The sequence below is a fragment of the Sorex araneus genome, chromosome 4 (assembly GCF_027595985.1).
Source record: "Sorex araneus isolate mSorAra2 chromosome 4, mSorAra2.pri, whole genome shotgun sequence".
In the NCBI taxonomy this organism is placed as follows: domain Eukaryota; kingdom Metazoa; phylum Chordata; class Mammalia; order Eulipotyphla; family Soricidae; genus Sorex; species Sorex araneus.
The window spans coordinates 158,717,529-158,789,617 of NC_073305.1; the positions used below are offsets into that span (position 1 = coordinate 158,717,529).

At 38.7% G+C, this 72,089-nt stretch overlaps 1 protein-coding gene and 1 pseudogene across 3 annotated transcripts; one reads left to right on the forward strand and one right to left on the reverse strand.

Moving 5' to 3' along the window:
* Nucleotides 1–7,221: 7,221 nt before the first annotated feature.
* Nucleotides 7,222–53,132, reverse strand: STX7 (syntaxin 7). Of its 3 annotated transcripts, XM_055135388.1 has the most exons (11): nt 53,017–53,132; nt 44,147–44,297; nt 23,818–23,887; nt 22,280–22,373; nt 21,442–21,579; nt 19,873–19,925; nt 19,321–19,417; nt 18,110–18,182; nt 13,817–13,899; nt 11,242–11,380; nt 7,222–8,562 (listed from the first exon to the last, which is right to left on the reverse strand). In XM_055135388.1, the coding sequence occupies exons 2-10, from the start codon at nt 44,229–44,231 to the stop codon at nt 11,285–11,287; spliced, it is 789 nt and encodes a 262-aa protein (XP_054991363.1). In that variant the 5' UTR covers nt 44,232–44,297; nt 53,017–53,132; the 3' UTR covers nt 7,222–8,562; nt 11,242–11,284. The 3 variants fall into 3 exon arrangements, with proteins under 3 accessions (XP_054991363.1, XP_004609092.1, XP_054991362.1); XM_004609035.2 differs by lacking the exon at nt 7,222–8,562 and having other exon boundaries at nt 10,825–11,380; XM_055135387.1 differs by lacking the exon at nt 7,222–8,562 and having other exon boundaries at nt 10,825–11,380; nt 53,023–53,123.
* On the forward strand, nt 33,137–33,227 carry LOC129404467 (U2 spliceosomal RNA; annotated as a pseudogene).
* Nucleotides 53,133–72,089: the final 18,957 nt, after the last annotated feature.

A 72,089-nucleotide genomic window follows, 5' to 3' on the forward strand; every position in this document is an offset into this window, starting at 1 on the left:
CTTCCCAGTGGTGCCGCATTGGAGACTCTTTCAGGGTAAGGGGAATGAGACCCATCATTGTTACTGTGTTTGGCATATCAAATACACCACAGAGAGCTTGCCAGGTTCTGCCATGCAGGCAGGATGCTCTCAGTACCTTGCCAGGTTTTCCAAGAGGGAGAACATTTTTGCATAACTTTGTTAAATTCTTCAGTAAACCTATTAGTGTCTTCAGTTACTTTCAGAAGTTTTAACAAATTTACAATTTGATGTAAATCAAATTTCAGGAAGATAAAAGATCTGAGGTTTGTTTACATCTTCAGAAGGATAAAACTTCAATGGGCAAGTTTTATGTGCAGAGGGGGAAGGATCTGGAGGAGACTGGAAAGAGGCAGTTTTGCTGAAGAAATGGGATGGATATCTCCCATACTGAGTTACTAAGGCAGAATCTTGGAAGGGAACTTATTTTTCCTTAAATTTTTTGTGTGTCTCTGTTAACTTAAAAGACTTCTTTGCAAGTAGGTAATTTCATAGTCTACAACTTTTGGAGGCTTCCAGATACCAAATGATATATATTTTATTCAGTTTTATCTATTTCCAAGGCAATGGATACTCAATTCTTCTTTAAGAAGAGAAAATCTGAGTGCCACAGTTTCCCATAAACGTCACTGAGATGCTACAATTAATGACTTCAGTCTACTCAGTCAGAAAGGTGCACAAAAAGAACATGGTCCTGAAAAATCTAAGCCTGTAGGAGTTTCTGAAGGAGGGATGTTCCTTACACATTTAGTCACTGGAGATCTCATTTCACTTTTATCAAAACAGTATCTTCTCAATGGCCTCCCAAAGGAAACTGAGTTGAAAACCATAGAGTACTTAGAAAAACTACATAATTCTAATGAAATAACCCATTCCCAGTATACAATCAGGTTGAATGTAAATCCAGAGGATCAATATGACAATAACCCAGTTGGAAAGTTCATCCCCAGTCCACCCAGAGATGATCCGGAGCCGCGGCACGAGAAGCAGACCCTCTGCTCCTAAAGACTGTGATCCTGAGGTCTCCTAATCCATTTTGGCACCAGAGCGGCTTCTTGCAGCCATGCATTTTGACTGTGAACTGAGCTAAAATATTAGAAACCCAAAACCACGCGGCCGCATTAGCAGCTGCACGGACTCAGAGTCTTTACTCTCAGCAATGAAGAGAAATTATTAGATGATGCCTATTCAGCAGGCCTGATTGTTGGGGAAAATTTCCAAACAATAATAGTGAGTTCTGTATGGAATTATGGAATGTACTCAAAGTATATAGAGAATAAAGGGAATATCATTAGCTACTTAGGTGGGGGGTGGGGTGGGAGGGGGGTGTATTGGGGTTCTTGGTGGTGGAACATGTGCACTGGTGAAGGGATGGGGGTTAAATCAGTTTTTGACTTTGACTTAAACCTGAAAGCTTTGTAATTTTTTTCACGGTGATTCAATAAAATATTTTTTTTATTAAAAAAAAAAGAAAGTTCATCCCCAAAGGATTTGTTTGAAGGTCAATACGGCTCTAGGAGAGCCACCAAATTTAAATACAACAAACTGCTAAACACTGATGTAAATCCAGTGGAATAGCCTGATTCCCTAAGGGACCAATCCACATGCTGCAAGTGGTGTCCCAGATAAAACAGGTCACTGTCATTGTCACCCCGTTGCTCATTGATTTGCTCGAGTGGGCACCAGTAACATCTCCATTGTGTGACTTGTTGTTACTTTTTTTTTTTTGGCATATTGAATATGCCACAGGTAGCTTGCCAGGCTCTGCCATGCGGGCAAAATACTCTCGGTAGCTTGCCGGGCTCTCCGAGAGGGTCAGAGAAATCAAACTCAGGTCGGCCGTGTGCAAGGCAAATGCCCCTACCCACTGTGCTATCACTCTAGCCCAAAACAGGTCATGAAATAGAAATAATTTCCAAATATCTCTGGAGAAATCAATGCTTAGCAGTTCACCTAAGATCTAGATGTTTCCTGATTTACCCTAAGACTCCAGAGTCTGGGACAGCTAACCTAGTCTGAGCATCAAACCTATTTTCCCACCAACCTGAGGTCTTTGGATTTCTGTACAGGTCACCCACTAAAGGTACTGAACTCAAATTAAAAAAAAAATAGTTGTTCAGACAACAATTATTTTTTCAGAAACAAAACTAAAGCAAAGTGGAAATTAGTCTCATGGCCAGACATGTCCCTTTCTCTTTCCAGCTCCAGCTTTCCATTACATCTTCTGTAGAGAAAGAACTGCCTCCTTCTTCCTTAGCTGGGTGAGGAAATACTTCCCATTGCCATTTGCAAGGTATATTGAGTCCTGTAGTTTGCTGATTGTCCTGTGAGGCTACTCTCTTCTCCAAAAAAATAATTCTCCTGACCTCCTCTATTGGAGCTTCAATGTGTGTCAATTTCACCACACATGCCTGGGAAAACTACTCAACACTGAAAATAGTACTGGTACACTTGAGCCTTATACCAGCATAGTTAAACTGTCAGATAATTATGTTTTATGGGGAAAAAAAGCTAATCCAAAAAGGTTATACACGCCTCCCCCGCCCAAACGAGACACTGAGTCGCCACCCACGAAAGGTCTCTCTGGCTCCTGATCAAGTTGCTGAACAGCCATGATCCCAGAGACTCAGAAACAAATCTTGGAACCCAGCAGCTTTTGGCAGAAATCCCTCCAGATTTAATTATTAAAATTCCAGAATTCCAAAATCACATGCTATTTATAATCAGCAATAGAAAACAAAGTGTCTAATGTGGCCTTTTCAGCAGATCTAAGTGGTGGGGCCGGTGTCGAAATATTGAATGTAATCCAAGTAGAGAGAGAATAATGTGGACATCATCTGCCACAAAGGTAGGGGGAGGGTGTGGGATGGAGGTTATACTGGGGTTTTCGGTGGTGGTAAATGTGTGCACTGGTGAAGGGACGGGTGTTTCATCATCATATGACCGAGTCTTAAACTCAAAAGCTTTTGTAACTGCTCTCACAGTGATTCAATAAACAAATTTTAAAAAAAAGCTTATACACTATCTAACTTTAAAAATTATAAAATTGTGTTAAGAAATACTCTTCTTCTTGTTTTGTTTTTGGGCCACATTTAGTGATGCTCGGGGGCTATTCCTAGCTCTGCACTCAGAAATTACTCCTGGCAGTACTTGAAGGACTATATGGGATGTGAAGCACTGAACCCTGGTCGGCATACGCAAGGCAAGCATCCTTTCTGCTGTACTATTGCTCTGGACTGGTATTGGAAATAAATTTTTTTTTGCTTTTTTTGGCTCAAACCTGGTGATGCACAGGGGTTACTCCTGGCTTTTTGCTCAGGAATTACTCCTGGCAGTGCTCAGGGGACCATATGTGTTTCTAGGAATCGAACCTGGGTCGGCCACATGCAAGGCAAATGCCCTACCCGCTGTGCTATCACTCCAGCCCCGAAAAATGTCTTAATGAAATAACTATATCAATACAAATATCCTGATTGTGATACTGTGCTATAATCTTGTAAGATGCAATTATGGATGGCCAGGAGGAGAGTAACTAAGTAAAAGGTACAGGAAAGAGATCTATTGTTTCATGCAAAGGTAGCTAAACTAGTCATTTCAAAATGAAAGTTTAAAAGATACTTAAGAGCTAGTACAGTGGGTAAGGTGCTGACCCGTTTGCAACCAGCCTCAGTTCCATTAGTGAACCATGTATGGTCCCCTGAATACCACCAGGAGTAAGCCCAGAGCATTGCTGGATGTAATGCTCCAAAACCAAACAACAAAGTAATTTAGTGATATTTAAATAATTCATACTTAATAGTGAAAAATCTCATTTTGAAATATATTCTTGTCATTAAAAAATATTAGCTAGCTATTTTATTCCAGACTTGCAAAGTTTAATACAATATAAAAAAATTCCCCAAATGCAACAAAAAATCACAAATCAATAAAAGACAGCTATCAGTGTATATCTAAAGTAGAATAATGTACTATTACATGTGTAAGAACTAATTTGAATAATATTTATCTTAGTATATTTTGGAATATACCCCAGCACAAAATAGCAATTGAGAAAATCTTGCTAACTAACCTTCAGGGAGACTCAAACAGGAAATCTGGCACTGGAAACAGGTCAAAGATGAGAAAAGTCCCTGAAAATGCTTTTACATGCTTTTAACATTATCATCTAGGATTGGAAAGATAATAAAATCATGTATATTATATACTAAATTATAGGTTAGTATATGTCATATACTAAATTTTAGAATAATTATTGACAAAAATAGATTAGCTCTGACCTTAAAACTTTTTGCAATCCAATCCCTACGTATACAAGCTACTGAAAGCTTGCATATCACTCGGGCTTAATCTCTAATTTTCAGAGATGAAAATTTAGTTCTCATGATTCTGATCTGTTTTAAATCTGATCTTGTTAATATACACTTTTTAAAAAGGCATTTGAAACTTAAATTTCATGAGAAATATTTGCTGGGACTAAATAAGTGCATTTTAAAGTTTCCTACCCATGCTACCTAGGTTTTGGAGTTAGCTGCTGCTATTGAGCAGTACTGACAGTAAACACTTAAAAAATTGTACTTTGGGTTGGCCAAAGTGGGAATTAATGCCCTTTCAAGTTTATTTAAAGATTCTGTTCAGTTCTAGCAGACTCTTTCTAGAACAAGTAGGGGTGTCATAGATGGAAGGACAGCACAGGAAATTTGGTTTTGCCTTCCACCACTTACATTTTAAGCAGAAATGCCATCACTACACAAGCCCTACAGGAATCCCCCACTGAGTAATTAAGTGACCAACCTCTTAAGAACCTGCCAGAAGCAACACTGTCTACAAAAACCATTTAGTATGTCAGTTCTATTCCTGTATTTAAAATTAGGATGACTTAGGGGGAAAATAAGATATTGCATACTTTTCATGTCAATCAAATGAATGCCAAAACATAGAATTAAAACTGAAGTATTGATACAGCCTTTGAAGCTTAAGAAAATGACTTAGCATGAGTCACCAGGAGGGTGTGCTTTATCCATTAACCCTCTTAAAAAAGAAAAACAAAAAAGATTTGCAAAGGGATAGGGAAGGTTAAATTAAAAACATTTCAAGGAAGAGGTCACCAAGAACATACTTATTGCAATGGCTTTAAATTCTGAAAATATTCTGAAAATAGATTCCAAATCTTAGCTTTCTCTCTTTCCAATGTTCTGGATTTGTCATGTCTGCTCTTCATTAGGGCAATAATTTTATGAAAGTCCTGAAAATAACCAGTCCTGCGAGTGAGAGTGTCCTATGAATTTAAACACCAAAAGTAGGTTCCTTTATGGAGATGTTACAGGTAACTTTAAAATTGGTTTTAAATTAGATACTCCTTAGAAAACTATCAATTTCTGAGTAATCTCCTAAGAAAAAATAAATTATTTTAATAAATAGGATAAACAGGAGTTAACTGTATACAGCTGTAAGATGGTCTGAAACATTGCAACTCCGTGCTCATTCTTTTTTTTTTTTGTTTCAAGATTCCCTATTTTTTAACACATTGCTTTTATAAATACTGAATGCCAACATGTATGCTTCTCAAAGACAGGGGCCATATTATGCTGGTTCTCTTTTATATATGTATTTTATATCCTTTATATAAATCTTAGCTTCCTCTTTTTCCAATGTTCTCCCTCTCAGAGAACCTGGTAAGGTACCGAGAGCATCCTGACTACACGGCAGAGCCTGGCAAGCTCTCTGTGACGTATTCGACATGACAAATCGAGTAACAATGATGGGTCTCATTCCTCTTACCCTTAAAAAGGCCTCCAATGCGGCACCACTGGGAAGAATGAGTAAAGAGAGGCTGCTAAAATCTCTGGGCTAGGATGAATGGAGACATTACTAGCTCCCACTTGAGGAAATCGATAATCAACAGGATGACAGTGATACAATGATACAGCGCTTCTTTATATTTATACTCTTTATATCTATATTATATTCTCCCAGTTATAAAATAGAGAATAGAATAATATTTCATATTCTCCCAGTCATAAAACTGACACAAAACAAGCACCAAATTGAATCAGTAAATATTTATTGCGCAGTTGCGGTGACAGGAAGGGAACTACGAGGCCAAGGCCCCCGAGTCTTAGAATACACAGATTTAATTCTGGCTGGAAAATTTGACTTGCTTCTCATTTAGAGGCGGTACTTTAAAATTGCTTCCATCAAATAATCCCTAATGGGAGGCTGTGCTTTGAACCCTGGATTATCAATTTCTCTGTAGTGCTGGATTATCCTGTGGCTATACATACATACATCCTGCTTCTGTAGTGCCTTCTTCATTTGGGAGAAGTCAGAAATTAGGTGTACTAGTATTTCCTTCAAGTTTTCATCCAATGTCAAAGTTTTCATTCAATGAAGGGCATTTCCATGAGATTTGGAAGTTAGAGGAAAGCAACAGTCCTTCTTTGTTCATTTTCGCAGTATGGGACAGAGACCACACAGAGGTTCTGAGGCAATTTCGAAAGTCGGTCACCTGCTTGAGTGCTATCAGCAGCTGAGACAGCTGACGGTGGTTACTTGAGACTCACTGGAGTTATATCTGTGGATGGAGGCAACGGGAACCCCTCTTCATATTACCAAAGTCACAGGCTTCTGAGTACCACTCAGCAGAAGTGCTGAGGAGCAGCTTTTTTGATTGGCATAGCCAAGGCTGGTGGAAGCTTCTAAGTCTCCTCTTTGAAACCCTTTAGGCTTACAACGCCACCAAGTGGCTCTTTTCCTAATCAATCTCTGATGAAAATGTTAGCTTATCCTTAAGAGAATACACGTTTTCCTAATGTTTTCTTAGATTGGTTGCTTCATGCAGAAATGAAAAAAGATGACCACAAATATTTACAAATAGGTGATTTCTTTATCAATCCCTGGTTACAGTGTTTTGAAAATACAAATTGCTGAATATATGGTGGAACTGTTAACTTTCATTGGTGTTGGAAGTAGAGAATGGTTCTTAATACAGATGTTAAACGTTCTGTCAAGAAAATGGTACAGTCTAATACTTTCAAGCCTTGGGGCAAATTTGGCTAACTGTGTTTCCTTGCTGAGAGATCAAGAATCTCAAATCTAACAGTAAGGAGAGCTCCAAATGAACCAGAATTCTAGCAAGGCAGCCCAGAACGTGGAGGGATGCCAGGACTCCGATTGAAAGCCTTCCAGAGAAGCCCTGTCCCAGAGAAGCCCTGGCTGTCAACGTCTGCCTGCCATTCTTCATCATGCCATAACTCCAACACTGCCCAATCCCAGTGAGCGTCCCAACAGATGAGGCTGTTAGTGGAGGCAGCAGACACAATGGGGAAGCTATGTAAAATCCCACCAAGCTGAGATGACTCGCCCAGCACCATTCCACTCTACAATCTCTCAGCTAAGGACTTAAAGACCATGGCGCGGATATTTAATTTTTTGAAACAAAAAGAAGCAATGGTACATGAACAAGAAAGCATGACAGCATATATGAGAAAGCTACAATCTGAAGAGTACGGTAGATGAAATAAAAAACTCGATGGAAGGCCTCAATCGCGAGTGGTAAGAACTGAGGAAAAATTAATGAACTCTATGATGAGATGTGGGAAAGCTCTCTAAACCAATAAATGGAAAAAAGACTAGAAAGAAATGAACAGCACACCAGAGAAAGAGGGATGAGACCAAGAGGAATAAGAATCATCAAATTTTACAGTGAAGAAGTTAAAAATTGACAGTTCAGTTTTCACTTTTTAACTGAAACATACAAATTTGCAGCTTTCCCCCAAGATCAGAAAGGGTGCCTGATAATGCTCTTTATTCACTACAATGAAAACGCTTTTTGTAGCTCGAGTGAATGTGCAGTGGGGTAGGGTGCTTGCCTTGTATGTGGCCAACTTGGGTGTGACTCCCATTATCCCGCTTTGGTCCCCTGAGCCAATCAGGAGTGATTTCTGAGCACAGAGTCAGGAATAACCCCTGAGCACTGGTGGGTGTGGCTCCCAAACTAACAACCAAATAAAAAAATGCCATATAACTCATAACTTACACAAGCAACTTGTTTCATCCAGTTTTGAATTTTTATTTTTATTGTAGTAACCTAGTCATTTGTACAAGAAATTCAATTTTGTCTTTCAATAAAATAAATGCTAAGTTGTCTTTGTGCATTACTCTTTGCCATTAAGATGCACATCATTTTTTTTTATAGGCTTCATCTTTTATTATGACATTCTCTTTATTACAGGAAGAAACAAATTATTACAACTAGAAATCTGTTTTCCTGGTTAAACTACAGATAATTGTGTAGGAAAAGAAGTCTTTCAAGTTATTGTTTTGTTCATTACAAAGTTGTCTATAAATTTAGGTATTCAAAACCCATTCAAAAGCTTGTGTGTGTAAAATTTGACATTTCTCTCTGGAGCACTGACGGCTTCTCTCGGGTGCAATACTCTCAGTCTGCTTCTGGGCATACAGAATGCTCTGTGGGTCTGACTCTGGTAGCTGTACTCTTCATCTGTGCCAATAACCATCTATTTATTTAAGCTCTTCCTATGGCCACTGAAAAACAAGTTGGATCATTCTTTAACCACTTACCATGGTTTATAATCAAAGCATTTTCTTATTTAATGACCAAGCCAATGGTCGATTACTTCATGCTACACTGTCATTTAACCTAAGAGGGTGGTTTATCATAATTCAAGCAAGTCTTGGAGCACACTTACATGAACAATACTACATCACTTTCTAAGCTATACTTTCTACTTGAGACGAAATCTAACTCAAGCAGATCTGAGTATTCGGACAGTCAAGAAACAATTCCAATTTTATTTTACAGTATAAATCCATGTTTCAAAATGATCTTAAACTAACCTAAAAGGAAACTTTTAAGAATTGAAACATTCTAGTTATTTCACGTGTTTAATTTTATTTTCTAATCAACTACTTTTGGTGCTCCAAATATTATGTTTATACTTTTCCTTGAAACTAATGTTTCCTTAAAAGAATGCAAGGCACTAAAGTTCCTGCTTTTAATCAGTTATTTGTATCCCCCATTTAAATGATATATATGACTGTAGCACTGTGGTCTGGCTGTTCATCGATTTGCTCCAGCGGGCACCAGTAACGTCTTCATCATGAGACTTTGTTACTGTCATCAAGCATTAATTGAAAGTGCTAAAATCATGTCCCCCAAATTAAGGGCTTTTGTTGTTAGTGGAAAAGCACTGTGAAAATAGAAGTAAACAAGTTTATCTGTTTGAGGATAATTATTTTATCAAATATAACCATGGAAAATATTGAATAGAATGTGTAAGTCCTTGAGACTTTTGTAGCCACATGATCCTTACTTACAAAATCAAACAGTATACTCAAAAGGAGGGAAGGTATTCCAGCAGGCATAATGGACATGCACTGACCTCAGATCAGGTAGTATCTGCATGAGCTCACCTTCCTGCAACCATCCATCCTGTTTATTACTAAAGCAGTCTGATTCTGGTTCAAGGTTTATAAGGCCATAATTGTTTTTCTAGTCTTGTGTTGTGGAAAAATGAAATTTGCTGCCATGCAAAGCAGCTTCTACCTATTAGTAACAAAAGGTCTCAAGACAGTCAAAATAAAAAAAAAATGAGAAAAACAGATAGATGTAAAATTGCTGCTACGTGATTGCTAACTCCTAGCCGAGATGTCAGGTAGCACAAGGGCAAAAGTGTGAGGTAAGTGTCAGCCATCTGTCCAAAGGAGGCTGAATTCTCATGGAACAGAGCTATCCAGAACTTGTAAGATCATCTTTAATTTTTTATTTTTTTGCTTTTTGGGTCACACCTGGCGATGCTCAGGGGTTACTCCTGACTCTGCACTCAGGAGCTACTCCTGGTGGTGCTCGGGGGGACCATATGGGATGCTGGGAATCGAACCCGGGTTGGCCGAGTGCAAAGCAAACACCCTACCCGTTGTGCTATCATTCCAGCCCCAAATTATCTTTATTTTGATTGTGAACAATTTTCTCAGTGACTGAAAACTTTTTATTCTCCACTGAAATCTCATAATTTGCCATGTAAAACACTGCCTTCACTATCAAACTGCTATATAAGAATAATATAAAATACATCTCAATCTTAAATTAATCCTCTTAACAGTATTCAGATTAGTGCATTAAAGGATTGATTTAAAAAGTCAAATGAATTAATTGGCAAACATCCAGTTCATTTTTCTGATGAAGGACTGTACAAAATAGTATGAAAGGTAAATACCACATTTTAAGTATTAGACGCTTAAAAACAAAATTGTGAGAAAAATACTTTCGAAAGCAAATTTGACCAAGGATGTGTGTGTGTGTGTGTGTCTGTGTGTGTGTAACCATTTTTCTGAAGGATGTAAAGAAAGATGATGACTTGCCCAGGAATTGCCCCATAGTAGCTGTGCAAACACACAGTGAATTAACAAGTGGGATTTTTGAATTGCCCTATAATAGCTGTACAAATACACAGAAAATTAACAAGTTGGATTTTTATGACTCTAAAACAATAGGAATTGATTAGTCATACTCTTGCCAAATAACTTTTCAACTTTTATAGTTACTACACATTCCCTAGTAAATATCAGGCATAACTAGTCTACTTAAAGACAATCTATCCTTAATATTTTACTAGGCAGTCTACACCAAATGCTTAATACGTACACATCAGGAATATGAAATATACTAGAAAAGAATTCACTGTTTTCATTCAGTGTAAGCAAGGGTCTTAAGAGAAAAAAGAACTTGAAGGGATAAATAGAATACTCCGGTTGGAGGGAGCTAGAAAAAAAACACACATACACATAAACAGAATAATTTCCTTTAAGTTATTAAGGATATTTCCTCTGCTGGCTCAAATCAAATTAGAAATTTTTAATTGAAGTAACACAAATTTGGATATATGTAACATTGTGATTAGATAAGAGCTCAGTGACATACCTTTAAATGGACTCATTCCCAAAACTACGTCAATAGTTTAAATAAATTATAAATGAAAGGCATATACAATGTGGCAAAAAATCTGGTAGATACAAGATAGCAAAGAACAGAAACCATGCCAGCAGTGATATTTAGGAAGACTTTTAGTACTAGAAAATAGATTTAATCCAAAGGAACTTCCCTATCCCACCCCCAAATAAAAGTAACAAAACCTGAAAACCATTCTTTATACAATAGCTTTAAAATAATAATTAAAAAAAAAACGATTACAGGAATCTTCCTACTTAATTTAGACAATGTAGTGCAATAGTGTATTCCTTCATAATTTTAGCTTCTCAATGAACTCCATATGATGAGACCAACGATTATGACTCCAATGACAAGGATAGAAATGATGATGCACAGGGTTTTCCTGGATTTGCGCTGTAGATGCAAAAACAAAAACATGTTTACAGATGTAATGGAGCATCTCTATAGCAACTTAAAAAAACTTGGTTTATTTGTACAGTAAAATTAATAGATGTTTATTGCCCTCAAACTTCTGGCTCTACTTATTACTTCTCAAAAATCTCTTCAATGCATATGGTGCTATTCTTTCAGAAAATATTCTTATTGAACTATATAACCTGGGGTATAATAAACTTTTGATAGTAATTATTTGGGTGGTTGGTTGGACTTAAATTACTGACATGAATAACTGTAAACCATGGTGCTTTAATAAAAAAAATAAAACAAAGGTCAGTTTAAGTCACATATATTGCATTTTATTAAAAGATTGCTTTTCAAAGTAACTTTTCTACAAATATCGGTAAGTATAAATGCTCATCAATTTTTCCTAAATATTTGTCTTTAAAAATTCTTCAATATTAATAAAAAGTGCACTTAAAATCTCAACAAACAAAAGATGAAAATCATAATCATCATTTAATATATAAAGGTTAAAACTTCTGTTCTATCTTCATCCCTGGCCCAGCGCAGATTTCTTTATTTCTTAAATGGCTTGAGTATATCACAGCAACATGCAGGAATCCTCTTTCTTACAAAGTGAAAAAAATACATATTGTAAATTAACTATGTCAACCAAAAGTATTGTAAGATTTACAAAATTATATGCTTCTGTGAAATTACCTTGAAAAACACATATTATAGCATTTTATAGCATTTTACATACTAATCTAATTTTTCAATGTAGTACTTCTTATATAGTAAACAAAAGTTCTCTGAAGTTTCATACTGACATATCAATATTTTCCCAGGCCCCATCTGGTGACCACAAACACAAGTATTAATGTGTGTATAAATAATCATGGTTCCACTACAGGATATGTGCTGCATAAGTCATCCTCCATAATGTGCGGTGGTGGAATTATGGTATTACACTGTAGCACTGTAGTGCTATCATCCCATTGGTCATCGTTATGCTCCAGTGGGCACCAGTAACTTCTCCATTGTGAGACTTGTTGTTACTGTTTTTGGCATATCCAATACATCATGGGTAGCTTGCCAGGCTCTGCTGTGCAGGCGTAATACTCTCCATAGCTTGCCAGGCTCTCCAAGAGGGACAGAGGAATTGAACCCAGGTCGGCCACATGCAAGGCAAATGCACTATCCGAAAAGTGCATTATTTGTTTTTTGTTTTGGGGCCACACCCAGCTATGACCAGTTCTCATTCCTAGAAGTACTTAGGGGACCATATGGGGTGCGGGAGATTGAACCTGGTTTGGACACATGTAAGGCAAGTGTCCTAGCCACTGTACCATCTGTCCGGCCCTAACATCCTCCTTTATGCTCACAGTACATTCAACTGATGAGACGATATTTTGCAAGGGCATAGGTTCAAGTTGAACTATTCAAAGCAGTTCTCTTCCTAGCATGTAAGTTTCAGGGCTGGAAAGCTAAGCACGGGAGTAGCTCCAGGTCAGGAGGAAGAGCTTGGGAAACATATTCCTCTGCCTCAGAGTGCCTCAGGGCTTCCCTCTCCACAAGGAAGAGAAAAGTAAAATCTGGGGATCTAATACTCCCCAAATCCAAAGGCAAAATGAAATGACACTTTACATATTGTAATAATAGCTTTATATTAATAATTTCATAGTAATTTTACACAATACTTGTTAAATTATATCAATAATTGATGGTTCTAAAGAGTACAGTACTTATCTATAGTATTTTACACCTGAACACACACATGGGCTCCATATTGACCTGACTCACGCAATTCATTTCTAATGAAGGGTTTCATGAACAGTGACAGAATACGAATGGCCAAGGATAGTGCAAATAACCTAATTTCTGCAGGACTTAAAGAGATCTCCTTACAACAAGGATATAGGCCTTTTTGGTCCAGAGTATCATGGTTGTCAAAAAAAAAAGGTTACAGAGAACAGTAAGAAACAGGGGCAAACTACCATCGAGATCTCTGGGTGGGGATGTCGGAGGGATACCAGAGACCGCCAGCAGATGGAGAAATCTGGGGTGGTGTACTGCTCAGTTCAGGACTCCTCACACCTACCTCTCTATTTCTGTGGGCCATAATAATGGTTCGGCTCTGAGGACATAGAGCCTAAGCCCAGTTTTAAATAGACATTTTTTTTTTCTTTTTGGGCCACACCCGGCGATGCACAGGGGTTACTCCTGATTCTACACTCAGGAATTACTCCTGGCGGAGCTCAGGGGACCATATGGGATGCTGGGATTCGAACCCGGGTCGGCCGCGTGCAAGGCAAACACCCTACCCGCTGTGCTATCGCTCCAGCCCCTTAAATAGACATATTTATGATCAGTCTTACATACAGACATGCATCAACTGTATCGACAGTCGGAAGTCTAAGTTGTGACGCGTTTCATTCAGGCTGCCGTTACCTGGTAGTCTGCCGCCCTGGACAGCTGCTGGTTTGCTTGCTGCACATGCACCTCTGCATTCTCAACGTTAGCTTCTATGCTATCTTTAAAATAAAACAGAAGCACACAAAACCGTTAAACATGTACTGAGGTTCTGGCAATAAAGTTGTAAAAAATCACTAGACCTCCATGGAAGGTAAGATTAAGCATGTTCACGATTCAAACGGTTAATGTAATGTAAGTGGGAAAAATCAAAATTTCTTTAAGTGGGCTAATATTCTTTCCCATCCTATTTCTCAGGTGATCCAAACAAGACTTACAGGTTTAAAGAAAATAAACTTGATCCTCAGCATTACAAAACAATTCCTGGCCTATCTGGTAATGAGAGTAAAACAGCAATCTGTTTTGTATCTCTAATGACCAGGTCAGTACCAAGCATCTGATAGCTGTTGTCAGGGAAAATATTGAAAACCACTGTTTACTACATCAATTTACTTCTATGCTGAAAATAGGCCTTTTCTGCAGGCCCATGTTGCCTTCTCCAGTGGTGATGGATTTCCTTCCCACACTATTATGCTCAGTGATGAGCCAATTGTCATTTGCATCATAAAAGAGTCTTCCTTCTACCTACAAACTCTGTGTTGAAGGTCATGTTAGTCATCAATCTCACCCAACCTTCACTTGTAGCATATCAAAGATGTCATGTTCATTTTATTCTCCTTCCTTGACTATGTTAGCCCCTAATTCACTGCTCCTTTTTTTCAAATGCTTCTCCTACTTCAAAATCTGGTGATTTGAATACCCAACTACTGGCCTAAAACCCTAATTTGATGATCCTATCAGTTTCTCACTGTCCCTCTCACAGTTCATGACCTTGACTGCCTCCTTATCTCCTTATCGAGCATAGTATAAGCAGCAATCATTTACCATCATTTCTTGCATTCATCCTCTGTCTGCTTGCCCCTTGCTACTTACACTTACGTGAGGAAACTGTAAATGTACTCCTGCAACTGAACACAGAGGCGAAAAACAATCTAGGCTGAGTATTTCACTTTCGGTTTATGACCACCAGCAAGTTCATCTTATTTTACTTAGTCTTGAAAAACATAACAGATAGTCTCCTTTCCTTTCAAATTTAGTCTATAACCTTGATTTCTAGATCACTGACACAACAAGAACAACCAAAAGATATTTCCACCTTCTCCCTTAGCCTTTCACCAATCATGCCCAGTACTATCTCTGCTCTGACTTCCCTCCAACTGTAAGGAGGAAATGCCTCTGGTCCAAGCAAGAGCAAATGTCTCCAGTTATGCATTCTATCCTACCTCTTGTCACTTACTCAAGGACCACAGCCCGGCAACTTTCCTCTCTCTCATATGCCATCAGTATTCTCTCCCTGCCCCCAATCTTTCTCATCATTTCTATAGTGACTATTATTATTGTTAGTGTGGGTTTCATTTTTTTTTACTTGGGAGTCACATCTGACAGTGCTCAGGGATCACTCACTCTTGGTAGGATTGGGGGACCATATTAGGCACCAAGAATTGAAGACATGTCGACCAGGTGCAAGGCCTGCTATATCTCTCCAACATCTGTTGTGGCAATGGAAAAAAACCACTCCCAAATTTTCTCTCTTACTCCATCTCCACCGGCAACTCTGCCCTCGTTCTTTGTTTCACTTTCCCATTTGACTCCTTGAGAGGGCTCTGCATTTGCTATCTCCAGCTGTTTTCCTCCCTTTCCCTCTTACGCCTGTATTATCATGCTTTCACCTACACCGTGTCACTAAGGCAGCTCTCATAGATGTTACTTGTGGCCTAGCCATTGTTAAGCATGGCAGTCAACTATGAATAACTCTGTAAATCACAGTGCTTTAATAAAATAAAATTTAGAAAAATAAATACATAATATATGTAATTTAAAAAGTAAAATTAGAAAAAAACTTTTGTAAATATATTTTTGGTAAATATTCTACAAAAACTGTAAATACCTTAACCTTTGTGGTTCATATAATTTATCACATTCAATTATGCCTGTTTCACAAAAGCGACTGTAGATGACATTTAATGAATAGATGAGGTTGACAACTCTGCTTTAAATATTTATAGGATCCTGAGTTAAGTCATCAATCCCTTTTTCTTCTCCACTCTTGCATTTCCTAGGTAATTTTACCTTACTGCATGGTTTTATTATCACCCGTGTGCATTTGACTACCAGATTTACATCCAGTATATACCAGTCCAGATACTTCCCCTAAATTCTACATTCTCTTTACTAATGTCTATCACTTTCAACTGGGTATCAACTGGCACCTCATACTTATCCAGAAAATGTTGATTTATCTCTGTCTAAACCTGCTCCATTTACAGAGATCCTTATCTCAGAAAACTAGAGAAAACACCAGCATATTCATAAGTTGGTCTAAATCACATAGCCATCCTTGAACAAACTTGCTCATTCATACTCACGTCCAGTATGAATTTTTGGCTCTTATATTAAATTTTTTTGGCTCTTTTATTAAAAAATTATCCAGAATTTTACCATTTCTCACCACTTCACTGCTCTCTTTCTGATCGAAGGCAACATAACTGCCTTCCTTCGATAATCCTTTTCAGTATCTCCTTGTTTTTGGTATCGGCCCTTTACAATCTGTCCTCAATCTGGCAGCCACAATGAACCTCTTAAACCCCAAGGGAAATAATGATACACCCTATTCCAAGCATCCTGTGGTTTCACATTAAGTGTAATAAAAGTCCTTTCACTGGCATAGGTTCAATCATGATGCCAACATGACTTCTAACATCCACCTCCCCTTCGTCCTGCTTACTTCATTCACCAGGCATGCTTCTCCCTTAGCACTCTGGCTCATCTCTGCCTGACTGCTCTTTAACTTGCTCCCTTACTTCTGTGAAGTCTTCACCAAAACGAGCCCTCTCAGTAATAAATGCTTTACCTACCTTCACAGAAGGAGCAAGATATCCCCACTGCCAGCAGTCCCACTTTTCCCACTTAGGTCTGATTTTCCTCATAGCACTTTATCACAATTTACTTTGTTTTCTTCATAAAGAATTTTCTAAGTGCAGTCAATCAGAAGTATAGGGATAGATAGGAATGATCTCCCCCATGTGTGGGATTTGAAGATGCCTAGCAAGGTGAACTAATCCACTTAACTGATGAGGGAGGGGGTGGGGAGGTTAAAGGGAGGGGTACTGGAGTCCGTAGGGGAGGGTGGGAGGTACACTGGGGAGAGGTGTGGCGTTGCAATTATGTGATTATGTGCACTGGAAGCCACCACTAACATTAGTGAAAACTGGAGAATGTCAATCAATACAAAAAGTTGAAAGCAAAAATGGAAAAATAAAGAATTCCCTCTTCCCCAAATAGATTAGAAGATTCAATAAGGAAAAGTCTTTAGTATGTTGTTTAGTTTTAACTGTATCCCCAGTTTCTACATTTGTGCCTGGATATAGCTAAATAGCTGACACTCAAAAAAAAAAAAAAAAGATTTTTTTTGAAAAATAAATCAATAGGTTTTAAAAACATTTCTTTTACCCTATTATCTACTGGGACTACAAAAGGGAAATATGAATGAACAAATAATAGTTACATTAAACTTTAGTATGCACTTTAGCATAAAGAAACCAAACTTTAAAAATATACTATATTAAACGCATCATTAGAAAAATCACAGACACTTTTGATTTTCAGTTCTTAGCTGAAGAACTACTTATATTTAAAGGTAATTTTAAATATTAAGATTTTATGAAGAATCTTTGGAAGAATTTGTAGTATCTGAATTTTGCAGCATATAAAAAGAAACTTGAATGATCATGCAAATGGCTACTTACCCTAATTTAAAGACAAGATAACACATGAAAAAGTTCCTGGCATGATGAAAATTAAGTTGGAATAGTACTGACACCAAAGGTCAGGACATTATAAGCTAGAATGATATTATACGGTGCCTCATGGTCTCAGTAGCAGAGGGCCTAATTATAATTGGGACTTTTGAAGTAGAAGACGACAGTCATTTCAGCCATTAGTAGCCAAAGTGAGATCTGTTTCAGACAGTGCCAAGGATGATATTTTATCTACTGCGGAGATTGTGCTTTTATGATTCTATGTGCAGCCAAATTAAAAACAGAGAGAAGAGAGGAGAGAGAGAGAGAGAGAGAGAGAGAGAGAGAGAGAGAGAGAGAGAGAGAGAGAGAGAGAGGGAGAGAGAGAGAGGGAGAGAGAGAGAAGCAATTACTCTAACTTGAGAAGTTACCAAAGGTACTAGTGCACTTATGATATCTAATCAGAAGGGCTTACCTATCACATCTCCTTGCTCATGAATCATCATCCCCAAATCTTTAAATATTTCATTAATATCCATAATATCAGCCTAAGAGGAAAAAAACCCATATAGTTATAATCAGAAACCCAGTCCCCATTTCACAAAAGGGGAAAAGAAATTTAATTATTGCTCATACACAGGTGAGCATGCCTGTAGACTTAATATTTAAGTTTTGGAAATACTAGAAAAATCTGTTATAAGCAATCCTGAGTATGTAGACCCAATCTAACAGTGACAAGTTTCCTGAAATAGGTTTGTGAGGTTAAAAATATCAGGCAAAGCATGGAAATAAAGATCTATATAAGGAGGTCAACTTTTAATGAGTTCATCATACAATCTGATCGTTTTGCTATCACAAGCCATATTTCCACACAAGGGTATAAAATTGTCTTTCTTCTTGTATGTGTCTAATAAAAAGTTACAGTCCAAAAGAATGACATATTAGGTATAACTTTAAAGTTTCACACAAATCCATCAAACATTCAATGGTAGCTGATAATTATTTTACATGGCTAAAGGTTAAAGTTTAAGTAGTTCACTACACCGGCAATGGACAATTTACATAGTTATGCTGTACTTTAGTTCCCTTTGTGTAAAATTGCTATATAGTAGCATAGTTAACCACTTCTTATCACTTATATAAGAATTTAAATGAGGCATCTAGTATGAAGAATTTATCACAAAGTGTAGTGAACATGAAAACCCAATAAATAGTATGTATAGTTAGCTATCATTAGCCCATCTGCTGGGGAATAGGCAAGTTAAAAAAACTATGGCTTAATAAATCCTCTTTGATGTGATAAACATACTGAAGAAAATAATACTGTTAAGGTCTTTAAGGATTTTTCTTATTTATGGGGGTATTCTATGAATTGCATACCACTGAAGCAATTTTAAGGTACTCTTTAGACCTATGGTCTCAGATGACAACAAAATCTAAATAAAAAGGATGGAGAAGAAAGCAGCAATATATTCTTTCATCATAGCATTAATTTTACGGCATACGAAAAGAAAAATCCTAAAAATCCAATATATAGGAGACATGCTACTAAAAAGAACATCTTTTTCTTTTATTTTTATTCATTTATTATTCTTTCTTGATTCCTCCCCCTTCATTGTCTAAACATCTTAAGGACAAATTCACTAAGTACAAAGCCATAGTCCAACTCTAAGAAATAAAGCTTACTTCAAGCTGTCTAATAGAAGACTCTCTCTCATGAATAAGACGGAGGTCATCTTCTGTAATTTCTTCATCTTGCACCTGCACTTGAGATTGAGTTTGGCTAACAACAAAAAAAAAATGTAGGGGGAAAAATATGGTATTAATACAATGAAACCATTGCCTCACTGGAAAATGACTGAATGCAATTTTTCCTCAGAGAATCACTTACTTAAATCCCAAGAAATAAAAGAAACAGTAATCAAATTTTATTCACATTTCATATCAATGAAATTATTCTGTATAATTATTATTTGAAGTTACATGAGCAATGAGGCATTAAATTCTCAGTTGACTTAAATCTCATATGAATGAAAAATCTCTATCAACCAAATTATAATGAAGCATTTGTTTATTTGAAATATATGGGAATATGTATCTTATACTTCATAATATTTTTCCAATAACTTAAAAATCACCATAATACCCTATACAGAAAGCTTTTTGATTCATGAACTATAATGCATAAGGTATATTTTGAAAAATAATTTTATGATTAGTACTCTTTAGATTTCTTACCTTTCCCAGGATACAAGATTCCGCTCTTTTGAACTGTCATCAGGAAAGCCACCCTAAATAAATTAGTAACAGAGTGAACTAAGATGGGGCAAGAAAAATACATGCAATGTGTATTTTGTCTTGTAATAATTTTTAACTGGTTTATGTGTATGCATGTGGACAAAGGCAGACTTGTATGTTCAAATCTTTGGGCTAACTGCTTTAAGTAATAAAATGATACCCTTAATTGTCAAGGAATAGTTAGTAATGTCATTTGATTACACTGTAGCACTGTCGTCTAGCTGTTCATTGATTTGCTCCAGCAGGTACCAGTAACATCTCTATTGTAAGACTTGTTACTGTTTTTGGCATATCTAAGGCATGGGTAGCTTGCCAGGCTCTGGTTACAATGTAACAAAATTTTTAAATCTCTACAATAAGATCCAGGAAATATATGATTCCTAAGGGAATTTGAAACTGGAGTCACTAAAAAGTCCATTAAAAAATATTTTTGCTTATGTTTTCGGTATATACTCATTTTTAATATTTGTAAGACATATTTATTCTCTTAATTTCCATCATCTTCATATAGTTTAGGAGTAAAGTGCCCTTTCTTTAAACCACCTTCAAATACAAAATGACAATCTTTAACTCAAATAAATGTGGGACTACTTAGACAGGGTATGACTCTAATCCTTTCGGTCTACATGTTTTTGTATTGTTTGTAACATTACACTATTTTGATCCATGAAGAGCAAACAATAATTCATACCTACCGTCCTCCATATAAAAATGAGGGCGGGAGATGGCTCCCAGGGCGGAGACTTGCTTTGCATGAGGGTGACCTGGGTTTGGCTCCCCCCAAGGAGAGCCTGACCTCCGGAGCACTAACAGGAGTCTTCTGTTACCATGCTGGGAAGTTGCACCTGAGGCCTCAGAATGCGGCCTCAAGTCAAAACAAAAAGACATTGAACTGTGGGACCTAGATGATGGCTCAACTGCCTAACACACTTGCCTAGTGCAAGGACAAACTCCAGTACTGAAAATACGGGACCACCTGCACACATGAAGGTGATCCTGACTACACAGGCGGGGAAAAGATAGTCTGAGAGGTAACTCAGTGACGTAGGGAAGTCCCCAGAGTCATTGCTGAGACTATAGATTCAGATGCAATCCTGAGTGCACCCTGCTCGGACCCGCAGCGAGGGAAGGTAAAGGAAACGAGCAGAAACATTTGGAAATATATATCAAAGTAAGTTTAAAAGGAAATGAGCAATCTTTATGATTTACAAAAATGCCAATGACATTTTTCATGGAGCCCTAATGATCTTTTAAGATTGTGTTTATTCCACAGCACCCAAAAGGAGGTGGGGTGGGGTGGGGGGGATGGGGTGGGAGGGTGGGAGGGATACTGGGAACCCTGGTGGAAGGGACTGGGCACTGGTGGAGGGATGTAAACAAAATGCAATCATGGAAACTCATAAGTTTGTAACTGTAACTCATGGTGATTCACTAATAAATATATATATGTGTACATATATATATTTAAAAAATTGTGTTTATTTTCATAATGCTTTTAAAAATACTTACAGATACTCTAGAGCTGGCTCTTACTCGAGCAACAAAATCTTTCTCTTTCTCAGCAGCTTGTCGCTGGACCTTTTGAAAGTTTGTCAGTGATGTTGTGAATTCAGCCACTAAACGATCCTTCTGTATTTTCCTTTGACGCTAAAAAAAAAAAAAAAGTGAATGAAAACCTACTAGAATCAAGCTGTGAAGTGCAATGGAATTTGCAAAAGTGGTTTCACCTCTAGCTGGTTCCTAATTTAATTCTTAAATTTTCATGTACTTCTCTTTAATTATATATAGGGCCTTGGTGAGTAATTCTCAGTAACATTTTGATAATATGCTCAAATACAGTGTGCATTTACCTTAAGGCCAAAGGCCCACATTGCTGGATTTTCTCAGGTCAAATTTTCATCCTAAAAACTGAACTCCGATTTTGAAGTATTTCTTTGTTTTCCAAAAATTTTTTAAAAGGAAATAACATCAGATACTCTTTTCTAAGTAATAACTTTCACTAAATAAAGAGATACATGTGCATTCTTAAGAAAGCCACATCTTGAGTAGTGACTGTACATACTACATTGAGTCAATCCTGTAAGGCCAGGAAACAATTACTCAAGGAGCATTTTGTGAGCACTTACTTAATTATGGGCCAGAGCAAACTGCATGGAAATAATTTTTACCTTATTAAACCACAGGATACTACCTGGGTAATTAAATGCAGTTTTGCGTTTTATGAACTAATCTCAAATAGAATTTTTCCCACTAATTTCCTCTCCAGCATAGGATTTCAAAGACACTACGATGCATTTGATTCCTTTCATACTCAATACAATCAACAATGTACATTAAAGCGCGGTACCTGTTCACTGGGGGTGGTGGGCAGAGATCCAAACTCTTTAATGTACTTATCTGTTTCTTTGGCAAGCTGGTTAGTATATTGCTGCTTCTGTTGCCTGAGTTGAGAAAAGACACATTATAGTCCCCAAACTAATATGTCTTTAAGTTAAAGCTCTGACACTTGAATCAACTCTTATGAACAATTTATTTTAAAAACCATCTTTTTAATAGTCTTATCTATAAAAATCAACAGGCTTTGTGAAAATTAAGGTTTTAGACTCTATCCTTTGATAAACATTAAGCAAATATACACAGAAAAATCTTTATTCAAAGTACAGTAACTGATCCCTATGAAATAAAAATTGCAATGATTTAGAAAGAAGATGACTTAAACTAGTTTCAAAACATGGATGTTTCATATCTGAAAGTTTTAAGAGCTCTTTGATTTTCATAACCCAGTTGGGAAATAAGTTAACTAAAGAGGAGCTGTCGTAAATTGCAGTTGTCAGGTCTGAGGTTACATTAGGTCTGTCCTACTCTCTACTTACACATTTTTATCTTATATATTTTTAAAGAAAAGTAGAGGAAAGGTAATGAGTTACAGTTCACTTTTACTGTCAAGTCTGCTGGTGAATAGTAAAATATCTCCAAAGGAAACAAACAAAAAAAATAACAAATTATACTGGTATCTATAACTATCTCCTTAGTTAGCTTAGAAAGTAAAAAAGTAACACACCTAATTAAAGAATGTGACACTAAAAAAAATAAGCCTGGATTGTGCTGCACTACAAACTATAAGATTAGTATCTCTCACATATATTAGCACTCATTTTAAACATGTATTGGTCACATTTAAGACCCATTAAAATAATGTATATTACTTAAGATTTATGTCACAGAACTTAATTCAGATTCTGATTTGAAATTATATTGGACAGATCATTAGATTTCCAAGCAAAAACAGAACTAGTTCTTTTGATGTACAATTTATCTCACTCCAATTTTGTAAGCTTAGATGACAAAATGTATAAAAATACTTTGTAAAGTCTGTTACGCCACAAAATATTACTGTTTTTTAATTAACATTACTTAAAATGTATTATTTAATAATTTCATTATAACTTTTTCTTCAGAATACAGTTTAATGCTTTTAGAAAACTAAGGATGGATGCATGGCATTTGAGATATTAGATATATACTGGATATAAACCATATAGAACTTGGATGTTGTAGAGATTTTTAGCAATGATAAGCAAGCCACAAAGAAAGTACTACTTTTCAAAAATCATTAAAAATACAATCCTATTTAGAAAACATAAGAAATGCAACTAAAAAAAAATACTACCTTGAAAAGTAAGCCCATTTTTCAAATAAACAAAATAAAGCCGTCTACCTTGACTGACAGAAATTATCTACATGAAACTGTGATTCTAATAAAGGAGGGAAAAAAAGACTACCATTGTTTCTCGAGTAAATAAAATTCTATACATTATCAAAGAAACATAATAATAGCCTGCACTCCCTCTCTTTTCCTCCCTTCCTTTTAAAAGAAATACTTACAGCTGTTGCCTTAATTCAGGTGAGTCTTGAGGTGTTCCAAGTTGATTCAAAGCCCTCTGTATTTCCACAGCTATAATAACAAGTAAATGAATGTTACACATGTTAAGGTCAAAAAAAACCCCTAGCATTTATAAAAAGAGGTTAAAAGAACTTGAAGAAAAAGAAAAAGATTATTTAAATCTAGTGTCAATGAATTCATTTTCAAAAGGAAATTACATGGGAAGTAAAATGAGTAAAACTGCATAAATGCAGTTCATGAGTAAAACCTGCAGCTATGATTAAAAAATACCTTCTTTCCTATCACATCATAACAATTAATACAATGGTAAGTCGGTTTTCATTCAACTCTGCTGGCATAAAAATTGTAAGAATGATCGTTAAAAATAATTTGATGAAACATGAAGTAACTAGGTTATAATTTAATAAAGTAGAATAATAGAATGAGAAAAATCATTTTTGAATATATGTAATAACTTAGTTATGTAAGGATTATCAGAAACTAAAATCAAAGAATGATCACATAACCTTAAGGTACCAACACACAGAGGTATGATTTATGAATTAATTTGCTGTAGAAAAATCCGTTGTTTAAAACAAGTGATCAAATTTAGCACCCCTAAAGAACAAATTGTATTATGAAGCTGCTGTCATAATGCCCTAAGAATGGCACCTCATAACCTGGAATTTTTCTTTCAAAAATTTTTAATCTGAATCTGTGAGAAAGAAATCAGAACAATTCAGATTATGTCACAATCTATAAAACAAATGAACACTCAGGAATTACTCCTGGTGGTGCTCAGGAGACCATATGGGATGCTGGGAATCGAACCCGGGTCGGCAGCGTGCAAGGCAAACGCCCTACCCTCTGTGCTATCGCTCCAGCCCCATCAGGCTTTTACATCTTAATTTCAGTATTATTTTTAAGTAGAAGTCACCTAGAAACAAGATGCATTCATGGAGACTTATACCTTCCAGACCCCAGAAATGTGTTTACACTAGTTTTCATCAAGAAATTTGGGTGTTCCAACTCTTTTTCTACTAACATTATTAGTACTGCAAAAATTTGATAATGTTAGCATTAAAAAATTAAATCTGCTTACTTAGATGAAAGAAAAGGGAAATGACATTCATTTTTAAAGTTATGTTTTTAATGTTAAGTTTTAAAATATTTTCTCCCTCAAAAAGGAAAATGTAGTGTGTATATTTATACAATTGTGAATAGAATTTTCTATTATAGAATCTACATCTCGATGGTTGTCAATGAATATGCATAGTTTAGAGAGCATGTTTTAGGTTGGAAAATAAAGTGTATCAAAAACAAAAAAAATAAAATAAAAAATAAAACAAGTGAACAAATGTATGGTTTTTTGTTTGTTTGTTTGTTTTTTACTTTTTGGGTCACACCCAACAATGCACAGGGGTTACTCCTACTCATGCACTCAGGAATTACTCCTGGCGGTGCTCTGGGGACCATATGGGATGCTGGGAATCGAACCCGGGTTGGCCGCATGCAAGGCAAACACCCTCCCCGCTGTGCTATCGCTCAAGACCCACAAATGTATGTTGTTGTTGTTTTTTTTAAAGTCACTGTTACATGGAGGGGGGACGTAAAGATGAAGGCTTTGGAGATATTTTTTCACTTTTCTTTCCTTGTTTTTTTTTTTTTTTTTTTTTTTTTATACCACATCCTTCAGTGCTCAGGGCGTACTGGCTCTGCACTCAGGGATCACTCCTGGCAGGCTCAGGGGACCATCTGGGTACTGGTGATCCAACTGGGGGTCAGCTGAGTGTAAAGCAAATACCATACCTGCTCAGGTCGAGATATTTTAACTAAGGAACTAGGATACTAGAACACCCAGAGTAATGAAACCACAAAAGGCCATGCAGAATTTTTGACTGGACTCTGAATTAAAATATAATAGAATTTTTTAAAAGACTGTGGAAGTAATTGGAGAAACTTGAATTTAAACTTGGAAAGAGAGTGATAAAACAAAAAGTGTCAATAATTGGCAAATTCACATAAAGCACATATAACATAGTTATAAATACACTTTACTTATTTGTAGGTTGGAAATATTTGAAATTAAAAGGCAGAGGTTTAAAATTTATGGTAAAATCATAATTCAGAAGACCAATGATGACTGCAATTAAAACACACACACAGACACACACACAAGGGCACACACACAAGTTCCTACAACTTTGTGAATATACATGCACAAATAAAATGCCAAGAAGGAGTGAACTGCCAATCCATGTAAAGAACTAAGTAAAGAGCATCTCAAAATAAAGTACTTACAAGAACTCAACAAAAATGACCTAACCCACCCATTCTTTCTATTTAAAATGAGGTTAATTTATAGGATCATGAGAATGACTACATTCCAAAATACAGGAACTCTTTTGTTCACTACGGATGATGTAATGAACAGAGATTTCAAGTGAAGGCTGAAAAATATTTCATAGAACCAGAGAAATAGAGAGGAATCATACAGAATACAGCAACTGTTCAGCATTTAAACGGTTTCAAAAGAATAGTGTCTGAATTTTTTTACAGTAGGTTTTTCATTTGTTGTGTAAAGAAGTTTTGCTTGCTGTTCTAAAAATCACAATTACTTATATATTTCCCTTCTTGTCCTCAACAGACTTTCTTAGACAGCCTTGTAAGAACTGAAAGCTTTTATTTTTTTAATGTTAATAAGAAAAAAAAATGTAGCACAGGTCTCTACAGAATAGGATAGAGGAAGGCATTCATCTCATCTCCAGAGGGCTCTTTCCTATTAAAAAAAAATCTTAATAAATTACTTTTATGAAGGGAAAAAAATCGGAATGCGGGGTCAGGGAGAGCACAAGGTTTAAGGTGCAGCTCTGCATGTCCACCCAGGTTAGATCGCCAGCACCACATGGTCCTCCCCAACAACCATCAGGCACAGTCCTGGAGGCTCTGAACATCACAGGGTGGTCCGGACAACCCCTGGCTCCGAGGGGCAAGAGCAACACTGCCTCCTTGGGCCAGGACCCCTGTGCCTCCCAACTCCCCTTTGGAAGATCTCAGTTCTCCCCAAAATGTGGGATAATTTGAGGAGTAGTTTAAAGGTCTGTTACTGAGATGTTTGGGTATTTTAAGTAGATATTTTAAGCAATAATTGTGGGTTTATGACTGCCAGTGTGCCACAAGCACCTTCCTTTTGACCTAGCTAAAGCTGGATGAGAAATGAATCAACTCTGATCCTTCCTTTAGGCATTACTGCAAGTTTCCAGAGACACTGGTTTATAGTTGACCAGCATCACCCTCTTAGCACAAAGTCAGCAAAAATGATGGCCTCTTTGTGTGGTGGTGGTGGCGGTGATTGAGTGTGTGTGTGTGTGTGTGTCTGGAGGGTTGGAGGGCTGTTACAGAAGGTAAACAAAGAAACACAATAAAGATAATCAAGAATCATATGTAGTTTGCAATGATTAAAATAGTTACTGTTTGACCCATTATAGAAAAAACTGACTGATCTCTGTCCTAAGTTAGTAAAAACTACTAAAACTTTATCTTCACAAACTCAGCATGTTACTGTCATGTACTCAGTACTCATAACATTATGAAATCTATCTCTGGAACCATATTTAACAGGCTGCAAAATTTCCCACTGAATATGCAAAATGTACCTAAGTTGAATTTGTACAATTTTCCGGAAGAACATACTATCTGCTCACTGGTGGTGGTGGTGGTGTATGTTCAATAGCTGCTCTTCTCACATCAACTGAGAAATGACAGTTATTTTATCATTGTATCTGATGAACATTTATTTTAGAATACTTGCTGTCTCTTTTTCCCTTGCTATTATTTCATTAATTTTTTAAATTTTCGGGCCCACGGCCCAGGATTCCTTGATGTAGAACAGAGTCCGGTGTGCCAACTGCAGCAGTGGCGCGGGCGCGTACAGTGGCACCCGACGGCATCCGCCAAGGGTCCGGGGTGCGGTTACTACATGGCCGCACTGTGCTCCTGTCCCTCGGAGAGCATTATTTGAACCAGGGATAGGTGGCTCTTTTTTAAATTTAATTTAATTTTAGGCCACACCTGGTTGTGCTCAGGGATTATTCCTGGCTCTGCTCAGGGATGGACTGGAGGATAGCACAGAGGGTACGGTGTTTGCCTTAAAGCGGCCGACAAAGGTTCCATTCTTCCATCCCTCTCAGAGAGCCCGGCAAACTACCGAGAGTATCCCGCCCACATGGCAGAGCCTGGCAAGCTACCCGTGACGTATTTGATATGCCAAAAAGTAACACAAAGTCTCACAATGGAGACATTACTGGGCCCGCTCGAGCAAATCAATGAACAACAGGACAACAGTGCTATTATTTCATTACTTCCCATGGGGCAGGGGGAGGCAGGGGGACTTGGGGGTCCACAGCTGGTTATACTCAGGGTTTACTCCTGGCTCTGTGCCAGCAATCATTCCTGGCAGGCTCAGGGGATCAGATGAGGTACAAGTGCCTGAATCCATGTTGGCTGCATACAAGGTAAGTGCACTATACCTTTTTCTTTTCCTTTTTTTTTTTTCTTCACGATTGCCTAATACTTCTGGAAGATAAGGAAAAATGTGGTTCAAGGGGTTTTAAAGTTTAAAAATGGAAGTGGCAAAAAGTTTAAACATATTTCAACTTAGAGTGTGGGAGACAATTAAGAGATTTTTAGGTATGTGACAAGAAGGAAAGTCATCTTGAAAAATTGACAATCATTCCAAGCTAGTTTTCCCAAGTTAGGTATCATTCCATTATCTAGCCTGAGGTGGTATAACTTTTTATAATGTTCATATTCAATTTTTAAATGAAGTGATATATTCTTTTCAGGACTATAAACAGTTTCCAGAAGAAAATGTCCCTTAAGATGTTCCTCAACAAGAATACAACAAACATTTTGTTTCTGCATTACCTATAATTTTAGATTCTGTGCACCAATACTACTTGCAAAGATTTGCTACATCTTTCACAACATGAAGAGAACACTAGTTCGTACACATCCAAAAAAAGGGTACATTATTATTTCCCCAAAATCAAAACAGTTCTGTCTCAAGCAGGAAGAGCCACTCTGTTTGACTCAGGTCTGCTGCCATCTAGTGGAAGACTTAAGAAAAAGACTTCAGAACAAAGATTATTTACCCTGAAATGGTTGGGCAGCAGTTGGCATTGTAGGCTATGTATTCTTTTTTTTTTTTTTTTTTGCTTTTTGGGTCACACCCAGCGATGCTCAGGGGTTACTCCTGGCTTTGCACTCAGGAATTACTCCTGGCAGTGCTTGGGGGACCATATGGGATGCCAGGGATCGAACCCGGGTCGGCCGGGTGCAAGGCAAATGCCCTATCCGCTGTGCTATGGTTCCGGCCCCTGTAGGCTATGTATTCTTACAACCTGTCAAAGTTCACTGGGGAACAAGGAGAATACTGTCAGACCACTGGGAGTGTCCGTGCTGCTTGGACGTTGCCCTAAGGGTCACACAGAACGCCCTCAATGAACTGTCTCCAAATAACTGAGAAGAGAACAGATATCTTCCTTTTAGTATAAAACTTCTCTATTGCTCAGCCCCAAATAAGTCACTCATAATAGCCAACTGTTGAAAAGAAAAGCATCTAATAACTGCCACCCCCACACAGGTTATTTGAAAATTCTGATATAGTTGCACCCAAACTATATTGAGGAAGAAGTAGAAGAGTTTAACAACAAAACACAAGCATCCAGGAAGCCAGACAGCTTTACTATAAACCTGACCACACAAACCCTCCTTTCTATATGCTGGTCTGAAAATGTATCTTAAACTCTCCAAGCTATAACTGCCTCAACAGTGAAATAGAGAGAGAATGATCGCATGAACTGTGAGCTTTGTTTACTTATACTAGATATACAGAGAGTTCAATAAAGGAGAGCTAACACTATGAAACAGTTTATAGCTCCCCAAAGTCAAGTGTAAATCAGAAGAAAAACAAGCAACAACAAAAAAGTATATTACATCCTCACTAGGAGCTCCCTAAAGGTTCTTGAAAACTGTGATTTTTAAGAAAAAACAATCTATACCAAACCAATTTTACCATCAGCCAATTGACAGAAACATGACTAAAAGTCTGGAGTTGACTTATGCTTGGTCACAAAAACATCTAAACAAAGATGTAAAAGTGTTTTCAATGTCAAAGAGCCATCTATATACTCATTCATGTTACAATGTGGTTATCTAGCTCAGGATGGTAGGAGGCCTGGAGCCTGTCTCCTTGGAGCTCAGGGTGCAAAGCCAGAGCCAACGGTGGGCAGGTCACTCTCATCCAGGTGCACCCACCCACACCCCTCTCACTCTGACTGAAACAATTCTGACAGATCACTGAATTGAATGTGCACCCATCTTTGGCTATGGGAACAAACCCAAGGCCCAGGAGAAAACCCACACAGACATATACAAATGCCACATGAAATATGGGAGGGAAACTATTCCCTCCTCATTAGCATTACATAAAACAACACCGAGTGAAACTAGCAGCATTTGAGGATCTGCCCACACAGTCACACTGAAGGCTGAACACATCCATGTGTACAAGACTGGGGAATACAACTCAGTCCTGAACAGGGACATTCACAGTGCTTATGTGAATGCACTATGAAGGAAAGAAGTACTAATGAATAAACTAATGTATCTGTGAAGTATGTTCAACGAAGCTCAAACAACTCCATGAAAGGATAACCAATCCATGGTTCCCTCACAAAACCATACAGGAAGGACCACTCATACTTGCTATAATTTCCTTCTGCTGATCATTATTGAATTCCTTAATATCATACAAAAGAAAGCAAAGAAAGAAGACCTATCTTTGACTATCCTTCAACTATTTACAGCAGCAATTCTAGCTCCTCTTGAGGTAAAGGGTAACCCGTATTTTCAAAAATATCACAATGATTTCTTTTTCTTTATCATTCCTCTCTCTTACCATCATTGACATTCAATAACTGTTCCTCCAAGAACAAAGTTCACAGGAAGGTCATGTACTTTTCCTACAAGATTGCCTTATTTCTCTTTATTAAAATAATTTCACTTTGCAGCCAGGGTATCTGTCTGAGACCTTCCTATCTTCCTTTCTTCTGGGGTCACATCTTGAAATCACAGCATTCTGATTTACGAAATTTTCAGTTCTATGTTTATTCAAACAACAAATCTTTACAAGCCTCTTGTATTATAAAGTCCTCAAGAAATACAATTATGCATAACAATGTGATCCCCTTAGAAGAGATTACAGACCTCTTGGTATACATATTACATATATAAGTATGTGTGTGTGTGTGTGTGTGTGTGTGTGTGTGTGTGTGTATCTGGTCAAGAAAGATACTGGTATTTTAAAAAAAATACATAAGGATTGAAAGTCCAAAATACAGCCACAAGTTTGCATCATATTACCAAAGAGAAGAAAATGCTATCATTTGGTCAAATGAAAGACAAATAAAACAAGTATCCAGTGGCTTCTACTTGCTAACGCCTTAACTTCTGAATATATGCAAACATAATTTAGATATGCTCAGTAACCTAGTGAATGTCATTTGCTTGCATTTTATTTATGGCCACTTCATTACTAGGCACTGTTCTTATAATACAAATTTAGAGTTATGACCAAGACATATTAAGCTCTTTCTCCCAGGGAGATAATTTTCAGTAGAGAACACAGATAATTAGAAAACAATCATACAGTTTGGTGTGTGACGGAAAAGGATTATAGAAACAAAAGTGATGAATGTCAGGAAGAATGATTGGAGGCAGGAAGTTGCTCATGGGTGGAGACCTGGACACCAAAAGAGCAAATAACATGAAGACGCCTGAAGCAGATGAGCAAAGGCAAAGCCCCCATGGTAAGAATGAGCTGTATTGTTCAAGCAGCAAGAAAGAAGGCCAATGTGGCCAGAGTATTACAGCTGCGAGGGGGGTGGGGGTGAACATGACGAGCCAGGTCAAAACTCGGATCCCAAAGGAATGTTAGGGGGCATGCTAGGGGTTTCCATTCGATCACGAGTGCCACAGCAAATCATTATAGACTTTAGAGCTATAGGATGACGAAGTCTGATTTATAGTTTTAAAGGTTCACCTTTGTTACCATGTGAAGAACAGATTGGAGAGAGAGAGGAAAGAAAGCACTAGAGAACTAGTGGGAGGCTGCAGCCATCAAAGAAGAAAGAAACAGTGCCAACTAGTGCCTGGATGGTGATGAGAGAGATGGAGAAAATGGACAAATCTGGGAGGTAGAATTAAACAGACTGAATCGTACTAGATTGGGTTTGGAGTTGGAGCGAAGGGTAAGGAAATTAATGTTTAAAGCGGAGGCAAATACACTGATGGTTCAAATACAAGAGCTGTAACTATTAAAATTCCCTGAAGCACCACCGAGTCATATCTTAAGGTCTTAATTCATAAACAACCCCTCCAAAAAAGTGCATTCACATTTAATCATAGCCAGCACTCACATTAGCAAGCAGGACAATTCAAAGGAGAGAAGAAAATGTTGCTTCTTTGTTGAAATACTTGAATAAAAACATTAATTTCTAGATTCATCTCTTTTCTAAGGCAACACCTTAGGCAAATGTAGTCAACGTGAGAAATGGCATTCTCATCCACCAATAGCCACCAACAGATCCCTTACCCCAAAAGAAACATCTCCAATTTCTGAACAAAAATACAGTTTTAGCTAATTCATTAGCTTGCAGGATTGGAACTCTAGAGAAAAAAGAAGCTGGCCCTGGTATAAAAAATAAGCTAATGTTTGCTTCTCTTTTGTGCAGTCATGTGTTAAAATGCAAAAACAAGTATGCCGTCATTACACTCCAATTAAAAGAACATTACTTTTCTGAAAAGTAAAGGGTTCTTCCACTTCTATGTAAACCTTTTACATTATCTCAAGTCCTAAGACTCTTTCTGAATAAATAACAAATACAAGCATATGAGAAGCAAATTCACTGTATCACTGTCATCCCATTGTTCATTGATTTGCTCAAGCGGGCACCAGTAACATGTCCCAGACCTGAGATTTTAGCAGCCTCTTCTTACTCATATTTCCCAATGACTGGAGGATCTTTCAGGGTCAGGGGAATCAGACTGTTACTATTACTGTTTTTGGCATATCAAATACGCCATGGGGAGCTTGCCAGGCTCTTCCATGCGGGCAGGATACTCTCGGTAGCTTGCTGGGCTCTGTGAGAGGGACGGAGAATGTATATCAGAGAATACAAGCAAGTGTGTTAAAACAAAACACATGTGTGCTGCTTTGGGCACATCAGTGGGCTAGACTATAAGAGGCTGTGTGTCCACTTTGTTTCTCGGCCTTTTGGCTAAGATCAAGTGTAGTATGAGAAGCAAATTACAACTCAAAAATTTTTTTCAACTCTGAGCAGCAACTAACACAGCTCCGGGATTCGGGACTGGGACAGCTCCAAACCGCGCGTCCCCTAATGCGGCCTCGCAACCTTTTCTAAAAACTGAAAACATACAATCTTTTAATGGAAAACTGATTATCAAATGCTTCCGTGGTAGTAGGGCTGTCTTTCTTGGGGGGAAACTCCAACAACAATAGTGAGTTTCATGTTGAAATATGGAACATAATCAAGGTAAAGAGAAGATGAAGTGAAATTCATCGTTATACAGTTGCGGGCGGGGGGTATACTGGGGTTTTTGGTGGTGGAATATGGGCACTGGTGAAGGGATGGATGTTTGAATATTGTATAACGGAGACATAAACCTGAAAACTTTGCAACTTTCCACATGGTGATTTGATAAAAATTTAAAAAAATAAAAAATTAAAAAAATTTTTTTTTCAACTCTAACTTTGGAGTCTGTGTTGGATTAAAAGCTTTAATATGAGACAAATGATGTAAAATAAACAATGAAGATTCAACAGAAATTCATAGATTTTCTGTTTCCCTAAAAGGTTTTTTTTAACCTTTCCAGCATTGCGGAAAATACATATAGGGTTACACATGGTATGTGAAGCATATTTTTATCAGGAAATATATACATTTACAAATTCTGATGAGTGTATTAGATGTTATAAATGGATTTATTTTGTTCAATTTTCAAAGGTTAGATTATAATCACTATCTCCCTCTTTCAGATTACTTATTTTAAAAAAATATTCAAGTGCCAGAAATGATCATTAAAACACTATATGTATAGATGGGAATGCTTTATCCAACATGTTTCAAGGTCAGCTATTATCATTTCTGTTCAACAGTTTCAGTCAATTCATAATTTAGTCACACCAGTTTCTTATGTGTACAACTTTTCTACATTAATACAGACATAACAGCTATAGCTTAGTATAATCTAGCTTGTCTTGTATAAAGCACTTGTATAAAAAAAGTATAAAACACTTCTTTTATAGGGTTGTAAAAGCATCTGATATGGATCCATTTAAGGATAACTGGCCCCTTAATAACCAAGAGAATAGTCCTCTGTGTATTAAAAGAGCTTTCAAAAATCTTTAAAACTTTGGTCAATTCAAGTTGGAAAAGATTATAATATGGCCCACAAGTTTGTCTATAGAAGAAAAGTGTGACCTGAAAATGAACTGCTTACTCAAGATCACACAGCTTTTTGATTTGATTTCAGAAAATGTACACATACACATACCATATGACATGCCTAATTAGACATTTTTCCTGCTGCCTCATTAATTTTCCTAACTCAGCAACATTTTGAAAAACCTGACTTTAGCTCTGTATTTGACTTGCAATATAAATCACAATGAGATAACAACATGGTTAACATAGGTAAAAATTTATAGATTAAATTCCACATGTTGGCAAGAATTTAAAGCTAAATGAACTCTGGCTGGTAGGAAGAAAAACCAAGATTGAATTATTTTACATAACTAACAATGAATAACGGGATGACAGTGCTACAGTGCTACCGCTCAGCTAATCTCTACACAGACATACCCTAAAACCCAACAACCCAACCTACATGAAGTAAAAGAATGTACGAGAATGTTCAGAGAAGTACTGTTTCTAATACAAAAAAAAAAATGCTACAGATACTAATTCATAGTAAAATACATTATGACGTGTTTGAATATGGAATACCTATACTAATAAAGCAAATTACCTAGAGCTACAGCAACAACATGGTTGAACTGTGCAGATAGGAAAGAAAAAAAATTCAACATAAAACATATTGATTTTACTAGCATTTAAAAACAGGAATATTAATAGATGATGTTATGTATCAGGACACTGGGTATTTTTTGGAGAACCTGGAGGGGTATAAGCAGAAGGACTACCAGGAGTTGTGACGCTCTATTTCCTGACATGAATGATAATCAAACAGACAGATGTACTGAGCACATTAATAATTTATGTATTCCTCTCTCTCTACATACATATAAAAAGTTAGAAGAAATAATTGTGATAGATTTCAATAATTTTTTTTTACTTATTTCAAAGACATAAGCTCTTTTAGTGTGTTCTGTTTCTCCTGAAAAAAAAAATTCTCTATATTTTTTGTGTATGCACAACAATGAATGGCCCTGGTAAAATATTACAGTCTGATTTAATTTATATAAAAGGCTCAGACATTTCAACCCTCAATGGCTTGCTTACCCTTATGCAGGCAGCAATGTCTCAAAGCAAATACAAACAGGTAAAAATGTACCAACAGGTGCAAATCTCATTTCCTGCTGACAAAATGTTACTTTTGGACGTGTCAATCCCAAACTTGAGAAGCAAAACTGAGCATTTCTATGATGCATGATGATCTTTGAGAACTGAGCCAAATTATTTTAATTGCACCAACTCAGGTCTACTAAGAACGACAACCTATAAAACTGTGCTGAGAAAATCTTGATGCCTCATTGGCACCAGTCACCTGGCCAAAGATGGGACACTAGAGGAACACTCTCCTTAACTCCCTCTGTTATAGAATCAACAAAAACTTTCTCTCAGAGCATATAAAAACCTTCTTAGTTATTTTAAATACTTCAAAGAGAAATTTCTCATAAAATTCCACCTTGTTTCTACTATTAAGAAATTTTAAATACAAGGGACCAGAAAGGTAGTACAGGAGCTAAGTTGCTTGCCTGGAATGTGGCTGACTCTGGTCTTTGGAGCAACCCCAGGGATCACTGCTCAGCACAGAGCCAGAAATATGCCCCAAGCCCATAAGGAAATAAGAAGCTATTTCCTTCTTTTTGTTTTTGTATAAAAAACAAAAGTCAGTGGTTTTCAACCTTTTCGTGACTTGGCCTAGCGGCGTTCTGTAGACCAGCAGTTGAAAACCACTGAACTAAGCCACAGAATGAAATACGTTTACAAGTTTTCATTGATCTCAAGACTATTATGAAAACAATTTTTCCCAATGCAATACTTGGGTACTCTTTAGCTGCAGTTGATCAAATACATATTCTATCTACAATGGAATTGCTTACTTTCAATCATTGTTTCTCTAGATTGTTACCTATACAAACAGCTCATTTGTACTGACTCAAATTCAAATAATGCAAATTTAGTATATGAAAAAAGTACCTAAATGTGGTATGAAGCACCATTTTATTCAGCCATGTTAGGTATTATTAGCATTACCAGATGGGGAAAAAGTGAACTGAAATTTGACACTTCTGTCTTTCACTTCCACCTGAACAGTAACTTGCATGGGGTGCTAGCTGAGAATTTTATAACCATAACTTATCCTACATTCATCAATTTAAAGAAGGCCTTTGATTCTGTTGAGACTGAAGTGGTCATCAAAGCCCTAGCCAAACAGGGCGTTCAAACTCAGTACATCAGGATCCTCTGCGAGCTGTATTACGGATTCACCACCAGGATCTCATGTAGATCTCACTCACATTCTATAAGGAAGTGATCATCGACATAAAGAGAGAGGTTCAGCAGGGTGATACCATTTCACCAAAACTCTTCAGTGCCACCCTCAAGAATATCATGCAACGACTGGAATGGGAAGGAATGGGAGTGAAGATAGATGGTCGGCACCTACACCACCTCCGCTTCGCTCATGACATCGTTCGAATAACACCAAACAGTTGAAGAAGTGGTTAAGAGGACGAAGAACCTCCGGCTCCAGGCACATCTTTTCGACTCCACCGTTGTTCCTGCACTAACATAAGCCTCAGAGACCTGGACCCTATGCAAACAGGATGAGAATGCTATTCTGGTCTCCCAAAGAAGGAATGAAAGGGCTGTGCTTGGAGTATCATGTTTCACTCAAGTGAGAGAAGGAATCTGGAGTTTCGACCTTCGTCGATGATCAAGAATCAGGGACGCTGTCACATTTGCCAAGTCATCAAAAATCAGATGGGCCGGTCATGTAATGCGATTTAGACGATAGCTGGACTACAGCTGTTACTAACTGGATTCCACAAGACGTCAAAAGACGCGTGGCCGCCCACCTACGAGATGGCCAGACTTCTTCATCAAAACCCTGAATGAACGGTTTGAGGCTCTTCGTGTTCCTGGAGTAAGCAGATACCATTGGGCTACACTAGCATGCGACAGGGACGAATGGAGACATTACTGGCGCCTGCTCGAGTGGATGGAAGATCAATGGGATGACAAGTGATACAAGTGAACATATCCTACCTACATAATTTAGACAGTGAATCCTAAGGCTGAAAAATTACAGTAATGTATATTTCAGTAAATTCAGACCCTCAATGTCAAATGAGCGTTCAACCTGCCACACAACCCTTCTGTCTTTGCCCCAAGGAGGCTACCACCACCTCCTTGTATTTTTGTACTCAAAAGTACAAACAGACATTTTCTCTTTTTCCATGAACTCCCAACAACCTCTCATTCCCTATCTCATGCCTCTATCTCTTATTTGAAACAGACCTGGTGGACCAAAGGAATATTTTAATGAACTAAGCACACGCTTTGCATATGAAGGGCCTGGGTTCAATCCCCAGTACCGAATGGCCCCTGAGTACCACCAGAAGCTGTCCCAGAGAATCATCCAGAGACCCTAAGCACAGAGTCCAGTGTAATCCCCGAGCATCAGCACATGGGGCCCTCCAACAAAAATAAATAACTGTACTGTCCTGACCATACTTGCTGTGTATCTACACAATGGATAAAAGCTAGACTAGACATTAGTCAATCATTCCCTTTTCTGTCTTCAATCACATTTCTTTCACAATTAAACTCTCCCTTAGAATGTCCCTTTTGTAGTGGATAAAGGCAACCCTTTCTCTGACACTCTTTCAACTTTCACGGTAGAATCTGCTAGCTGCTTATGAAACATTGATTCTTATAAAGTTATATCTCAAAATGGATCAATGTTTCACTTTAGTGAGCAATCCAGATAAAGGATATTTTTAGTCTAATAACAGGTATAGCCATGTGACCAAAAATAGCTTCCAGTTCCTAACATAATCATAGGGGTAGGATCTGGGAAGTCTCTTTAAAAAGAAGGGATAGGTCTTTCTCCTTCTCTTTGTCCATCTACGCTCATAACAAGGAATATGACATGATTCTTTTCAATGACACCCATTACCCACCTATTCCTGAAACACTTTTTCATTTCTACAAATTCCTAGTATTCTTATTTTTTTATCTCCTCTTCTTTGTTGCGTTGCCTTTCATCCCTATGACTTGTAGGTGTTGTTTTTTTTTTTAATTATTTAGCCTTTTCTTTTCTCTGCAGTTTTTTTAGACCTATGGTTGGAATATCATTTCTGCTCTAGAAGTACTCTGAACTCCAAATTCAGGTATCTCAATTAGATGTTTGCTATCTTCACTTACATGTAAAAATTAAAATTTACTTGCTCACAACAAAACTCTCCCCATTTCTCCTGAACTGTAGCCCTACCACCTACCTGGCTGCTCAGTGCAAATAATCCTTAATCAGTCTTTTCTTCTTACATTACCCGTGTTCATCAGCAAGTTCAGGTGGCTTTGTCTGTAAAGTACAGCCATCTTGGTGCCCTGCTCTGCCTATTACAAGTCAATGCCTCTCTCATTAGAACCCTGGCATCGCCATTGTGTTCCTCTTCAATTTCCCAAAGGCTAGTTCCGAAATTGCTGACAGAGCAATCTTATCAAGGTATAAATCCGCTTGACTTCCTGGTCTCTAGAAGGAAATCACACGGGCTCAAAAGATCTCTAAGGTTCAGGAGATCTGCTCAGGCTTCCCTGATTTCATCTATTGCCACTTCTGATTCTCAACAAGCTTACTTAAAAGTCTGTTGTTGGAGCTTTTTATTGAATTTGTTATTTAAATAGTTAATGTAGCCTCCATCTATATACTCTTTTCCAGTATTTTCTCACCCTGCTCGCCCTTACTCAGGAAATTATTCAAGTCAGAGGTTCCCAAATGTATTTGGTTTGTTGCTCCTTTTTTAGGGGATAAAAAAAATTAATCACCAGCCCCGTGGAAATTCCACTTTAGGTGATTGAACAGCAAGCCTCCTTCAGTTCACTTGGGGCCTCCACCACCTCCTTAGCCCAGGGCCATCCAGGAGCAGTTTCCTCCCCTTTGGGAAATGAACACAGCAACTGCCTCATCATGTGCTCTCACAATATTCTCATTTTATTCTCCTCATAGGAATTCTGTGCTTAATTTTTTGAAGCACCACTTTTTTTTCTCCTCTGACACGGTAACTACAGCAGAACAGGTGGTTATGTTTACTGCTGGATTCATAAAGTCTGAAATAGTCACTAAGCAAGTGGTAGGTACTCTAATAAATTACTAAATCAATCGATAAAGACAGTATCAATGCTTTTAATAATTAGTTTGACCCACTATTCATGAGTTTATACTCTTAACAAACAGCCTGAAAAATATTTGACTAAAAGTATGTAGTTACTTAGTGACTAGAATCAAATTCCTCCAGAACCACCTTTTTTGTTGCTGTTGAGGAGCCATCCCTACTGATACACGGCATCACTGTGCCTGCCAGAGAGTAGGTGCTCAGGTGGTAATATACAGCTGTCTGGATCCAGTAGTGCTGCTGGTTACTAGGGACTGGCACCAAGTCCACCTGGTGCTCATGGGAAGGAGGGATGTAGTACAAGGGATCAAAGTCAAGGATGAGCCTATGCAAGAAATACACCCCAGCCTTCTGTACTACCTCCCCAGCTCTGAACAGCCTGGGCTTTTCCAACTCCTGCATCTTTTCAAGATGAAGGCCTACTGCTTCTGCTCATTTGTGGAGTCCTTCATGTTTATTCTATTTCTAGTGTTTTAAACCACAGTGCTTCACATTTATGAAAGTGATAATAATACCTTCTCCTGGTTCAAGTCCTCTAAGGATTCCTCACAAGGCCAAGTGGTGTATCCCATCACTACCCTGGCTTCACATAGACTGCCCCAAACTGCCAGGTACAAAGACCCTCGAACAACACATGAAGGGGTTATAATGCCCCACAATTGACAATCCTCTTATAACTTCTGACTCCCAATTAGCTTACTTGGCCTGTTGTTGCCAGAAACCTTACAGGTATCATAACCAACACCTTTTGTGTATAAAACACTGACCGTAGACTATTTTCTATACTACACTTATATGACAAAGTAAGCTTAAGAAAATTGTACGTGAATCCATATGAAAAACTATCCTCCCGATCATTTTCATCTTCAGTAGACTGAGAAGGAAAAGGAAAGACGGGCTCAAAATCTTTGCCTAGAAGATGAGCCCCATACGAATCACTGCCCTGGTGTTCAAGGAACCGGTCTATCATCTTCAATGACAAACTCTGCCAGGAATACACAACTCTAACCCAATATTTACCACTCATCTGGTTAGATTAACTGATCTCTTTCTAAAAGGTATATAGCGTTTTAAATTGTCTACCTTTAGTTCAAGTCCACATACAATCTTCATTTTATGCAATTGTAACAGTAATTGTTTACTGACTTGAGAACCTCAATGCACCAGTCTTTCCTCATCTTCTCAGAATTCCTGACACCATGCAGCTTTCCCAACAGAGCCTCACTGCCCTGTTCTTCTCTTTGTTACTTATCTTGCATAAAGGTCCTGATTATCTTAATCTATAAATGTCACATGAGCAGCCTGAGGCAACACATTTTTAACCAGCAACAAGGGAGCCATAAAAAAAGAGAAACCTGCTCAGTGTCAGTGTAGTTGTATGTACAATCTCTCTCTCTCTCTCTCTCTCTCTCTCTCTCTCTCTCTCTCTCTCTCTCTCTCTCCCCTCTCTCTTCTCCCTTCCTTCCTTCCTTCCTTCCTTCCTTCCTTCCTTCCTTCCTTCCTTCCTTCCTTCCTTCCTTCCTTCCTTCCTTCCTTCCTTCCTCCCTCCCTCCCTCCCTTCCTCCCGCCCTCCGTCCTTTCCTTCCTTCCTTCCTTCCTTCCTTCCTTCCTTCCTTCCTTCCTTCCTTCCTTCCTTCCTTCCTTCCTTCCTTCCTTCCTTCCTCCCTCCCTCCCTCCCTCCCTCCCTCCCTTCCTCCCTCCGTCCTTTCCTTCCTTCCTTCCTTCCTTCCTTCCTTCCTTCCTTCCTTCCTTCCTTCCTTCCTTCCTTCCTTCCTTCCTTCCTTCCTTCCTTCCTCTGTCCCCTCCCCCTCCCTCCCTCCCTTCCCCCCCTCGTTTAGTTTTTGGGCCACACGCAGTGGTGTTCAAGGCTTACTTCTGGCTGTGCTTAGGAATTACTCCTGGTGGGGCTCAGGGGACCAAATGGGGTTCTGAGGATCAAACTCAGGCTGGCCATGTACAAGGTAAGTACCCTATCCACTACACTCTCTCTCCTCACCTCATCTTTTTCTTCTCCTGTCTCGGTCTCTCCTGACTTGTCTTGTGCCCATAATCCCACATGAATCCTCTACTGGCCCCTACAAACAGGCATCAGGACCCTGCATGCTTGGTACGAGTCTTGTTAGCAGCAAGCGAATTCCAGCCTGCTGCTCTTTATCAGGTACAGAGGGGCTGCCTGTACGCTTTTCTTAAGAGTATGTGCAGGATAGTATGGGAACATTTAACAGTTCTATGCAGTGTTAATGCAGTGTTAATTTTTTTTCTTTATGAAGCAGAGGGTTTGGTATAAAATTTTCCCAGTATATTATACTGTTTAAAAAAGGTGAAGTCTGCATTGCCAACAAAAGTGTGAAATGTTCATAGCCTTCCTCCAAGAAAAGTCATTCAAGCCTGACTATTTTTCTAAGTGATTTTAATTAAATGAGAAAAATGAGAGAGAGAGAGAGAGAGAGAGAGAGAAGAGAGAGAGAGAGAGAGAGAGAGAGAGAGAGAGAGAGAGAGAGAGAGAGAGCAGTAAGCAGACTCCATAGGTGAAGCCAATGATGGTGTCCTGGGACAAAGTGGAACAATTCTGATGAACTATTACTAAAGTTCCTAATGTGGATAACAAGGGAATTCCATAGTACTCACTTCCTTGCTACTACAAGAATAGTTAAAAAAATAATTACCCTGGGTGGGGGCGGGGGGAGGAATGGGATTGGAGGGTGGGAGGGACACTGGGTTCATTGGTGGTGGAGAATGTACACTGGTGGAGGGATGGGTTCTCGAACATTGTATGAGGGAAACACAAGCATGAAAATGTGTAAATCTGTAACTGTACCCTCACGGTGACTCACTAATTAAAAAAATAAACAAACAAAAAATTACCTTGAATCACACAAGAGCTATTTTATATAGCTATGAACATCAATATTTTAGTCACCTTTAATCTTACTCTCTTTGCCTTCAAAACAGACTGTCACTGTCACTGTCATCCTGTTGCTCATCGATTTGCTCGAGTGGGCAGCAGTAACGTCTCCATTGTGAGACTTGTTGTTACTGTTTTTGGCATACTGAATAGGCCACGGGTAGGATACTCTTGGTAGCTTGCCGGGCTTTCCGAGAGGGATGGAGAAATCTAACCCGGGTCTTCATTGCACAGTGATTATACTGAGTTTAGTAGACCATTAGTTTTGGAACTTATTGTCTCAGAACTCCTCTGAATTATACTTTAATACCATCACAACCTAATATAAGAGCCAGTACAATAAAGAGTTATTAAAACCTATAGCATATTCACTAAGAAGTTTGAAGAAGACACTGCAAATTCATCATTCAATAGAAAAGGAAGTTGATTACTATGTTTTTGTTTTTACCCTGGACACAAAGAATATTAGAAATTCATATATGATTCATGAGTGATTGATAATCTCCAGACTTTATTTCTGGATTATAATAAACCTCTTCCCTGTCTATCTTAATCTTTCACCTTGATTTAAATTTTCCTGGTCCTAATATTTAAACCATTCAAGGGAGAGAAATAACTGTTAGAAAGTTAATGATTAAATACAAAACACAGTTTTGTCATCTGAAAACATCCTTTATTTCAGCAGTGTGATAACATATTCTGGTAAAGAAAATAGCTGTAACGAACCAGGTTAAAAAAATAAAATTACATTATACTTGCAATAGTTCAGCAAGATAATCAGAGTGACCCAAATATGTGATTGGTTATGACAAAGGAATAACAAAGCAATCCACAAGCTCAAAATCTGCTTCAGTAATTTTTTTACATTCTTATATATATAAATATACTGCATATTTGTATACACACACATATATACATGTTCTGTAAGTATAATAAATACACATTGTCTTAGTTTATTGGTATCCTTTTTGCCTTTGTCAAAAATAGCAATGGGTAATTTGCAGGAAATCCTGAGTTATCCTCCATATCTTCTTCAAAAAGAATAAACAGGATTGTCCCTGATTCTTATAAATGTACCAAGTATTTTCCCCTTACAAAACTGAACTAAATAATATCCAGTCAGGTTTCATTTTTAATAAACAAATGTCCTTCTGTGTTTGTTAGTGATCTTCAATTCTAAACCTGTAAGATTTTATCAGCAGGATTCATCGATATCTAAAACCAAATATCTCAAAGTATGTAATTTAAAAATGTTTATTTAATGAATGAAATGATAAAGATTACGTGTCAGATATCCTACCAAAAAAATTCCATGTTAACTATTCATATGTAATTTTTATATTCTAGAATTCTGAAGAATTCTAATCTGTTTGAAACTTGATCTATTTTGCCTTTTAGTTTTGTTTGGGGGCCACATCCAGTGGTACTCAGAGCCATTTCCGGCTCCGTGCTCAGGAGTGACCCTGAGCAGCACTAACGGAATCAATGGGACCGTATGTGATACGCAGGACAGGAAACAGAGTCAGCCCCATGCAAGGCAAGCGCCTTACTCTTGTTCTTTCTCCCTGGGCCCTTAAATCTCTTCCTAACAAAATGCTTCTTCTCCCTTCAATAAAAATTCTTGTCTTTTGTGAACCTGTATTGAGGTTCAACTATGGACAGAAAACTAGTAGCAAAATCAATTGGTAACTCAACTCACAACATTGTGTGATCTTCTGGATGTTGGAAGAGATCCGCTGGGCCAGCTGGGCAGGGTCGCCACCAATTCCTGGAGTATAAGACATGGCTGACTTGCTTCGTCAGTAATTTCATCAGATGCTGGTGGACTGTGCTGTTTGTGAAGCAGCCACCTAAATCGTAAGAGATAATCACATTATTTATTTATTTACTTATTTATTTATTTGATTTTTGGGTCACACCCAGCGATGCACAGGGGTTACTCCTGGCTCTGCACTCAGGAATTACTCCCGGTGGTGCTGGGGCGACCATATGGGATGCTGGGATTGGAACCCGGGTCAGCTGTGTGCAAGGCAAATGCCCTACCCGTTGAGCTATCACTCCAGTCCCCACAAAATTTATTTTTAAAGACACAGGTTTTCATTTTCTAAATTACCAATCTGGGGGATTACATGTACTAACTTGATTAACAAAACAGAGTTGAAATTTAGCCAAGGGGCACAGCAAGTAAAATTCTCATGTCTAGCCAAAAAAAAAATGTATCTGACAAGACAGTGACAGTAACACATTAATTAAATGTTCCCATTGCACATTCCCTCTGAAATTGTTTTTCACTCTCTTGGAGGATGAGTATTCAGGCCCTTATCTGTACATAATTTTAATTGTTTATACACTTTCTCCTGGAGTAAATGTAAGAAAATATATGGAAAGGCCCACAACCTGTTTACCACAATATTGAAAATAATTACTAGTACAGAATACTTATTTGTTAAATCAAATAGATTCAGAATATTCCCAGAAATTGTGTCATATATAATTTAACAAACTCTTAGCTCAAAATCATGAGACTCCCGGGACTTTAATTTTACTAGGAAAGAAGATCAAATTTGAGAGAGAAGAGCTGACAAGAAAGCAAAAAAGGGAACACTATAAAACGCTCATTACCACTTCCTGACACAACAGGAATAACTCTTTTTTCCCAGAAAGCAGCCTCTTACAACAGGCACTAAGTAGTACTATGGTCTTGGTGTTGGTGTGGGCTGGGGGTGATTAGGGGTAGGTAAAATGAAGTTCTTTTTTCAATCCATACCATGGAGAATGAAAAGACATGCTCTTCCATTTGGTACTACAGTGAATGACAAAGAATTTCAACTAACACTATACCTATCTTTCACTCCAGATGCAGTGCATACTGAAAAGTTACAAGCAGTAACTTTGTAGGCCAACTCTCTTGGAATGAATTCCTTATATGCCCAGCATGAAACTGTGCTTAGAAACTGCAAGGAAGCAAACATATTTGCTCAAAACCAGTGTGTCACTTAAGAAAACAAAAAGTTAATAGTGTGAAGCAACCAAATAAATACAAAGCACTGTAGCACGGTCGTTCTGTTGTTCATTGATTTGCTCATATTGAGCGGGCACCAGTAATGTCTCCAATGGAGAGTTATCGTTACTGTTTTTGGCGTGCTGAATATGCCACGGGTATATTCGATATATATATATGCCACAGGTATACATGCCAGGCTCTCTGAGAGGGATGGAGGAATTGAACCTGGGTCGGCCACATGCAAGGCAAACACCCAACCCTCTACAAAAGCAAAAAAAAAAAAGTGTTAGGAAAAGGAAATAAAACAACTACATGTACTTAGTAAGAATTTATTGAACAAACACAGTATTGGATACCTGGGTTTGACTGCTATGAAAACCAAGGATAAAAATGAGAAACCTGGTATGAAAAGGCCCGGGAGATGAGGAGAGCATAAATGTAGTGTGTCATTTACCACCGGGGTGACATAAAGGGAAGGGCAGTTCCTGGTAAAACCTGAGTCAGATGGCTCATGGCAGGGCCAAGTAGCATACAATAGAGCAAAAGGAAGAGAGGGAAGACACTATGCACCTGTAAACTGAAGAGCATGACCCATGTGTCATCTAATTTTCAAACTCTCCTTTTCAAGTTGGTGACAGCATAAACCTCATCTTAAAGGAGAAGCATTACGGTTCATAAACATCAGGTAACTGAGAAAGCAATCCAAGCCACCTGTGAGATGATGGCAGGATTCTAGCGTGCTTCCACACAAATGTGCAAGAAGCTACCCAAGTGTGCTTCGACATAAATGTCCAAACAAAAACATATTAAATAAGGAAGTGCTCCTGATTTAAATAAACCCCGATGCTAGGTTTGGTTTCAATATGATTCTGTAAGAAGTCACTGGAGGTTTCTGAGAGGGAAGTTACAATAGTATGTAGAGTAGACTGGAAGTACCCCAGCTGACCTGCTGAGACAGGCAGAACAACACAGGTTCCCAACCTTGAACCTGGTGCCTCCTGCAAAGTACCAAGTCACCCCAAATTTCAGGGAGCTTACAGATACACTCTCTATGCTCCTCTACTGATCAAATTCAATTCAACGTAACTACTGCAGCAGGGTAGAAGGAATGAGCTTCCTTCCAGGCAGCCTTGGATTTGAGACTGGCAGCCATGCAAGGAACTGGGAACCATGTTGAACAAGAATGAAATGGTAGAGACAATGAGACCAATACCATCCCAAGAACCCTACAAAACACCAGACGGATTTCTAAATTCTATATTTTTCCACAAAAAGAGCTTGCTGGGGGACCAGACAGATAGTACGGTGGATAAGGTGCTTGCCTTGCATGCACCTGACCAGGGCCAATTCCTGGCACCTATATGGTCCCCCAAGTATGCCAGGATTGGCAAAAAAAAAAAAAAAATGCTTTTCTGTGACATACCATAATATTCAGCTTTCTAAAATGTACAAACATATGGTTTTAAAGATATAAGCTGGACAGACATCAATTTTACAGTATCTCATTATACCACAAACCACCAATCCCAGACAGTTGCTAGTCATGTCTTCCAAACCTCCCCACCTATAGACTGCCACTATTTTACTCCATGTCTATTATTTTCCCAGTTTCATACAGTTAATGTGCATGGGATCACATAACACCGGTTGTTCTGTAACTTCTCAGTACATTTTCGAGATCTACTCATAGTGTAACAAGTATCAATAGTCATTCTTTTTATATTATGTAATTCCAAATATTTCACTACACAGACAGAAATTTTCTCTAACTTCAAGGACATTTTTCTTTCTTTCAGTGTTATAAAGAAATACTGCTTCCAGTCACCACAAGCATCAAATAAGGAAATGTTCCTTTTTCTTATTTATGTCTTCTCTTAGAGGAGCCTCTTCAATCCATATAATGCCATTATAAGCTTCACAAATGATTGGACCATACTTGTCTCAAGTCATATCCTTAACTCTACTTTAACATCACATTCTTTTTGTTTTGGGGGCCATGCAACCTAGTGCTAAGTTCTGGGCTCCCAGCAATTCTTGGGAACCAATGCAGTGTTGGGGATCAATCCCAGACCCTTGGTATGCAATGCATATGCTCAGTCTTTGACTATTTCACTTGGCTCTACACAAATCCAGTGAGTTATTCAGTGTTGTCATATGTCTGAAGGTAAAGGGACCTGCCAGCTATCTTTTTAGTTTCCAGATGAACAACTGGAAATCTCTACCATGGGCAAAAACACTTAGCATTTGGAACTATTGCTAGGATTCAAATGATATAATGCAGATCTGGGACCACAAGTGTTTCCAATTTCCCAGCAGAAAGGTATGATCTGCCTTTACATCTTTCGGGGCTAGCATTAACAGATCATGGCAACTGCACCTGCATCAAAACCACTTTATTACCCAATGCCTTCTACTGCCCAACTGTAGGGGATAATTATTGATCCTGTCACCTTGAATTCATGTCTTGAATTTAGTACTGTAGCAGTTTCAATAATTCTCAAAACTCAGGCAAACCTACTATAAACCTTTTAACTGTTTTCTTTCTTTTTTAAAAATGTTTTTTTGGTAGGGTTTTAAACATAAAGTATTTCAGCACCACACCCTCTAGCAGAGTAACCACTTCTACCACTAGACCCGTGTCCCCTGTTCCCCTCCCCCAACGCCCCCCCCCCCCCGCCCCCGTGTTCCCCACCACCACCAGTAAGCCCCCTAAGATTCCTACTGAAGACCAGTCTTCAAGGTTTTTTTTTGTCTTTGGTCATTTGTTATTTCCTTTTACGTTATATGTTTCCATGAATTACACATATGGGACACCATTCGATGTCTGTCCCTCTTCTTCTGACTAACTTCGCTCAGCATGATATTCTGCAGATCCATTCACATAGGTGCAAATTGCACGATCTCAACTTTTCTTAAAGCCATGGAGTATTCCACTGTGTATATGTACAACAGTTTCTTTAACCAGTCATCTGTTCTTGGACACCTGGGTTGTTTCCAGGTTTTGGCTATTATGAATAATGCTGCAATGAACACGGGAGTGCAAATGATTTATCTGAATAGTTTTTGAGTCCTTGGGGGTAGATGCAAAGAAGTGTAAATACAGAGTCATATGTAAGCTCAATTCCTCATTTTCTGAAAACTGTCTGTAATATTTTAAAAAAAGAATGATCCAGTCAACATATTCATCAGCAGTAAATGAATGATGGCTGCTCTTCTCCCACATCTACAACAACACTGGTTGTTTTAGTTCTTTGTGACGTATGCCAGGTGTAAGGTGTAAGGTGATAATCTCATTTTATTTTTTCATGTTTTAAATTTCCCTAATGATCACTAATACTGAGCATGTTTTCACATACCTTTTAGTCATGTGTATGTCTTCTTTGAGGAAGTTTCTGTTCTTCTCTGCCCCACATTTTTTTGATGGGGTTTGTTGATTTTTTTTTCTTGTAAAGTTCTACCAGTTCTTTATGTATGTTGGATATCATCAACCCTTTATCAGATGAGTGCTGGGCAAACATTCTCTCCTAGTTGTGAAGTGTCTTTTTTATTCTTGTCAATCTTTCCTTTGCAGTGCACAAGCTGCTTAGTTTGATATAGTCTGATTGGTTTATCTTTACTTCCGTTTGCCTGGCCAACAGCATTGAATCTTACTGTTTTTCAAGGCCCTCTTCTCATCCAAGAAACAACCACTTGGCTGCAAATATTAAAACTACAAAAAACACCAAGTTTTTCTCTTTCCTTTACTCAAACAACTGAATTTGAGAAAGGTTTAACTGGTGAGAAAACTGGGCTTCATTTAACCAAAAAGCTGCTACTGTTGGAATCGCTGAACTTTTCTTAGAGAAGGAATACAGTGTGATCACCTCATCTCAGTTAGGGGTAAAGAAAAGCAATTTGCGAACAATGATATAAAAATACATAAGATTCAACAAGATAAATAATGGCTAATATTTACTCAGATCTCACATATAGGGTGTTTAGGATATTTATATTTCTTTTTGTTGTTGTTTTGAGGCCACACTTCACAATACTCAGGGATCACTCCTGATGGGACTAGGAGGACCATATATGGTACCAGGAATTGAGCCTGGCACCATTGAACATGGGTCAGTCATGTTCAAGGAAAGAGCCTTATCCACTGTACTCTAGCTCTGGCTCTGAGCATTTACATTTCTTTTTTCAACTGGTTCTTATAATAAGCCTACAAGGATAGTAGAGTCATTATTCTTATTTTTCACATGAAGAAACAAAGGGATAATGAAAAGAACTTGCTTAATATAAGCAAAAGAGATAAAATTAAAGTCTATGTTTTAGACACTGAACAGTTATATAAAAATGTCAAACAAATGTTATACAAATAAAAAATGTTATACATTTCCCTGTGTAACAAAATTACGACCATTCAGTTAGAGAAACTGGTTTACCACTGTTCTGGAGACCCTGTATGACATTTCACTGAATCCAATCTTTAGGTGAGGAACAGACTTGGTAAAAGTCTCATCTAAGTGGGTCAAGGTAACAGAACTAAACAGATTACTTTTTCTGCTACTCCACAGTCATATCTACAATATAACGTGGGATTTCAGGAATTGAGCTTTATTTACCTATGCATATCTAGGGAGTAGTTTGATGGGAGGGGAAATGGGTGGAGGGAAGCGGCCACTCTTCCCTAGGAAGTGTGGCTAGTGTGCTGTGGCAATGACAAATACATAAAATTAATACTACCTTAATCGTAGTACCTCAATAAAAATCAGAAAGAAAAAATGCAACAATGAATGGCTTTTATGATGAAATAAGATAAAAAGACAAAATGTCCTATAGGCAGCTAACTATAAAAGAACATAAAAGTTTAACTTTGCATATGGGCTAAGTCAACTAAGTTATTAGTTGCTGTTTGCTTTCCTCATCAACCACTAGCACCTAATCCAGAGCTAAAGAGTACTATGGCACTCAGTGAATACTTTTGAAAGCCTGTTCGGAATTCAAAACAGATCAAAATAACTGATCAAAATGACAACTTATTATCTTATACCTGTGCTATCTGACAATGAAGCCACTATCTTCATGGGTTACACACATTAAAATGAAATTAGATGAAAATTTCAGTTCCTCAGTTGCAATCACCACCCTCCAAGTGCTCAAGTCATATGTACGTGATCAGAAGCTTAGAACATTTCCATCATAGCAGAAAGTTCTATTGAACAGTGCTCCTCTAAGCATTCTAATAACCTTTTTATGAAGATATGAAATAATAGTCAAAGACAAGATCAAAGTAGAATATTCAAAATGTGAATCTTCAGAGTACCAAAGATGGATCAAGATAAAAATCTTCAATGTCCAACCCCGCCCTGGGTTACTATTAGACACACTATAGAATCAATAAGCATAAATTGCCCGCTCTACAAATATAGCATGGACAGAGAAGTAGAAATAGTTTCATTTTCTTAATTGTAAGCATGAGCATAAAGCCCTAGACTTTCTCCATATCATGTCTCAAAACAGAAGTTCCCCGAGGGGAAGACTGTGTGTGAACTGCTCTCTTCTCCAATGAGTGTTTAATAAACATTTGCAAAATAAATAATGCACACATTTACTTCCCAGGAACACATACCAGTCTGAGGGTTAACTAATGCCTTCCAAAGATATTTGAATTCTGCTTTCTTTCAGATTCTGAATTTCCAGGCTTATTGCTGCCTCTGGGACTTCTCTAGGTGTCATTTCCTAGCCCTGGAAGTTATCCCATGATCTCCATGTGATTGCTTTCTTTTCCCCAACTTCCCATCACATGCTAGGGAAATTTTCGGCGACCACTGGGATTTGTAATGAGAAGTATGCCACTCTGCAGGGATCTCTAACTTGCTGCCTTACTTGAAATGAGCGACTGCATATCTTGCTTATTACCTACTTCTACCTCTGTAACAATATATTAGAGACAACACTGTTTTTCTGTGGAATCCATAGTGGCAGGTGCATAGGTACTTTGAAGGGGGAATGTGAGGGTGAATGCGGACCTCAGTATTCTCCAAGCAAATTATATTACCTGCGTTCTAGCTCAGCCCCCTAGCCAATTAACTACTATACTATGAAACCATAGTTTTGTGACTATTAGGTCACGAAACTTAATTTAGGACTTCTTTTTCACTCTTTCACACACTAAACTTTCAAATCAAGTAGAGCGGAGATAAAGTTGAGTCAGACTGCCTTGCAGGTGTTTCGTGTCATTCAGTTTTCAACCACCCACATTTGCAATCCTAACTCAAATCACGGTTGAATTTGTTACTGGGAGCAGTAGTGTGTGTGTGTGTGTGTGTGTGTGTGTGTGTGTATTTGTTACTGGGAGCAGTAGTGTGTGTGTGTGTGTGTGTGTGTGTATTTGTTACTGGGAGCAGTAGTGTGTGTGTGTGTGTGTGTGTGTGTGGTGTGTGTGTGAATTTGTTACTGGGAGCAGTAGTGTGTGTGTGGGGGGGGGGTGTGCGGGGAGAGGGAACCCTGAAATAAAAAAGATACAGACTTTAACGAATTAATCTGATATCATATTAACTTCGACACACACTTCCAAACTAGAACATAATTCTGAACTAACTGGAAGCCTTGAGGCAAACTTCTCAAAGAAGTCTGTAAAGCAGAAGTTTGTCCACACCAGGACAAGGCTCTGGGTTTTAGGTGCTGGGGAGACTCACGCCCACCCCCAAGGTTACTAAACAGCACAGCATTTCATAACCACTTCCTTTTCTTCCAGATTCCGAGCAAGTTTGAACTATTGCTGGCGATAATCAAAAGACATTGATCTGAATTAAACAAATTGTGTGTGTGTGTTTAAAAAAAAAGAAAAGAAAGCAAACAATACAGCATTTGAATGGGAAAGAGCAATGCTGGGTTGAGTGCAGGGGTGGGGAGGGCGGGGTCTTGCTTGAATGTTTTTTAAAGGACCCTAAAAAAAAAAAAAAACATCAAAGATCGGGGATGGCATCTTAAAACAGCGCAGAGGCCTTTATGAAGACCAACTAATGACATGTACAGTGATCAAAGCGAGTATGTCAGTCATCAGACCGAACAGAAACACCAACTACAACGAGTGTCCGCGGAGCGAACGTCTCTGCGGAGCCTTTCCCGCGGCCACCGCCGCTGTCCAGGTCCTCGAACGCGCGAGACGAGCACTTTTAAAGGGGTCTCCTGGCGGAACCAGGCGTTACAAAAGAGCTCAATCAGGGACCTGCCGCGGGCAGAAGCCGGATTCCTGCGCCGGGCCCCGGCCGGCTCCGGCCCCGCCCGGCTGCACCCGGGAAGCGGCCGGGGAGGAAGGGAGGCCCCGGGGCGTCCCCAGGGCGTCGGGCGCCGGACCGGCCCCACCGCACCGCCCCGCGCCCGGCCCGGCGGGGCACAAGGGCAGCGGCGGCCCCGCACGGTCCCGCGGCCGCCGCCCTCCGCCTCGCCAACACGCCTGCCGCAAAGCCAGCCACGGGCCCCTGACAATGCGGACAAACAAGGAGGAGCGGGCGGCTCGGGGGTCGCCGTGGCTCGGGGACACGCAGCCAAGGGAACCCCCTTTCCCAGGATCCTCTTACCCTGACCTCCTCCAGGGCGCGCTCCTCCTCCGGCTCCTCCGCTCGGGGCCGGCGGTTCCCACCGTCCGCACTGCCCCAGCGACGGCTCTCAGCTGATGGGCGGCGGCGTTGGGTCGCTCAGTGCGCATGCCCGCGACTCAGTCCTCAGAAAGGAGGCGTGGCTTGCTGCACGTCTATTGGCCCGGGAAGATGAGTGACAAGCGCTGTCCTCCCGCCCCCTTGGAGCTAAGCTTATAAAGTGGCGGGGTTGGGGGGGGCGGGGGGATGAAGGACGTACGAGCAAAATTCAAAGTTGTTCTTGGAAGCTAAAGGTGCAGACGGTGAACACCTTTCTCTGCCTGCAAGAAACAAGAAACGGGGATGGAGGGAAGCTGTCTTCTTTCTCGAGTGAGGCGGGTCTCTGTGGGTGCGTGTCTTTAGCCCGCCCCATCAGCTCATGCCTGTCTTGCTTCCTAACGCTTAACGGCGGTAGAATGTACTCACCGCCCCAATAAAATATGGGATCACAAGTCCGCAGTTCGAGGGGGAACAATGAAGGAGAGAGTGGAGTCACCTCCGTGTGCTCCATTAGGAAGTAAATTTTTATAGCCACAAGCCGTTCATTCTAAGCATGCTTGAAAGGCAGGATTTTTTTTTTTAGGGGGGTGGGGAACCGCAGAGAATATCCTAAAGTTCAAAACAATAGAATTGTCAAGTGAAAAGCATCAATTGCTTCAGGCGAAATACCTCAGCAAATTAATTAGAAGATAAGATTAGCTTGCACCTTACTGTGTGTGAGGGCAAAACTGATATTTCTGAAAGGTTCATTAATACATCAAAAGTCCAGAGGCACTTGGGTAGAGGTGAGCGGAAACAGAATATTTTGAGCAAATGCTACGGGGTTTGGCATTTTTGCAAACGTGTGTCAGACACGCATAGTACATAAGAGTGTGAGATGAGCCAACGAGAAGAAACGCAATGGCCTCTCCCTTTTTTAATCTTTCTACTTTAAGAGATGAATGAGAACACTAAATGTTTTTAATTTCTCATCTTTACTCAAGAAAGTGTAAGTGTGATAAACAGCACCTTACGTTCTCTTTACTGTAGGATAACATAGCCTAAGGTAGTTTAGGTTTATTGGGTTACTCCCATTACAGTGCTCCCATTCCTCTTTGTTTATTTGTAGCTTCTTTCTTAGTGTTCTGTTGACTTGTAAATATTGTTTTTCTCTTCTTGAGTCCTTTGCATAGTTTATTCAGAGCAATGTCCTTTTTGTATGGACACAGGAAGACTTAGCAAATGCTATGCTTTTATAACCTGGAAGTCATTTGACTCTACATGATATTTTCCTCCTGGGCATCTGTTCTCTCAACCCTTTAAGCCTCAGCTGCCTTTACTTCCTAGCACCCCCAAAAGCAGGGTCCCGACAAGGGACGAGACGGACCCAGGGCAAGCGGTGAGTTGTGTGCTACCCTGGCATCAAGATGGGCCTGGCCAAAGTGCCTAATGCTTAAGTATAAGTTGAGAGCTTGATCATGGACAACTGTTGTTGTGATCCAAACAGTGATAACTAGATTTGGACCCTGCTAGGGTGAGGAATGATTAATCTGGCCTGAGTGCTGTAGTTGAGTCTGGCAAAATGTTGCCAGGAGAGCTGCCTTGCAAGCCTCAAAGTATCTCTTGCTATGTCCATACAAAAATAACTAGTATCAAGATGTTAATGAGTGTTTGGACTGAGGAAAGGAGAAAAACACCTTAAGAGTCAGGAAGGGGTTTCTTTTGTTGATTTTGCTACCTGGCTGGGTGTAGCCTAGAGGGCAAGGTGGGAGAGACAAGTAGGAGGAGAGACTAGAGAAGGCAGAAGGCTGCTAGACATCCAGAGAGAGGAAGGAGCTGTCTGAAGGAGTGCGGGAGATGAGAAAGATGGAAGATTGAATAAATGGTAACTAACCAGCAACCAACTTGGTCCTCGTTCTTACCTTGACGGTCCTTGGCCAACAGCTGTCCTGATCCAGCCCCCACACAGCTGCTCCAGAGCACCGAATGCGGGTGGTGAGACAGAGCCACCCAAAGAGCCCGAGAACACGTGCCCTTCAGCGCGCATAGTTTTTACACTTTACCTCTTTGAAAAGGGGGTGGTGGGCGGGGCGTTGGTCTTGCTGACCAGCAGGAGGTACATTGAAAGGGGCAGCATGATTCAACCAGAGATTATTGTAGACTTTTAGGAATACAAGCCTAATTTCATTCACTAATCTGTTTTGTTAAGATATAGTGGAAATTCTGATTCATATGTCAAATCGCTTTTTCCACGGGTCTTCAATTTTTATAAAATATTCTCAGTCAGATAAGTTGTTCCAGTCTCTTGGGGGACGGAACCACAGTTGAGCAGGTAAGGCATTTTCCTTGCGCAGCAAAAGCTGAAGTGGTACTTGGCATCCCTGAGCACTGCCAGGAGTGATCCCAGAGCACAGAGTAAGCACTGAGCGCCACTGGGTGTGGCCTGAAAGCAAGCTAACAATAATTGGTTCAGTCCCTCTGTAAAGTATAATAACATCACCATGGAGGCTGGAGCGATAGCACAGTGGGTAAGGCTTTTGCCTTGCACGCGGGCCACCTAGGTTGATTTCTAGCATCCCATATGGTCCCCTGAGCACCGCCAGGGGTAATTCCTGAGTGCAGAGCCAGGAGTGACCCCTGTGCATCGCCGGGTGTGACTCAAAAAGCAAAAAATAAAATCAAATTAAATAACATCACCATAGGATGATTAAGTTGGAGAAAGACTTAAAAAATTTTACTTCTATTTGCCCATTTCCCAGATTAAAGAAAACAAACCCCGAAATTATCAAAAGCATACAGATAAACAGCACAAGTGACAAGCACCTAATTCAGAGACCCAAACTCTTTCTACTGTGTCAGTCATTCAACAAATAGAGTACTCCATGTGCCAGTAATGTGTCAGTCACTGCAGATACTGACATGACTAGAGTATAGTATTTTCTTTAAGAAACTCAAGGACGAAGGTATAGTGCCACCAGCAGGTCAACCAATACCTGTGGGGTGAGTGCATCAGCAGCCTGATGGTGCCTTCAGACTTCCAGATACCCCCAAATCGCTCCTGTGCCTTTGGCCAGACCCCAACAACATGGGGCCAAGTTTATCAAGAAATTAAACAGCCAAAAGTTAGGTATGTGGCAGACACACTCACAAATCACCTCAGCTCAGCTATACTTATTGGCCTTATTACAGAGACCCATAAATCTCGAAACAGATCAAAAGACGCAGTTAGGCCCAGGTAGGTGGGAATCCGTGACTGAGATCTCCAGCTTGGATCGGGACTGGGCCTCCTCCCCCCAGGTCCCCAGTTTTCCAGTAGTTTGGCAGTCACACCCACAAACCGCCCTTAGTGCCATGTCATCTCATCAATGGCCAAGACTCAGATTATAAACTAAAGCTCCCAGAAGAGAGCACCACAGAATCTCCTGACCTGCACCAAGCTGTCCTCACCCAGACACTTCTGACGAGGGGCGGGTTGAGTTGCCCTCCCTCCCTGCCCCAAGCAGGGTCCCAGCAGCCGAAAAACTCCAGAACCCAACCTCCAAGTGCTCAAGGACACTCCACACGCTTGGATGACCTCACCCAAGAGGGGACGAGCCTCACTCAAGACTTCATGAACCTCACTGGAGAACAGACTGACCAGAAAACCCAGGTACGCAGGAACCCATGAGTGAGATCTTCAAGCCTGCTTGGATCCGGATGGGGCCTCCTCCATCCAGGTCCCCAGTTTTCCAGTAGTTTAACAGTCATAACCACAAACCGCCCCCCCTCACCAGTCCCCCATGGAGCCATGTAATATCATCAATGACAAAGACTCAGAGACAATAAACTAAAGCTCCCGGAAGAGAAGACACAGAATCTCCTGGACATTATATTCTATCCATAATAAGCAATACAAAACAAGTCATCTAGCATTGCCTTTTTGACAGGTTTGAATGGTGGTGTGACTGGTGTCAAAATATTGAATGTAACCAAAGAAAAGAGAGAGTATGGGGGAAATTGTCTGCCACATAGGCAGGGGAAGGGTTGGGACAGGAGTGGGGGTGGGGAAATACTGAGGATTTTGGTGGTGAAAAATGTACACTGGTGAAGGGATGGGTGTTTGATGATTTTATGACTGAAGCTCAAAAATAAAAGTTTTGTAACTATCTCACGGTGAGTCAAAAAAAGAGACAAGGGGAAAATAATAATAAAATTAACATTCTGGATAAAATAAGAAAAAGTAGAGTTCATGCACAATTTAATCAGCTTAGTCAAAGGCTGAATAAATAGCAGTACTCCAACATTATGAAAAAAGAAAAAAGAAAAAAACTCAAGGAGTGAAATATTTCATAGATCATTGTAAATGAATCTATCATAAATTTGTATTCAGCACATTGGAGCCCAGAGATAAATGCCTGACGATGGGGTCAGAGACCCTTCCAGAGAAGACGTGATAACAAAATCTTTAGGATATGTAAACATTCACTGGGAAAATAAGATGGGAAAGGACATTCAGACAAAAAGAAGAGCAACTAAAAATGTATCAAAGCACGGGCAAGTATAAATTCTTAGACATCTCTCTTTAAAGATACCTCAATATTAAAAAGATGTTTTGAGTAAATTATAGGTAGATCGAAGGCAGATGGATAGGAAAGGCAAGTAAGTCAACAGAAGAAAAGAGTATATGTGGGTAAATGACTTACGTATCAGAACTAAACCTGATTATAAAGAATTTTAAGCAAAGATGTAATGTCCTTGTTAATCTTTGACATAAAAACATTCAGAGAAAGAGGGAAATTAAAAGGGAAGTAATACCAAGACTAAAAGAGAGAGAGAGAGAGGGAGAGAGAGAGAGAGAGAGAGAGACAGATAGACAGACAGACAGACAGACAGACAGACAGACAGACAAACTAACTGAAATAACTTAGGAAGCTGTTGAAATTATAGTACCTAGCAATTAAGAGTCTCCCCAATATCAGAGATACTGAAAATGCGCTAAGGCAAACACAATACAGAAAAGGTGAAAGGTGAGGACAGCTTAGAGAAATAAATAGAAAAGATTTTGAAATCATTAGATACAAAAAAATGGAAGAGATAGTTTCTACTTTTAGAGTACTTGAAGCTGAGCTGGACATGATCTAGCTATCTGAGATCAAAGGTGGCTAATAAAGCAAATGCACTTTGAGAATGGAATGGGTGAAATGAAGAAATAAACTCCAATAACCAGTGAATTTGGATTTAGGGATGCTTAATTACAATACTGTGGAAGTAATATCCAGTTTGAAATGTCCAGTGTCTCACAGGTATTTTTAGAAGTAAGCCTGGATTCAAGTTGAGGCTGTGAGCTCACTAACTCTAAGAATGAATTGTTATACACTTCTGCTTAGGAGACATCAGAGAAAGAAAATCTGATAAAGGAATAATCAAAAAAAGAGGAATTAAGCCAAAGGTAAATGACAAATACAGGAAATTATTTTAAAAAGAGGAAATTGTTGATGATATCACATGTCACAGAAAGTTCAAGTAAATTTAGAACTGAAATGTATGTATTGAATTTAAGAATAAAGATGGGGCTAGTGAATTTAGGAAATACATTTAAGTCAGGCAAAACACTTTTAAGAAAAAATTTTAAGAGACACTTTTTTAAGAAAAACTGTCACATTTCATTCAATATACTCTACCAGACCACAAGAGTTGCTTAATTAATTTAAATGCCTATAGTCTGTACCATTAAATTTTTATAATTTTATATTTCATAATTGTTTAAGTAGGAATAACAAGGTTAATATTTAGGTTACAATAAAAATTTTAGGTTACAATAATATTAAGTAGTGCAATACAATACAATAATATAACACAAGAATATTAAAAGTAATACAACATGGTAATATAAGTAATACAATACAATAATATAATAATATTAATTACTGTCACTGTCACTGTCATCTTGTTGCTCATCGATTTGTTCAAGCAGGCACCAGTAACGTCTCTCATTGAGAGACTTATTGTTACTGTTTTTGGCATATCCAATATTAATTACAACAATAATCTTTAGATTAACCATAATATTGATGTCTAAAGTTACTGCATCCCATCACCACCAAAGTGCCCAAGATCCTCCACCACTGTCCTGGGTCACCTCTAGTCCAACTCTTCATTTCCCTGCTCCCTCTGCTTCAAAGCACTGTCTTGAGAAGAGCTCACCTCTGTAGAAGGAACTGGGACTTTCCAGGAAGTAAAGACTGCATATTTTAGTGTGATCTTGATAGAACAAGAGGCTTTGGGAGAGTTAATAGCACAACACGCTGTGACAGAATTGAAGTAAGTTTGCTTCTAAAGTGATCTGTACCACACAGACTAAACTAGAACCAAAGCTCAGCTGTCTGATTCCTCCTGGTCTCATTCCTATTTTCACTTTTTACAACACACTGTAAGTTGATTCTTTTTAGGTTTTTGAAAACCTAAGAATAGATTTCACCCATTTGCAGTCCAATGGGTGAAGGGAAAGTAGAGTTAGGGTCTGTAGCACTATAGCATTGTCATCCCATTGTTCATCGATTTGCTCCAGTGGGCACCAGTAACGTCTCCATTGTTAGACTTGTTGTTACTGTTCTTGGCATATCGAATATGCCATGGGTAGCTTGCCAGGCTCTACCATGCGGGCGGGATACTCTTTTTAGCTTGCTGGGCTCTCCAAGAGGGGCAGAGGAATCGAACCCGGTTCAACCGCATGCAAGGCAAATGCCCTAACCGCTGTGCTATCACTCCAGTCCAGAGTTAGGGAAACCCTGAAAAAAAAATAGATTATTAGAATAAAAAAATTATCTTTTCTTCATCTTGTTAGTAGACAGGAATTTCATAAATCATAATTTTATATCTGCATGCCATTTAGTGAAATTCATCTAGGTGTCTTGAACCAGTAGGGTTCAAAGTTTTTGCAGGTTAAACAAGTGGCCATTTTACTCCTCCCCTCTCAAGTGCTTTACACTTGGACGTGTGACTCATATTTCAATAATTGTAATTTGAAATTTTAAGCTAGTAATTTTTGTGTGTTCTTAAAATATAAATTTTAATGACCAATCAGAAGCCTTCAAGTGGGAATCATTTGCAGATTTGTTGTGTCTAGATGGCTATAAATATCACCTAATAAGCACTGCCATGCAGAATGGGGAAGTCGCCACTGCTGTTGCTCCTGGGTTTAGAATAGATATTCTGGTGACTAGGAGGTAATTCCCTCTTGAAATAACAGTCTTTGGACTAAAAATATTTTTAAATGACCACCATGTGATCTTGCTTGAGAAGTGAAAGACATATAAATAAAAATATAACAAGACAAGACATCAGAGAGACAAGCTGTTATAAAGCTTTAGCTTTTATTTATAGCATGATGTGAAACCCACAATTGTTCTGAGCTGCCTTTTCCCCCAGCATGTGAGGCTGGCTTCCAAGCCGTGGTGCAATCCTCCTGGTCTTTATCTCTACTATTCTTTGCTGTTAGTTTCCCATTTTGTTATTTTATATTCCATAAACAAGGGCAGTCTTCCTATGTCTGTCCCTCTCTTTCTGACTCATTTCACTCAGCATGATACTCTCCATGTTAATCCACTTATATGCAAATTTCATGACTTCACCTTTTCTAACAGATGCATAGTATTCTGTTGTGTAGATGTACCAAGGTTTCTTTAGCCAGTCGTCTGTTCTTGGGCACTCGGAAAGCACAAATTTTTAAAGTACCATTACATACCATTCTTGTGATTATAGCATCCTAGCAACTATATTCATTAAAAATAAAGTGCTGGGATGGACAAAGAGAGAAAGAGAAGAGAAAGAGAGAGAGAGAAAGAGAAAGAGAGAGAGAGAGAGAGAGAGAGAGAGAGAGAGAGAGAGAGTGCTCATGCTTGCTCACATGGGAAGCCCAGATTTGATCCCTAGCCCCAGATGGTTTCCTGAAAACCTAGCGAAAGCCCAAGCACTGAGCAGTCAGTTGTCTCAAACACTCCATTATAAACTTAAAAATAAATACATGCATAACTGAATATAAGTACTTCATTAGTCAAGATTATGATACTATATAGGTTAAGGGAAGGAATCAGAGAACATTTATTAGAAAATGTTTGTGAGACATTTTTATATATTCTTGAAGATATTGGGTTTGTTAGTAAATTAAAGACTCTGAGACATAGTTTTGTAAAGAAATAAGTGTAATACCGGCTATTATGCTCCCTATCACCAGTTATTTTTTAATGTATCAGCTGCGGACTGTAAAACTTTTTAAAAAGTTTGATGGCTTTAAGTGCTTTAAGAATATGCATTACACAAGGGCCAGGAAGATTGCTCCACGGTTGGAAGACTGCCTTATGAGCTGGGGAAGAAGGCAGCTGAGATAGAGAAGGGATCACTCAGTCAATGATGGTTGAAGGTATCGCTCGGGATGAGAGATCTGTGCTGAAAATAGATAAAGGACCAAACATAATGGCTTCTCATTATCTGTATTGCAAATCATAATGCCCATAAATAGAGAGAGCATAAAAGTGAGATTGTCTGCCATAGAGACAGGGGGAGGGATGGGATGGGGTTGGAGGGATGTTGGGGACTTTGGTGGTGGAAAATGTACACTAGTGGAGGGATGGGTGTTCGATCATTCTATGACTGAAACTCAAACATGAAAGTTTTGTAACTGTAGCTCATGGTGATTCAATATAAAAAATAAAAATAAATGAGTAACAATGGACAAAAGGAATATGCATTATTAAAAACATAATTGCACTCAAAATAAAGTCCATGTCCCTTAACGTGGCATTCTTATAGACTCATGGTATGTACTTTCCCCACAACAGTTCCTATTAATGCATTATTTATCAGTGTCTACCCAGATAAGTTCCTCCTTTTATTCTCAAAGTTTCCCAGTTCAGATAGTATATTATTGTATAGTCACTTAATATTCTATGGTTTGTGTGATTTGAATTCTGCTTGCACTCTGCTGAATTAAAGAATCTTATTTCTATTTGCACCTATCTCTCCCCTAAAAGCTTTCCAATAATATACTAGGGTATTTCCAATTTCTGTGATTTATTCTTTTTACCTCAATATGTTCTTCTTCCTCTTAATTTTTAAGGCCCCTTTGTAATAATTATGAACTTATAGAGTTACAAAGATTCTATCAAATTTACACATACAATCCACCCAAATTCCACAAAGTTATCATCATCTATGATCATAATACTAGTTTTTGTTAAAACTAAAAAAATAACATTGTGAAATAAACAAATTTACTATTTGAATTTCAATTTTTCACAAGTATCTATTACCTTTTCCAGTATCCAATCTAGGATACCATATTGTATTTGTGAAACATTTCTTCTGTCTCCTCCAATCTGTGGCAATTCTTTGTTTCTCTTTTTTCCTTTTTTTGTTATGACCTTAACACCATTTAAGAGTACTGTAAAGGGTTCTAAAGAGAATAACTTACAAATGGCACACAGACACATAAAAAATATACAAGTGACCCATAAACACATAAAAGCATTCTCAATATCACTCATGAGGAAAATGCAAGTCAAAATTGTAAACCTTATGTTGGTAAGATAGATTGAAAACAAGCATTAGGGAAGATGTGAAAAAGAAGGAACTCTAGAACACTTGACGAAACTATAAATTAGTGCAAGAGATTTTAGAGGCAAATGTTAAAGAGATTCCTTTAAAATGGTGACTAAGATGGGGCTGGAGTGATAGTGCAGCGGGTAGGGTGTTTGCCTTGCATGAGGCCGACCCTGGTTTGATTCCCAGCATCCCATATGGTCCCCTGAGCACAGCCAGGGGTAATTCCTGAGTACAGAGCCAGGAGTGATCCCTGAGCATAGCTGGGTGTGACCCAAAAAAGAAAAAAAATAATAAAATGATGACTAAGATGATACCTGAGCCAACCAGAAGTGATCCCTGAGCACAAAGCCAGAAGTAAGCCCTGAGCAAATATGGAGGTGCCCCCACCTCCCAAGAAAAAGACTTAGCTACGTGTTAAACAGAAACTTAAGTCTGAGAAAGAAAAACAGTGACTGTTCTCGACTTAGTTGAACTCTGGAGTGATTTAAGAAAAGGTTCACAAAAAATTAAACGGCCAAAAGTTAGATATGTGGGAGCCATGCCCACAAACCACCTCTGGCTCAACTATAGAAACTCATTTATGGCTTTATTTCAGAGACCCATAAATAAATCACAAAAGAGATCAAAAAACCACAGTTAAGCTTGGACCAGTGCATGGCTGAACAGACTGGGGTAAAGTAGAGGGCGCTGGGTGGGTTAGGCTGGTGCCCACCCAAGTGGAGCCCCCAGCAGCTAACTTGCTTCCACAATCCAAAATTACCACCATACCCCTGGCCCTACTCCACCATCTCAGGACAGACCTCACCAAGATCAAACTTACATTTTTCATTTCTTAACTCATTCATTAAATGAGAATCTCTGTGACTAGGAGAATTGAGTCCCATCACTGTCAAGGCCCACTTATTATCAGTGATCAGTGTCATAGCAGCTAAAGTCCCTTATGTACCCAGACTTCCAAAGGTTAGTACATAGAAGCCTAGAGCCACATGCACTGCCTGGAATTTGTGATAAGAACCCCTAACAGTGCCCAGGCCTGCTTGAACACAGATCCTCATCATTGCCAATTTGTATAATAGCTGAGGATTTCCTCAAATTTAGGAAGAAGACATATAACCAGATTCAAGAGGGTCAATGAGTTGTAAATGAAATTAAATAAATATATGCCAAGGTACATTATAATTAAAATGGCAAATGCTAAAGACACAGATAGACTCTGAAAAGCAAAATGAGAAAAATAACATGCATTTATAATGGAACCCCCTTCCTATAAGTTTCCCAGAATACTTATCAACTCAAATTCTACAGGACAAAATGGAATGGCATGATACATACGAAGTGTAAATAAAACCTCTAATCAAGATTAATCTATGCAGGATGTTATCACTAATACTTAAAGTGAAAAATATGTTCTTAAAGAAAAATGAAAATTAAATGAATTCATAACCACTAACTTGACTAGACAGAAATAAAAAAGTGTCCTCTATAAAAGTTAAATAACCACAATCAGAAGTAGCAAAATAATTTAAAAATATAAAGCGTGGAGAGGGAGCGTAATAATGTATTATCTTTGATCTTGACTTTAAATTCAAACAAGAATTAAAGTTTAGCATTTTCTATAAAAACCTCACGATAGTCTCAATACAAAAGACTCAGAAAAAGCAAGTATGAAGAGGAAAATGGAATCTGATCACTGCACAGAAAACAAATATCCAAGTGCAAAGGGATAGATAGGGACTGGAGAGGTAGTACGAGGTAAAGACAATGCCTGCATGTGGAACCTCAGTTCAATTTCTCGTACTATATAAGGTTCTCTCATCATTGTCAGGAGTGACCCTTATGGATAGAGCCAGAAATAACCTCTGAGCACTACTGGATGTGTCACATATGCCCTATGCACCCCTTCCCCCCAAAAAAAAACCCACTTAAATATCATTGTCACTGTCATTGTCATCCCATTGCTCATCCATTTTCTTGAGTGGGCACCAGTAATGTCTCCATTTTGAGACTTGTTACTGTTTTTGGCATATTAAATATGCCACGAGTAGCTTGTCAGGCTCTGGTGTGCGGGCGAGATACTCTCGGTAGCTTGCCAGGCTCTCCAAGAGGGACAGAGGACTCAAACCTGGGTAAACTTAAAAAAAAAATTGTAAAAACCCCTATAACCCATCTACTAAAATAGTAATGAATTTCTTTATATTAAGAATTTCACTAATTGATAAGGTCTAAATTCACCAAAAAGAGATGGAATGGATCAGGGAACAAAACCCAACAGGAAGCCATTTGAACCTCATTGATAAATGTAGGTTCAAAGTGGGGCCAAAGTGATAGTGCAACTTACCTTGCACACAGATTTGATCCCTGGGACCACATCTGGTTCCCAGAGCTCACCAGGAATTATCCTTGAGCACAACCATATCCTTGAGCACAACCAGGAGTAAGCCCTGAGCAAAGCTGGGCTTATTCAAAACAACAATAAAAGCAAGCAAGCAAAAAAACATAGATTCAAAATAGAAGGTTTAAATCAATTATAAAAACAAAAATTAACCTAGAAAATGTAGGAAGAGCCATATTTACATCCGACAAAATATTTTTACAGCACAAATAATAAGTCAGGATAGATGTTTATATATAACTGTTTCTATTAACATAAGTGGGGGAAATGAAGGAGCCTTAAAATATTTAAAATAATAAACTACTGGTTTTGGCATATAAATACACCATGCGGCGCTTGCCAGGCTCTCCTAAAACCAGTAACAATGATTGGTCTCATTCCATGACCCTGAAAGAGCCTCCAATGAGGCACCGTTGGGAGGGATGAGTAAAGAGAGGCTTTTAAAATCTCAGGGCTAGGACGAATGGAGACTGCTTGAGAAAATCAACAATCAATGGGATGATGATGATGATAAACAAACTACTAGGCCTGAAGAGAGAAATAAACAACATGATAGTGGTAGGAGGTTTCAACACTCCACTCTCACCAACCAAAGAATGTCAATGTAGAAGCTATAGACACATGAGGAGTTAGACGAGCTGGGCTAATAGACATTATAGGACATTGCACCCCTCCAATGCTGAATATTCTTCTACAGTAGGCAAAAATTTTTTTCTAGGGTATACCACATTCTGGGACATAAATCAAGTTCAATAAAATCTTGAAGCTAGAAATTATTAAAAAAATCTTTTAATATCACAAAGGAAGGTCAAAATCAAGCATACAAAGAAATCTAGCAAAAAGTCAAACATTTATGAGACAAAACAACATGCTGTTCATTGCTACTTGGTCAATGAGGAAGTCAAGGAATCAAAACTAATTTCTGGAAACAAATGTGGATAAAGACATAAACTAACAAAACAGAAGGAATACAAAAGTAATGTAGCATTGGCTTACATATGGGCTTATATCAGTAAACAAGAAGAGGCTCAAATAAACAAACTAATCTAAGAAACTAGGAAAAGAACAACAACTGAAACTCCAAGTTAACAGAAGAAAAAGCATACTGAAAACTGGAGTAGAGGGTAGAGACATAACTCAACAGGCCAGAGTGCATGTTTCGCATACCAGAGGATCAATTCCTAGAACTGCATCTGCATAATTTCCTAAGCACTGCCTGTGATGACCCTGGTCACTGAACTGAGAGTAAGTAGCCTTGTAGCACTACTAGATGAATCACCCAAATAAAAAATGTTTAAAGTGGATAAAAGTAAATTAAAATTTAAAAGCAATGGTAAAATAAAAATCATTAAAACCAAAGGCTGATTCTTTGAAAGAATAAAAAAGATTAAGAAAAAAATCTTAGTGATGGAAACTCAGCAATACATTATAAGGACTATATATCATGATCAAGCGGGATTTACCCAGGGATGCAAATAATTTAATATATACATATATATATCACATCAACACAAAGAAAGATACAAAATCATATGCTTATATCAACAGATCTTGAGAAAACTTTAGGCAGAATCAAACATCCACTTCATGGTAAAATATCTCACTAAAATGGGAATAAAAGGAACTTAAGAAAGACCATATACAACAAGTTTACAGTTTCATTCACTGGAGGGGCTACAACAGCAAATAACTTCACTTATTTTGGTTTGGGGGCTGCAGTCAGAGATGCTTGGGTGAACTCCTAGCTCTGAGCTCTTGAAGTGCTGGGGCAGGGATAGGGATCTAACCTGCCTACCTTAAACTTTGGGTCCATTCAGCCCTTTGAACTATCTCTCCTGTCCTACCACAAATGTCTGTACTCTGGCTCTGAAATCCCCCACCCCCCACACTCCTAGATTGTTTTTCCACTCCCTTTCTAGAGTTCTTATCTCAGAGCATCATGTTTGTTAACTTGGCCTCTCCCTAAATAGACTCTGAACTTAATCAGGAGTTGTGACTTTTCTATCCACTATTAGCATTTAGCATCAATGCCTGGCACTAGAAGGGGCTTATCAGTACACATGCATCGCCTGACTACATGGGACCAGAGTACATCTTCCCCCATGAGATCTATACTTTCATACCTTAACTCTGGGATGTGTACTGGGACTCTTTCCCTTTAGAGAACAGGCCTGAGTTCTATCGGAGAGTGTGTTGTGCTCTCTCTCTCTCTCTCTCTCTCTCTCTCTCTCTTCCCTTCCTCAACATTTCTAAATAAAACCTGTTTTTATTTTATTTTTTAAATAAAAGGGGCTAATCAAGAAAGAGAGATCAGGGGCCGGAGCGACAGCACAGCGGATAGGGCGTTTACCTTGCACGTGGCCGACCCGGGTTCGATCCCCGGCAACCCATATGGTCCCCCAAGCACCGCCAGGAGTAATTCATGAGTGCAGAGCCAGGAGTAACCCCTGAGCATCGCTGGGTGTGATCCAAAATGCAAAAAAAAAAAAAAAGAAGAAAAAAAAGAAAGAGAGATCATATTTTTCTGATTTTAGAGTTTTTTTTCTCTACAACAGCACTACTTTCCTTAGAACAGCATTTCTCAAAAAGAGTTCCATGGAATGATGGAATGCTCAGGGCACACTACTAGGTCTGTGCTCAGTGATCAGGCCGGGCAGTGATCACTCAGGACCCCATTTGGGCCGCTGAGGATCGAACGTGGGTCAGCCGCTTGTAAAGTAAGCAGCCCAGCCACTGTACTGTTGTTGCCTTGCGCTGCTGACTTTTAAACTCACCTTTCCTTTCTGTTTGAGCTTTTATGTTCACTGGAGTTTTTCATTGATTTCGCTGTTGTTAGGTGACCGCTAAGTGGCAGCAGAGTACAGGAAAAACAAGGAAGCCATAAACCAGAATGGTTAACTTAAGAGTTCAGCAATAAAAGCATGCAAATAATGAATAATAGGCTCTAACTTCCTTTGTACCTTTTAGCTACTATTTTAGGAATCTCACGACACGTCATCATAAAGGTATATATATATATGTTCATATGTATGTACATATATAAAAGAGAATATATATGTACATATATATGTACATATATATAAGAGAATATATCTATATCTATATATATATAAGAGAACCCTGCAAGCTACCGAGAGTATCCCGCCCACATGGAAGAAACTGGCAAGCTCCCCGTGATGTATTCAATATGCCAAATACAGTAACAATAACAGGTCTTATTCCCCTGACCCTGAAAAAAGCCTGCAATCATTGGGAAAAACAAGTAAGGAGAGGCTGTTAAAATCTCAGGGCTGGGATGAATGGAGACGTTATTGGTGCCCGCTCAAGTAAATCGATGAACAATGGGATGACAGTGATACAGTGATTTTAGGAATCTTATATTCACCATCAAATTTTGATTACTGTCAAGTGAAATCAATGCCGTACAATGAAATTGTTCAAAACTACCTTGAACTTTGAAAATTACTTTGAAATTTGAAAATTACTTTGCTTTTGCTTTTGTTTTGGGGCCATACTCTGCAGTGCTTTGGTCTTGCAATCAAGGATCACCCCTCCTGAGGGCCTGGGAACCATTTGTGGTGCCAAGGATCAAAACCAGTCAACTCTGTGCAAAGTAAGTGCCCAACCAGCTGTGTTAATCAATTCAGCCCCCTTTAAGTCAAGGGGTACAAGGACACTTTAAGTCAAAGAAATCATTCCCAAATGAAGATAACGTCTTTTTCTGTTTTTTCTATTTTTTAATTTTATTGACTCACTATGACATACACAATTACAAAGCTGTTCATGATCTAGTTTCAGTCATGTAACACCCATCCCTCCACCAGTGTACATTTTCCTCCACCAGTGTCCCCAGTTTCCCTCCCACCACCATCCCTGCTCCCCAAGACTGCCTTTTTGGTAGATACATTTCTTCCTTTTCTTTATCACCTTTCGGGAATTATGGTTTGCAAAACAGGTACTGAGCAATTATCATATTTGTTTTTTTGCCTACTTTTAGTTGCAGTTCTTATCTGGAGTGATCATTTCCAACTGTCATTGTCCTACTATCTTAACTCCCATCTCCCCCAGCACTTAAAGAGGCCTGCAACTGAGGACTAATCCTCATGGCCCTTGTTTCCCCTTCCTTGGGTATTAATCTCATGCAACATTTTTTAATATGCCATAAGTAAGTGCAATCATTCTATGTCTGTCACTCTCCTTCTGATTCATTTCACTCCCCATGATACTCTCTGTATTCATCCATTTATAAGCAAATTTCATGAATTTACTTTTCCTGTAGCTGTGTAGTGTAGATGTACCATAGTTTCTTTAACCAGTTGTCTGTTCTCTGGCAACTTGGGTTGTTTCCTGATTCTGGCTATTGTAAATAGTACTGCAATGAACATGGAGTGAAGATGGCATGTCTGCTATGTGTGCATTAGGTGGTATATCCAAATACTGGCACTCAAGTTTATATGTGCCTTTCATAGTCAAAACACTTTTTGCCCCTTCCGTTTCCAAGTGCTGTCCCCTCACTTTTATACAGTATATGTGTAACATAGACCGCCAAATATCTACCTCTTACCTATGTGGCAATCTTTATTGCTATCAGGTCTATATGTATGATTCATAGGTAGTGTACAAAATATACTTTGACTACTTTGTAAATTAAAATATCATTAATGAACTCATTACAATGTAGTGAAATAGGAGGAGATAGAAAGGGAAATGTAATTATACGACACAAAGGTGAAAAATAGGAAATTAGAAAAATAGCAACTATCTTGTTTCACAGTTGAAGAATAGCTGAAATTTGTGTTCTCTTTTCCACTACCTGTTTCATCTTCCCTTTGTCTTTAGCTAACACTTTGGTTATTAGGTTACTCTAGTCAATGATATTTCTTCATTTCGGAAAAAATAGATGCTTTAGAAATTCTACTATTATACTTGCCTTGCACGCGGCCAACCTTGGTTTGATTCTTTGGTCCCTCTTGGAGAGTCCGATAAACTACCGAAAGTATCCCGCCCGCACAGCAGAGCCTGGTGAGCTACCCATGTCATATTCAATATGCCAAAAACAGTAACAACAAGTCTCACAATGGAGATGTTACTGGTGCCCACTCAAGCAAATCGATGAGCAATGGAACAACAGTGCAGTGCAGTGCCACTATTATCCTTTAAAATTGATCAGGGATTTCACTCATATTTATTCCTCACTATATAGGAGCAAATAGGATTACAGTAGCAACAAATGTACTTCTCTGTCTTAGGCCCATTTACCTAGGGACATTAGGAGCTGAGAATGACCTGATAATAATTTTAGTTTTAAATTCAATAAAATCATTAGTAATTTGTTGAAATAAAAATGTGGGATTCTTCCATTGCATGTTGAATCTTTAACCCATCATATACCCAGTTATAATTATGCAGAGAAAAATATTTAAGTAGGTGTTTAGAATACTGTTATGCCAGTTGCTTGGTAATGTAGCTCTCCAGACTCATCTTTACTTGGTTTGTTAAGAAGAAAAGAAACTATTCTGGTTTCTTTTCTCAATTTCATGTATGTAACTAATTTTGTTTGTGTAATTTTAAATTCTTTTTCCAAAGGAATGTTCCATCTAGCTCTTTTCATCTAGGGACCTAATTTCTCTTGTAAGGGAGAAACTGATGCCATGACAGGCAGCAGAAATCATCAAAATCAGCTAGACCTCAGGTTCAGTTACAGGAACTAAAACAGTTTCAGTTTCCCAGCAATAAAACAATGCATAACTGGCAAACCTGAACCCACCTGGAAAAGTCCCTGGGCCCAACAAGTGGGCTCAATCAATCACTATGTCCCCAGTCAAAATGCCCCAGAAATTGTCTTTTGTTAGACCTAAAAGAATGGGTACCTTATGTAACTATGAACTGTTACTGGAAACTATTGTTTAACTATTGCCTGACCATTGTTACCCTAGGCACTTGCCAAAACACCTTTGTTTGGTAACTAGGGAAGTTTTTTTTCTGAAACAATAAGTCACATACTGCTTATGTAATCAAACTCTATATAAACTGCTTGCTGCCTGAAGTTGGGATTGCTATCAAGAGACCACTCTGTTGGTGAGATAGTTGACCCCTGTATACTGGAATAAAACTCCTACTGCTTTTGCATTATCGAGTTAGTTCCTGTTTGTCTTTCCGCTTAGGAACCCTGAATCCTGGGCGTAACACTGTCTTCTTTATATTCTATTTTAAATAGTATGTCAGTTTTTAAAGACATTGAAATGGCATTTGACTGAATTTTGTAGATTACTGATGGCTGTGACTATGTTGCCACTGATCAGCTACTGATTCCTGAGACCCTGCATGAGAACCCTGTTCTGACTATAGTCTGAACCATTTCTTTTTTTTTAATATAGGAGTACTGCTTTTTATTCAGCCATTGATTATGCTGATTGCATTGGACATGAATTCCACATTAATTTTTTAATATTTAAAAAAATTATTGAATATCCATGAGATAGACCATTACAAAACTGTTCATAATTGGGTTTCAGTCATATAATGATCCAGCACCCATCCCTCCATCAGTGTACATTTCCCATCACCAGTGTTCCCTGTTTCCCTAGCATCATCCCCTAACATCTCCCCCACCTCACCCTAGGGTTTCTTTATTTCTCTCTCTTTCTCCTTTGCCTTTTCTCCATTATGATTTGCAGTACAGGTGCCAAGAGGTCATGGTGTTTGTTCAGGGCATTCAGTATTTTTATTGGGATGGTAAGGCTGGAGTAGGTTTTCAATTGGGTAGCCACTTTGAGGTGTGGGTGTGACTGATGAGGCTTCTGGAAGTCTAGGGAGGTGGGAGGAAGTAGCCCATCCTGACCCGGAGAAAGCCTGGAGATTTCAGTGACAAGACCCGCATACCCGAATTTTCAGATTATACCTTGGTGAGGTCTGTCCTGAGACAGTGGAGTCAGGCCGGGGGTATGGCAGCAATTTTGGATTGTGGAAGCAAGTGGCTTCTGGGGGTTCTGCTTGGGTGGGCACCTGCCTAACCCTCCCCCCTCCGCTTTACCCTGTTCAGTCATGTGCGGGTCCAAGATTAACT

What these genes read in the sequence shown, in the direction of transcription:
- STX7 (XM_055135388.1), bottom strand. Translation starts at nt 44,231, where the DNA reads ATGTCTTATACTCCAGGAATTGGTGGCGACCCTGCCCAGCTGGCCCAG. An exon ending in CCAGAAGATCACACAATGTT is followed by an intron (nt 23,888 to 44,146) that starts GTGAGTTGAGTT and finishes TTGTTATTATAG; the next exon opens with CTGTGGAAATACAGAGGGCT. An exon ending in CCTGAATTAAGGCAACAGCT is followed by an intron (nt 22,374 to 23,817) that starts GTAAGTATTTCT and finishes TTCTCAACTCAG; the next exon opens with GCAACAGAAGCAGCAATATA.